The following is a 72,089-nucleotide window of genomic DNA, read 5'->3' as shown; positions in this document are numbered from 1 at the left end:
TCTCTATCTCATGGAATAGTAAGAACATGGTCATTCCATTAAAAAAACTGAGTTTTTAGTCTTTGAAGTTTCATAAATTTGGATATCCATAGGGGCGGTCGTACGCAACTTAACTTTTTTTTAAGTGCACTAAAAGAAAGACCTATTCATTCTCTATGCACTGATAAAAATAGGTTGCCATGACTACAACCGTTTGCAAGTAATCAATTATCAAGGTACCATCTGCATCCGCCATTTTTTTTCTTAAAGTCAGAATAACTTAAAAACCATAAATGGTAGATATCGACATATGGGTATCAAAAGAAGTGAAATTTCACGTAGAATCCAAAAAAGCAATAAAAAAATAGGGGTTGCCATTTAAAATAACGAAGTTACTATCTACTTCCGGTGTTTCCGGAAGTGCGGCCATTTTGAAAATATTTTACATCGATTCGTCCTTCAGAGTAACTCCTAAGTACAAATTTTCAAAAACCTACCTATTTTACTTTCCCAGAAACTTTTAACTAAAGCTCCCAAAAAAACACCCTGTACACACACCTCTTAATGCGACAAAAATTTTAATCCAACCAAAAGAATGGTATCACCGAAATTAAGTACACAATTCCCAATCAACGAAGGTAAATCACCCAATTCCTTTGTTTGGATTTGATTCTTATTAATAAATACAACACAAAATTTGTTTCATACAAATATTTGACGCGTTGATTCCTTTGGGAATATTGAAATTACTTCAAACAAAATTTCTTATGCAAAGTACTAAAAATCTCCGGCCACTACTTTATACAAATCAAAAAAAATGACTTACGGTAATTATTGGTGTCGATAATATTTTCTTCTGGTAACAATTAATGTTATACCTCCTTAGAAAATGCCGCTTCCTTTAAAAATATGAAAACAGATCGCTTCGATGGTACAGTTGGCTTTTTGCACCACCTTGGTAAAATTGATCTTCGTGATTAATGTAAGGTTTAGTAAAAGAAAAGTTCGCATGAATCGCAAATCCAAGCAAATTCAGTTTCAATTTTGCGATGGTAATACTGAAAATCGTAATTATGCACAGGAATAAAATGCCAATGTTCCACTGTGTCGATTTTAATTTAGCCCAATTTAAACTTTTAACTAAAGCTCCCAAAAAAACACCCTGTACACACACCTCTTAATGCGACAAAAATTTTAATCCAACCAAAAGAATGGTATCACCGAAATTAAGTACACAATTCCCAATCAACGAAGGTAAATCACCCAATTCCTTTGTTTGGATTTGATTCTTATTAATAAATACAACACAAAATTTGTTTCATACAAATATTTGACGCGTTGATTCCTTTGGGAATATTGAAATTACTTCAAACAAAATTTCTTATGCAAAGTACTAAAAATCTCCGGCCACTACTTTATACAAATAAAAAAAAATGACTTACGGTAATTATTGGTGTCGATAATATTTTCTTCTGGTAACAATTAATGTTATACCTCCTTAGAAAATGCCGCTTCCTTTAAAAATATGAAAACAGATCGCTTCGATGGTACAGTTGGCTTTTTGCACCACCTTGGTAAAATTGATCTTCGTGATTAATGTAAGGTTTAGTAATCTGGCTTTTAACTAGCCGTTACTACTTATCAATCCGAAAAAAAGATTCTTTGATTATCACAATGAGTTTCAAGTTCGGTTCATTTGGTTCCGTTTTATATTTGAAAAGCGGTTTCCGACTCGAACATGCTCTTTTGCGTAAATTTTACCACTTGTAAATAAAAAGCCTTGGTGCGAATCAGGCTGCTAAAAAGTTTTTCCTCATCTTGCAAACCACTGCAATGCGTCTATTCGCACACGTATAAAATGGAGGGCATCTCACGATTATTCGCAAATGCGGACTTGCCTGAATGTTTCTTCAGGACGTCTCGCCCCTTAATATGTATTTTTACTCGACGTGAAACTGCTAACTTTACCGTGACTCAAATAAATTTTATCAACTAAAACCGCGTTCTGGGTTCTTGAAATCGAACCACGAATCTTCACATATACGCGATGATCTTTCTTCCAACCCAGCTATACATACCGAGCGCGAAATAATTGTATCACAAGCCGATATTTATACGTGGTCACTCCCGAAGTTAAAACGAAAACCTTTTGTGTTGACACGAAATAAACCAGCAATAATAATTTTTCCCAATACGTTTCTTATTATCGCTTGTTATCGCCAGACATACTTTCGTTCACGTTCGCTATGAAGCGGTATATGTGTAAATTTCCCTATGTTTAACAAAATATAAATTCAAATATAGTTTTTAAAATATGATGTTTCATAGTCACCTCGCTCATGAAACAAGTCACTGCTTAAAGCAGGCGCGGTATCTCTTAGTGAACTGAGAGACAAAGAGCATTTATTTCGAAAGTCACAGTTAATTATTAATGTATAAAACAAAATTGCTATTGTAACACTTTCCAATGAATCGTCAAAGGTGGATCAACGAAGACTTATGAATTTGAATAAACTAATCAATCAAACATAAATAAAAGTGGTAAAAAACAGAAAATGGTTGAGGTCCATTTGAGCTTAATGCCACCATTCACGCAAGCTACATATAGTAAAGCTCGCAGGGTAGTAAGGGTTTTTAGTGTAACCCTAAAGTTCAACGCGTCTATATTTTCAGTTGTCCATCCATCTGTTCAATTCTCCAAAACACGTACCAAGTTTGATATTTTCTATTATGATAGTATACAGTGATATTCATTAAGAAGTAGACATAGAGATTGACGTGTATTATTTTTCCCTATGTCTAGTTTTAAATAACGAAATCTCTTCTGCAGGGCTTCTAATTTGAATATTATTGATTTGGCTTCACAGTAAATAAATCTCTTACGTTCCTTAAACTGTTACGTGCACTATACCAAATGCCAATAGCAACTTTTTCTTCAGTTGAATACGAACGAAATTAAGAATATGGAAACCAAAGCAACAATTATCAAATTAATTAATGTGACAATCAGATCTTTACTTGTTTTAAGTTATTTTGGTTGCATAAAATTAGACGCACTTCATAGGAGCTTTTGTCATTTTAAAGTAAACATAGGAAAAAATAATACACGTAAATCCCTATGTTTACTTAATAAATATCACTCTATACATAAATATAGAAATGACAGGACTTGTTTCTTACACTCTTCAAGTTTAATAATTTTCACCACTTAAAAAACTGTAGTTTTCACTTTTATTTTTGCAGCTAAAGTAAATTACCTACAAATTAGCAACAGTATCTAACAGTATGCTCTATTCTTCTAGAGACTTTCTAAAATTGTGCGGATACTTCATAAATTTTATCGCACCTCGCGGTATCAGTTTTATCGGGATTTTGTTTGGGTTTCGAAGAAAGTTTCTCGTGTTACGTAAATTCAAATAACCGATCGTACATTATGAAGGGTCGTGCCTTCGGGAAATTATATCCCATGGGAGACGAATTTGAACTTTACAATGGTGGAGGTTAGTTCCACAATCTAAATAGTCGCGGAAAAGGATAATAAACTCAACGTACAATACAATTCCTTTTAAGAAAAAAAGAAACATAAATATGTAAGTGGCCATAAATGTTTAATGGTGCCATGAAGCCTTTAATTTGTTTCATTTTAAGAGCTTTCGATTCTATACGTAGGTAGCTTAGGTTTAACGTCTAGAGTGGCATAATAACGCAAACATGACCAGATAAACGAACGCTATGTAAAATAAAGGCTAACTATAACCTATGTAAATAGAAATGGCTTTGACGGGCGTTTATTCTACAAGGATAACTAAATATTTGCTGTGGCTGGCACAAATACCTACCACTCGGTACGGGCAAATACTTGGACTGTTATCCGTAATTAGGAAAGCTCAGTCGCACCGTTATTAAGTAATTATGAAAGCAGAGAATTATGATTTGAGAAATCGCGATTTTGAAGATAAGCAAACACGGGAAAAATATAAAACGCTACCAAATTATGCGTAATACTGACTCGTGTTTTAACCAATCACAGTGAAGTTCCAAGCTTTCCTATGCTTTCTACCGATCCCTTCTTAAAATGAACAGTAAAGTATAAATGTACTTCAGTTCTTAGAAAAGTGTCTTATGTATCAAATTTGGTTTTATTCTATGCAATAGTTTAGCCATTATACGGAAAAACGTCAAAAATTGACAGTTTTTTTGTTACTTTGACACACCTGCGCATGTGTGATTATGCTCAAAATCGGTTCCAATCGTTTCAGCTGTTTAGCCGGAAATAAGAGTAAAGACAGATAGACCGATATCCTTGAGATTTTGTGTTATTCGAATTCCTGGCGCTTCAAAACGCCTAATATTTCAAATTCAATTTGGATGTTTGGTCTGAATAGCTTCCAAAAAATGAATTAATATCGTTTTACAGCACAGTTTCATGTGCCGAACACAAACTTAAATAGTCCCACTATAAAAATCGGGTTGTCAAAAATTAAAACATTCATCTTGCAACATTATACCGCCTTAACAGGTTTGTGACATATTTCAATAACGCAGGAAGCAAATTCTTCCAAAAACAAAGCTGAGATGCAATTAATAATTCCACCTGTCACATTCGACTCTGTATTCGGCACGAACGGTAGGAAGTTGTCATCAATATTACATTTAGACGTGGATTAATTTTGGAAACATATGGAAACAGAAACCGCATAATCCTACATAACGCGACTTACCCTATGAAACCCATTGCTGTATCAATCATTATAATCCTGAATATTTCGAACAATACGTTACTCTATCGTTTTAAAAGCAACAATGAACGTAGGGGCCATATTAATTTAATATTGATTTTATTTTCTAAAATCAAATTGGTGATGCATCTCTTCGCAATTTACAGTAATTTATAGGTGATATTCAGTACAGTGAAAGTAAAAACGTGATTTAAATTGCTACATGTAAAAGTTCCTTTTTGTAGTGGAGCAGCAATTGTAATGGTTAATTAAAATTTGAAATGGATACCATAAAATGTATCAAAAATGTGAATTGCATTGATTAGCTCAATGGAATGGATATTCTACCTCCCTTTATAGTTTTGGCATAGTAAAATACTCTTTGATCCATCAAATCTGATTTTAATTAAAGAGTATGATCTGGTCGATAACCAAAACTCAAAATTTTACTAAATGGCTGAACGCATATATTGCAATTTAAAATAACTGGAAATTTTTCAGGTATTATCTACAAATACCAAAATTCTAACCCCCTTATTATAATTCTCATTGACACACTTACGCAAAATAAAGTGTACGAATAATTTTAAGGATTCAGTAGCGCAGAGAAAGAAAAGAAGGTAATATATCCTAGGTGATCACATTTTACGTCTAACTTAACTTTAATATCGTATTAACTTTGATCATTGAATAAAAACACTATAAGAAGCGTGGAAATAAAGCTTTGAACTGATATGCACTAAGTTCAAAAACCGAAACTTTGATATGACGACGAATTATGTAATCATACTGATCATACTGAAATCGTACCGAAACTTTGATATGACGACGAATTATAATCTAACTCATTCAACAAAATTAAACAATCTTTCCCAATTCAGCTAAGTTGAATTAAACATAAAAATAGGAAAGTCTTTACACATTACCGCAATGATTTACAGTTTTTTAATAAGGTAACAAATATAAAACTAATTTTACAATACTTCTAGTTCAGATTATTTGAAAACATCGTAGATATCCACACATTCCACCGTGATGAATAGCCCTAGGCCAGGACAGCCTTCTTTGGTAATTGTAGCTCGTTCTCGAGATAAATGCCATAAGTCCACTTTACTCGGTAATATTAATGCTTTTAATCCTGCGATTTACCAGTATCGATTCGTCCATGCAAAACACACTTCAATTTCCTTTTTTATTTCGTTGCTATAGTAACCACATAATTTACCTGTAGCCAGTGTTCGACCCCAAATAGTCTAAAGGAGTCTTCACAACCAGTAGAGTAAAAAAAATGGTCCAGTCGTCATCAACATTGGTCTGTGCACTCCTCTCCTAACAGGGGTTTTCGGAGCAAATCAGCGTGGCCGAAACATGGCATGGATATTTGTAAATGTATAGTGGGTTGGGTTGGTAGAGCAGCCTCGGCTGAAACCCCGCCCACTTAAAAAAAATAAAGGCAAAATAAAAAAAAAAATAAAAAAACTTTAAGAAAAAGGGTCAAAGAGCCTATGTGCTAATTTTCATAACTTTAATCAAAAGTGCGAGCTCTCTCTTAATTTAGGACCTAAGCACCTAGACTAGATGGGCCTTGATCGCAAATGCGTATTAAATGAAGCATATTAGCAAATGTACACCAAAAAGAAACATTTAATAACGGCCCATATCCTTTAAAAAAGTGAAAGAGAAGATATCCCGAGAACCGCTACCCACAATCTTCCCGAAAGCAGACGTTGGGCGCGAGGAGTCTCCATTAGCCTTTTTACATTACTTGCATTTTATTGCGAATTAGATTTGTTCATTTCAGTTTAAGAATATGTTTATTAGGGTAAATTATTTATGAAGAGTAGGTTTATCTCTAGTGCATCCTTCTTTTAAGAGTGATATCAGAATTTCTTTGTCTACAAAAGGGAAGGTAAAAGGAGTTTTTGTTTCAAAGAAAAGTCAGAATGAATATTACATACGCCCTCCAAAACATATTGAGATATAACTTTCAAAATACGCATTTTTACAAATTTTGATGACAATCAATTAATGAGATACTAGTGAAAGCGGAATGAACTGAATTTTATCCTTAGTTAATACAATTTTTTTTTCGCAAACAAACGTACCAAAAAGGCAAGTTACAAGGGGGTTACTATATAAGCGGTCAACAGAAGATTTTGCACATAATCCTGAAAAAGAATTCAACCATTTACAAGATACAAATCAAAATTAGCAACCGTTCTGTGGAGAAGGATTACCGAACCACCCTTCTATTTGTAACCATCCGTTACACCATTTTTCTTAACCCTCTATTGGGGATGCCACCTGAAAGCGTTTCGTTTTACTAGCAGTTAGGGACGGAATCATCGATAGAACGTTATTTAGACTGACGTTTTGGGATATTTTGGTATATAATGGAATAAAGGGTAGCTTGGGTGATTAGTTAAGCATTTCTAATCAAAATAAGGTTCATTAACACAAAACTGGAAAATGGTTGTTTTGGATACGTAGTTCCTGTTACGCCGATACCTTTCTGCCACTACACTAAGATCCTTTTCGAGAGAAAATGGCTGCGCGACTACCAGGAACAAAGCAAGCTAAGCGGTATATGTGCAGGGTGGCGCATATGCCAATTTCCGCATTGCAAGCGGGAGAAGTAAGATTTAAAATAGTTACAGGTTGGCAAAATTAAAAAAATGTAGAAAAGAAAATAAATAAATTATTTATTTATTGATTACCTTAAAATTGTTACTGATGTTACCAACATTTACGCCACCCAGTATAATTATAAAATCCTTTAAGTGTAACATGCAATTACATTGTAACTTTGAAACTTTCACCGAAAGCTTACGAAATATTACCCATGTCTATCCGCTTATTGTAGGAGAACTTTCGATGTCTCTGAAGTTGATAGTTTCATCATTTCAATTATACCGTAGCGGATTGTCTGTGAAATATCTCAGGTGAACACTGATTTATGTTGATAAAGTGTACTAGACGCTTGACTTGTCTGGGTAACGCCTGAACTCACTTTCTGTTCTAACTGTAGATAGAGATGATACATCTTTTGAATATACTCATGAATCACAAGTTTCTAGTATCCGCACAAATAAAATCGGATCCTAATGAAATTGTCTACCCTTATAATCATAATCACGATAAACATTAATTAGTTAACTGCAAAAGTAGTAACGGCAAGGGATTTAAATTGTATTTACTTTTATTGTTTTCAACCAAAAGAAATATCGGAAAACCAGTTCCACACCATTAACCTGTAAAATTGGTTGAAATCGCTTTTTTACATCACCACATATTTGTTAACGTACTGGGAATCTCTCTCCCGTTTTTGATTTGTAAAAACACAGTCCCCAGTGCGTTATTATTGATTTGTCGACAAATACAATTTCATGCGCAGATTAATTGAAGAGCAATCAGAGAAAACCGAATAAATCCATTTTTGGGTTATTATAACTTTTTTCGTGATTCCCAATTCTATTGGTCGACGAAATTGGCAAATAAATAAAGACTTTGTTTAAAAAAGGAATGGACCTACCAAACCTACGATGCACGTATTAATTAACTTGTTGAGGACACGTTTGAGGGCGAGTCTCTTATGAAGTTCATTGAAGAATTGAAACGCCTCTCCATAAGTTGCTCTTTTACATGGAAAGTCGACCATCGAGACACATTTGCGGCCATAATTTATTCGTGGATTACGTGACTAAGATATCAGGCAGAAGTTGTTGTGTCTGAAAGAGGACACAAACTTCGACGAAATTGTACGGGAGGCGACAGCAATTTACACGTCAAAAATTGAAAGCCGAGAGAGCCAGAGCAAACCCAAGGTGAGTCTGTTAATGCAGTGAAGGAGCAACGAACATGGAAAGCTTACAGAGCCCGACCAAAAGTTTATCAGACATCGTCGAAAGAAACTACAAGATTTGACTTCACGGGAAAATGTTACAGATGCGGCCACCATGCGTTTAGATGTTCCATGAAAGATAAAATTTGTGCGAAGTGTAAGAAGGTAGGTTACATTGCCACCGTACGATTGGACAGACGCCGGCGTCAGAAGCGGTGACAGTGACAAGTTTATGGTGAACATCGAGGTGGAACGGAGCAATTGTGAATTTGAATTGGACACGGGGGCAGCAGTTTCGACGATGTGTTAACTAAATTTTTTGAAGTTGTGTTCCGAACTCTCAATTTCCAACATCTTCCCGGTTGAGGTCTTACTATGGTGAGATAATTGAGCCACTGGACATTGTGTAAGATGATGTCGACTCCATTTGCGGCCGACAGTGGATCAGGATCCGTCCGCTGAATGACTCAGAAATTCACGCGGTCACGGTCATGCAAGCAAATTCCGACCAATTGTTGAAGTCGCTTGTGAAGGAATTCGGCAATGTTTTCGATGATAAATTAAGTCGAATTCTAACGATGGAGAGCAAGCTACCAATGGATTCGTTCGCCCTAGAGCGCAACGAGACCCCGGTCTTCTATATTTTGAGAAAGGAGAAGGTAGAGAAAGAAAGAAAGAGAGAAAGAAAGAAAGGAAGCGAGAGAGAGAGGGTACAGAACACCGAGCAAAATTTGTTGACGAAAATAGCGCAATATTGCAGGCCATAAGTACCGAAAAAAGGGATCTACAGGGTCAATAAACTAATGTTCCCTTCGGAATAAAGACTGCACCCTAATTCGAGTGCTAATGCCTATTACGCACTCGTTTTTATTACAAAATACTCGTGCGGAATAGGGTTCTTAACACTCTTATTATGCAATATACTATTGCGTTGCATGGCATAGTTGATCCCGGTAATTAGATTTGAAGTTGGATCGCCTCCCGATACAATATCGAAAGTGTCATGTAAATCAGATGCGACATAAAAAAGTTTTATCTGATATTCGGAACTAAGGCACCCTCTAATAAGACTTCCTCTTGCAGAAATTGTGATAATCTAATTCGCCGTGGCGGACGTTCACAAATGTATCATTACCGTACATTCAGTGAATTTGATTCGACTTGTGCAATACATTTCCCTGCCATTATTTGTGGTGCTTTTTGTATTCGATCTCAGTTACACCCTAAGCAAAGAATAATTATTAGTTACTCTTTGCTCTAAGTAAACTTACATATGTTATATGTACAAAGCAAAACACATGTAATAACCCTCGGAATTCGTAACGCGTAATATTAGTCATTTAGCCCTAAGTTAAGTAGGTACTTGCTAATTCAAGCGTAAATGTCAATCTTACCAGATTTTTCTCTTTAATTTCATTGTTCAGTTTAAATCTTCGTATTGTACACAAATCCTTGCACAAACACTTATTTTAGTAAAGTAAATCTTTCTTAGTATAAGATTAGACCTTTCGAGGAAACTTTAGTCATTTTAGTCATTTGTCATCTTTTGCAATATTCCAAGAAATGTAATTATAGAAAGAAATATCACTGGTTAAACGTTTTCTATCTTTAAGTGGGATAACCAATCATGTTCAATTCATATTTTCTAGGGTTGCAAAACCAAACCTCAAAGTTAGTTCTTAAGTAACAATTAAGTTATTCGCACATCAAGCGACACGCGCGATTAGTCGCTATGACTTCAACTTCAACTTAACCAATAGTAACAATGTAATATAAATACTTGAATAGAAATAAAGATATTTAATCTAACCGAAATCGGGTTTTCTTCCGGCCGATTATTACACACAAACGAAATATATAAATACCAAATTAAAACAGCAAAAATTTGTTTTTTTAACAATGGGCAAACAAGGAGTATATGGCGCAATGATGGATTGCCGTGTAATTTTGATCAGCACCACATAGAATTTATTAAAAAAAAATTAAAAAGATAATTTTAATTAAACATACGAAATTTCCATAATTGGTTTGAATAAAATTACTTCGATCGATTACGTCAAACGCAAACGCGCATAAAACGTTCGCTTCAAACTAAACTTATATATAATACATTACTTAAAGCTACAAGTAGCAATTTTCTTATGAAAAAAAGCAAAGATTGCATTTAAACTTGAAACTAGAGCTGCATTTCCCTGTGACTGGTGGAATTTAATCATTAAAATTCTAATAAAGTGGTAAAATGTGCTTTTATAAACTTTCCAATATAAAGGGAAGTTAATAAAAATTCATATCAAACTACAACCAAAAGGCGAAGGCAGTCGGGATGCGGTGGCCTTTCTAAGATTCACCCAGATGACAGTTTCAAAAGTCATACTTGATGTATCGTTACTTAGCAACTTTAAAGCACGTGTGTTTTAAAGGCCCTTTTTCGCACGCATTTGAGTGTTTAAAACGGAGATTGTGATTCAGGTATAATAAAAAAGATTGAGTAAGTATCATATTTTATGGGCATTCTCAAAAATCGATTTAATTATCTTGGATGGTGGGTAGCCTACACTGCAGACCTCCAAATTGTTAAATATTGAATCACAAAATGATTACATATATAGTTTTTAGTAAAAAGTTTTCGCTTTCCAGAATACTTCCCACAAATGTCTTACCTCAGTCAATTAAAAACTTGTAGCAGCTTTTTCCTTTACTTGCGCCCTAGTTTTGGTGATTCACCCCTAACAGCTTCTACTAATTAGAAACTCGGAACGAGGACAAAAAGTTTCTACTCGGTAAATTGTTTAGGGAATAATAATGAGAGTAATTTCAACTTTTAAGTACATAAACCTTGGTCTACTTATCTCTTATTATAAACGATCAACATAAATATTACTGTTTAGTGCAGTTTTTGAAAGTTCGCCACTGTCATTCAGGTTTGCTGTCGTGACCGTGACATTTATCCTACAGGAAACGTGCTTTTTATAAACCCAGACAAAACCACCTCAACCGAATTTCGGTATTTAAATGCAAAATAAAATAAACGTGCACTTGTAAAACATGTTCATATTCAACTGAGCGAGAGACATTTTTAAACTCGCTAAACCGCTTCCTTAACCCAATTCTTGAAGTGGTTTTGTTACAATTTATAAAGGTCGCTCTAACGTAACAACTTCCCATCAGATTTATTTCCTTCTGCGGAAATTACGAACTGGTTAGGATAAAGAAAACAAATTGCTTAATGTAATAGGTAACATGTGTGCAAAATATAATGGGGATTAGGATATAAAGTCGAATTAGAAGAACAGACGCAAGGAACCGAATGATGTCTACAAATGGTCGAAGTAAAACATCACGGATTGCGAAGGCAATAATGTGAAAGAAGGGGCAATAAACGTTGATGTAACGTAAGTAATCGACGAGAAAATTTATTTTCTGCCCTTACATCATTTGACATGGAAGAAGTAAAATATGCGAAACTTTTCAAGCAGGAAAGCGTAAGTGAAAAATATACTTCGAAACTCTGTTCTGCAATAAAATATTATGCTTTTGAAACCTTTATATAACGATATATTTATAATGGAGTGTTATAGTTAAGGGAAAGTATTTCGTATTTAGGGTGATTAGGCCGACCGTTTTTTCTCTGAAACATTTCTTCCGGATCCCTTAAGACACATCGGATGATCCATTTTCAGAGTTAAATGAAAATATTACACTGCTGTATTTGAAATTAGTATACCCTTCCTTCACTGTGTCTGTCACGCTGATATTAGAAGAAGCATGGAAAAGCGCGGAATGTGTGAAAGTCGTACAACAAAAATATGAGTGCAAAAAAGCCTTCAGTTAAGGTATTTGTCGTAGGGAACGTGAGCGATGCTTGAACGGTGTGAGAATGCACTTCCACAAGAAGGCAAGGCAGGATACTGGAGGAAATTATGGAAGCATTCGATTTAAGACTCGCAAATGAAAGTTTCGCTGCCATCATCGAGAGACGATGCAATAACATTAGATAATGGTGCTGATTGCTTTCCAAAGTATAAAATTAATACTCAATATTGCAGTGATGGTACTTTAGAATAAACCTCTTTAGAACAAACAATACTAAATAGGCATATGGTATGAAGTAAGAGTCAAGCCACTGTGGTAGTTACCCGCGAAGGCACATTTTCTCATATTCCTAATTCTCGTCATTGACAAGTCGCAAAAACAAGGTGTAGGTACCAGACAATTTTGCACTTTTATCTTCAAATCTGTTAAAATTCTCCGATTTTTTGCAATAAGTAAGCATTTTAAAGCTTGAGATTACGTGTGCCCATTGTTTATGGCTTGAACGCACCTTGTGGCGTATACCTTATTAAAAAACAATTATTATGCATTTTTCCGCTGTCTTTCTCCCCTTACAAGATAAAAAACGGTTTTTTAACAAAAAATCGATTATACTCATAGGTTAATTTTAGCTCATATCTGTCAAATACACAAAATTTTACATAAAACCCGTGCTTGGTATGTAATTATGTAAAAGAACAGCCTCTTATGGATTAAAAAAAGTTGATTGAAAGCGTGAATTTGTTACGGCTATGTGTGTTCGTTTTCTTTGTAATTACTTGTGTGTCTGTGTCTGTTATATTTATATATCTACTATTTTTATTATTGAAGTGTAAATAATTGTTATTGCAATTCTACTTACTAATAAACTTATGATTATGATTATTATGATATCATAGGACTACTTGTTGGTGCTCGCCAGGGTGCTCGCGGATCAATTACCACTTTTTTCAAACAATTTTCCCACACTTTTGGATTACCATCAAAATTGCTAAAATTATAGCAATAACTACTATAAAAAAATTCCATTTACAATTTTAAGAAATCATTTATATAATTAAATTGTTTTTTTTTTTTTTTTCATGTTCAAATTTGTATTGTATCCTTTGTCTCACAGCAACCCAGAGAGTTGGGAAGGTGTAATTTATACAACTGAAATCCAGCATACAGAATGTAAAAATGTAAACACAACAGCACGGTACGCGTACCACGTAAGTGACTGGGGGCCTGTACTTATCGCAGTTCGCGAAACGAAAAAAGAAGTTATGCAAAAATGCTATAATCCGATCGGGCCCAATCTAAACCATCCGGGGACACACAGAGTCACATTAAAAATTTCCTCAAAATCCGTCCACTCATTTACGAGGGGTTCAGTCATGAACACACGTAGGTACAGAAGAATTTTAGCTTTTCCTATGTTTAGTCGAAACTAGTAGAGATGGGGAAAAATTGCAATTTTACCAACTAAATTTAATAAGCTTTTCCATTTTTGAAAACAAAAATGCATGACTAACTAGAGACCTAAAAAAAGTTCTGTCATTATTGACAGTAACAGGAGGCGATCCTGGACCATTTCAAGGTCGCCCGCCACATGGCGTGGTGATCTTGGAAAGTAGATCAAGGTCACGTGGCGGTAACCTTGGAAATTAGGCCAAGATTAAAATCGCGTGTCACGTGGTCGTGACCTTGGAAATTAGGTCAAGGTAAAAATCGCGTGCTACGTGTTTATGTGGTAACAAATTACAATTTCAAGGCCACAGGAGGGCACAATGACTTAATCTTTCCTGGTGCCAATTACATCCTCGAGGTCATCCAAGGTCAATGGACCCACTTTTTGAGGTCTCAAATAGCATTTTCAAGAGCATACAAGGTCAATGGTCCCTTTTTTGCGGTGTCAAATACCATTTTCAACAGCATACAAGGTCAATGAACCCATTTTTGCCGTGTCAAATTATATTTTCAAGATCATCCGAGGTCAAGGGCCTTATTTTTTTATGTAGTGCGTAATTGCATTATCAAAGTGAGTCAAAGTCAATGAGCTCACTTTTATGTTGTGTTTAATTATATTGTCGAGGCCATCCCAGGTCAATGTACCTATTTTTTTTCGATGTCAGGTTACATTTCCAAGGCCGAATCAAGATATTTGTTTTGCGCATGCGCAATCTAATTTTTAGCGCATTTCTACAACAATTATAAAAATGCGCTATTGTGGCCACTTTGTCCATCCGTCCGTCTGCCCACCCGTCCCTCCGTCTGTCTATCCGTCCGTCTGACTGTCCATTTGTCCGTCCGTCGCTGCTAGTTCTTTATATTAAGAACTATTGTTCTACTTTTTTCGTTATTTGGTTTGTTATGGTGTCGAGGCTTGCACCAAGGAAGGGATTTTTTCTGTGCTGCTCAAGAAGAAAGTTATGGTAAAAAATCTGTGTTTTTCATGTACCATAATTTTACTTTTGCCGTTTATGAACGATCCTCGAGATCGTTTGTAATGTTTTATTCCTGTCTTCCCGTCTGTCTGTCCGTCTGTCTCTCCGTCCGTCTGTCTGTCCGTGTGCAGTTGTGCGTTGTCCACGATAACTTTTGTATTTGCGCAACAATACAATTTTCCTTTGTTAAAATATTTAAACGAAATTTTGTATGGAGGCACTTCGAATAGAGGTAAAACTAATGCCTATTCGAATAAATTTGTTTTGCGCATGCGATCCCACTAAAAACACGCAAAACAATAATTGTTGCGCATGCCCAGACCCACATTCGTTATTTGTGAACCAATTCTAAAATTTTGGAGTAGGATTCTTCTTCTAAACTGAAATTGAAGTATATCATATCAAAAATGTATTGCACATATGCAACTCTAACTTTCTTTTTTTTTGTGTGGACCCTTAACGCCAGTATTGAGGCCTATAAGCGTGTTTATACGTATTTAATAAATTACCAAGCCACATATCTAGCATAAGAATGTGTACCGAATTTATAAATACACTAAAATCGTAATTATACCTACTATCAGTTTGCGACGTAGAAATGTTCAGTCAATCCATTCCATCAATAATTTTCTTTTATTGTGGCATTTTTTGTGTTTACAGCCGCTTCTTATTGTTTGTTTACCTGGAATGCAGTTAATTTTCTCTTTCATTTTATTAACTAAATTATTGATCGTAGGGACGTTTTTTCACTCTTCAAGACGCCTAAATCAGAATTTTATCCAGTGATATTTTGTTGGAACTCGCACTCTTCGTCGTTCTTTTGAAGGAGATTTCCAGTAACAGCGATCCGGGCTTACTTTGAGTTCTGCGCGTGCGCCAATTCCAAGGTCATTTGAAGTAGGTCATCGTTGTTGTTGTTGTCTAAACTCACTGAAGGTCCTGGTAGTTGTTGTCTAAACTCACTGAAGATAATCGTGGTTGTTGTCTAAACTAAACGGTAGGTATTTTCCTGAACTAATGTGAAGGTGAAACGTAGATGCCGCCAGTTCTATGCGCTACCTTCAAGGCCGATGGCATTAGTTGAGTTCATAGAGTGTTCAAGGTCGATTTCTTAAAATTCGATCGCCGATTATGGTGGCGGGGACATGTCTGTTCATCAGAAACAGGTGATGTAAGGATTCTGAGCAATATTCGAAACGCAACAGATCCAGGAAATCTATTTTTAAACAAAATTCGATATAAAGGCTAACCCTCGCTCATGAAAAATTTGCAAATAGTGGTTTCTGGAGGATCGCTTTTATCAAGCCTCAAATTTATGCTGCACCACTATATAAACACTCAGTTTCGCAGAGGTGGTAAACTACACTAAATACAAATTCAATAAGCAACCTTATAGTCGATACTATTAACCGTGTATAAATGTAATTGATCATTAAATTACAATTAATTAAGCTACAAGTATATAATATTATAAATTTCTTTTTTAATCGTATAATGAGAGAATGTGGACGGCGGATTCAGTATATATGTGAAATGAAGCGTATACTTTGTAGATCTGCGAAAGAGTCGTTTATAGAATTCTTTCATACACTCCGTTTGAAATGAGGGTTCTAACTTTATAATTTGAAAACTTCAGCAACCGATCTAAACGTTTATAAAGTACCAGATGCTACAAAAATTCGGTAGGTAATCCCTCTTTCAGTTTAAAAATCGCATCTTTCAACTAGGAAATGAAAAAAAACTTACATCATTACTTGCGAAGGGTGTTGCAATTGGACCATCGCTGGTTTCCCATTTGTTAGCGATTCGAATGGTTTCCGCTGTTTTTTGTTGAATTGATTTAGTTTCATCCAAAAGCGTTAGTTCGTAAAATTCTTGTATGTCTGAAATGAAAGAAAAAGAAAATTTAGACAGAATCTCCAGATTATTGTTCTTTCAAAGAATGTTTAACCAAACTTACAATGCATACAGACAGCTTCCACGAGCAAAAATAAATAAAACGAATATATTAGAAAGGAATAAAAGGTTTCTTTAAGATTTATGCGAGGTATATTGATTTGTGAGCACAGGAATATAACACATGTTCCTCGAAATAAGATTCCTTCTCTTTTGTTGGGGATGTTTATCAATAAACACAGAGAGGACAAAAGTGAAAAAAAACCATTTCGTTCTTGTATGTATATAAAATCCTATATCGCAAGCATATTGCAATTCTTCCAACCTATACGGCGGCGTTCAATTAAAATATAAGTAGCAATAGATTGGTTGGTTGGAATTTTCTAAATTTTTATGTCAATATTAAAATGGAAACAAGCGAATTTTTACAATGAAGCCAGAAAAGTGTCTCGCAGCAATATAGGCACTTTTTATTAAATTTAATAGACAATATGGTTTTATATCGGATATCAAAGTTTACGCGCAATCGAAATTGTTATGAATTAAATTTCCAAAGTTTTTAATGTGTTTTGGTCCCATCTAAATAAGACTATTATAGTGGGAAATGGAGACATTAATAGGTAATAGTAGACTACGGTTGTTATGTTACGACTAACACAAAATATTTAGAGCTGTTATTTCCACAAAAGTTAGAAAATTATTCATTTCTGATGAGAAACTACGCAAATAAGAATCATGCAATGACATTTTCCATTTTCCTAACGAGAGGCGATTTTTGCGTAATCAGAAAAGTAACTGTCTGGTATGGCATAAAAACGCGTTTTCATCCACGGTTATGTTAACCGGCATCCCGTATTTTCCTTTGTTATACTTACACCTATGCAAGTGATTTCATTGAATTGCATTTAATTCGACGTATGGTTGGGTTCCTTTCTAGGAGCATTGATTATACACACTAGTGTTAGTTTTATTGATTATTGTTGTCAGTTTTATTGATTATACACACTAGTATAATCAATGCTAGGGGTAAACACGGTTAACGGGTTTTTATCAGTATAAGTATCAGGATTGCTTGGAAGATTATTTGCGGGAAGCTCAAGTTTTCTAATTTGTGTGATTTCTGATCGAGATTTATGTATCAAATTAAAAGTTTCTTGTTTTGATGAACAACTACAGAAAAGAATCTCGCAACTTCCACTTTCTATACACGTCTTTTTATCAATGCAGTGCCCGACATGCATGACTTGTTAAGTTGTTACAAAATTTGTTTCTAAGTAGACAAAAATCACACCACGTAATCGAAAAGAAGGGAACACTTCAGAATGAAATTTGGAGAAAAGGGAACATTAGATTAGAAGTTTGCGTAGTTAGTGGCTAAAGTTTGAACATCACGCTAGAGCAACTCGTATAAGAAACGTTAACCACACGAACGCAGTTTAAATTTCTAATAAAGGCTTTAATTTTTCATTCAAAGTTAGGTTAAACTGTCGAAATTGCTTTAATTAGAGGCCAGGGACTGCATTTGATAACTAAACCGTTTTAATTACGTTAGCTTGAAATTTATGGAAGTTTCTAAGCTATACGTGTGCAAAAGTTTTTATTTGCGCAAAAATATTTAAATTTAGTTTTTTAGTTTTATGAGGTATGACAACTGTATTTCAATTGCAAATTCTGTTTTAAAAATCCTCTTAGTTATTCTCCAAGTTTAAGCAAAGTATACAGTGGTTAAGGATAGGTATTTGTATCACAATTCCAGCATTTTGTGGAAGTAAGTACACAAAATGTACACAAATTATATAAGTGTGTAGCATTGCAACTATTTGCATTTGATACGACACATTTCAACAGCTGTAATTCTGAAACGTGACTTTTTACATTCAACATTTATATTATATTCCTTTTGGTAACCGTTACGTTTTATTGGTAGAGTTCTTATTTCTAAGTTCTTTATTTTCCCGCTAGAGGTCATGCATATGTAGTTTCTGTGGTAAAATATCCTTTTTTTGTCTTCTGCGTGCCCATGCCCTGTACTGAAGAACAGATTGGATCGTGACTTGTAAGAAAGTAGAACATGGTGCTATGACAAACTTCATCATTACTATTAATAAGGGTTTTAATAGTGTGATAATTTTGTGAAGTTTCTTTTCTTTCAATTTGACGGGTTATGCTCACAAATCCGTTTAATAGAAACCTCCTGATATTATAAGGTATTGACAAATATAACATTCGATCTTAACTTATTTGAGCCTACTTCCTTTTCATCTTTTTGATCTTCGTCCTCGGGCCAATATTTTTTTTGAAGAAAGTGATAGTACACCAAGTATAATTAATTACCATTATTGCATTAATGATAAGGTAAATAAATCATTTCGATGAAAGCGTTAATAATTATGATGCCATGTTTATGAAACATCTCGATAAAATTTCAAAAAAATTTAAAAACTATGAATTAATTTTATCATTAACATTAATCTGGGTATTATACACCAAAATAAAACAATAGAACGTGTACGTTTCTTATTAAACCTTGATGACAAAATGAAATTAGCAGTGAAATTGTTTTTACCGCAGCAAATGTTCAAAACGTTCACCACTGCAAGGGAGTGGCCTAACGTATCATGAAAAGTTTGAACAAAAATTAATTTCTTGTATAAGGGTGTTCAAGGGTATTTCTTGTGTAAGGGTATAAGGGTGTAAAGGTGTGTATAAGGGTGTCATTGAAAAGAAAAAAAATCTCTACCAATGAGCCAAATTAAAAAAATTCAATTGTTTTTCGTTACTCATTTGTTTTCTAAAAAAAACAACTGAATACTGCCATATTATGACAAATTATATATTAAACAACTTTTATATAGAAAAATTTATACACTCGTTTTTTTACCGAGATATATACTATATTTCATACATAGTGGGTATTTATTATGGATATAGGTAGGTATTTACCATTACATTCAAAATGTATGTCTATTTGGTTATTTATTTATTGTAATAATCAATAATAAATGCCTCTAGGTATCCGTATGATCTACATGAGGGGCGTAGACTTCAAATGAATTTCAATTCCGATGGTTTCTTATTAAAATGTTCTTGACAATTATTGCTAAAAATCGTATATCTTATGCAATTCTATGTCGTTATGTGTAAAAATCGTTATTTTAAATTTTTGTTTTACGCCTATTTATTATTTACGATTTCATAAATTTCAAAGTCACTTTTTGAATAAAATTTCTATTTTTTTAAATTTATGTAAACATGGTTCACTCATATACAGGGTGGTGACTTGCGTAACGCATCATAGGGATTTCAATGTAAAATTCATAACATGCGATTATTGGCTCCCCAAATTATTTTAGAGTAAAAATGTATTAAGGTTTTTTGTAGGAAAAAATTTTTTACGTCAATCAACCCTATTAGTTTTCAATTTTTTGCATAATAAAGGCGGAAAATTGGAAAATAAAAACCCCATCTTTTTCAATAATCTGCGATGCCATGGAATTTTTTAAAACAAAAAGATATCCAGTTATCAATTAGCAGCAGTTCGAAATGGCTTTTATGATCGACTTGGTTACTGTATTGCAGTTAATGGTGACTTATTCGAACATTTATTGTAAATTGTTATATTAGGAAACCGTTTTTAGTAATTTGGTCTTTCTTTATGTTGAATTCGCTGTTCTAAATATAATACTTTTTGATAGAATTTGATTTGTTTTATAGCGGACATTCCATGGCATGACGGATATTGGCGTAGTCTTTGTATTATAAAATTCCATGGCATCACAGATTATTGAAAAAGATGGGGGTTTTATTTTCCAATTTTCCGTCTTTATTATGCAAAAAATTGAAAACTAATAGGGTTGATTGACGTAAAAAATTTTTTCCTATAATAAACCTTAATACATTTTTGCTCTAAAATAATTTGGGGAGCCAATAATCGCATGTTATGAATTTTACATTGAAATCCCTATGATGCGTTACGCAAGTCACCACCCTGTATATATCGCCCTTAACCATTGTACCAACTTTCGTGAACTAACATTTACTTTTGCTCTGGAATTGAACAAAGAATACATTATTTTCCATAGGCGGTTTAAACGTATACAAGAACCTTAAGTTTTAAGATTGTTGCAACAAATTTGACACTGTTTGGGGTCAGTTAAAACAGTTACATTTTTAAAACATAAATAGTGAATGCGTATACGCGTTCATAATATAAACGTTCTTATTGTCTAATGTGAGAACTTTATATTAAATCTAACTGGAAGGATTAGTTATCTCCTTTTGCTTGCTTCTGTAGTAATTAATTAGGGCAGTCTCTTTCGTTGTACTGCAACTGTTAGTGTGACCAAAAATGAGCCTTCAAATTTCGGTTCTGTAAAATGCAGGACATTGCATTCCCTGATACCAGTTCCGCGTTGCGCCGAATTTCGGTCTCAAGTACTGCCATTTATCGCTCGTTAATAAGTAGACCGAAAATTAAGGGTTCAATCATCGAAAAAAAGTAAGTAAACCCTCACCCCCAACGCCAATCCGGCCGGGAAACATAAAATGTGGACTTTTATAAGGACATTTGTCGTATAATGGTGGTGGTGGTGTCGTACTTACTTTTATAATATATTTACTTCACCTTTACAACATAAATTGAAGTTAAAAATAATTATTATACAAATTGTGGTTCAATTTGAACCATTTTTTTGCAGGTGTCTGCAATTTATGGAGCAAAAGTATTTTTTTCTACGAAAGTGTAGAAACACGATTGTTTTTGTAGGTAAATTGATTGTGAAAACAGGTCTTTGAAACACTAGTGCGGCAATAGTGTATTAAAGTACAAGTGTCATTTGACGAAGATTGTCGCACGAGGTAGTTTGCCGCATAAGCCGCGTAGCGGCGAATGCGGCAAAAGCCGAGTGCGACAAGTAGACAAATGACACGTGTGCTTTATACTATTTTTTCTATTTCGACTTTTATTTTAAATAACAAATTATACAAATTATAAATATTGCCTTTAGGCGTTGTTAGGTAATTTTAAACTATCATTCAGTGTATGTTGGTAATAGACACAGTTCATTTATTTTCACGTTGGTTAACCTGATTCCTGTATTTTCAAACTTCAAACTTTTAATTATTTGGTCATAATTCCATTTTGCGGCAGTTATGATGAATACGGATGACAAACACGTCTCTTGTACCCCACCAGAGACCCAAGAGATTGCCAATGAAGCGACGTTAAATTTACTGCCTGTAAAATCGAAAGTAAAGTACGAGTACAAAATTTTTGAAAACTGGCTGGCCGAGAAGGGAGTTCAAAAAGTAAGCAAGAATGTACTGCTGGCATATTTTACTACGCTAAGTAAAAATAAAAAAGTTCTACCCTTTGGAGTATATATTCAAAATTAATCGGAATTAATACAATCGGTCAAGTTCATCGTACGTTATTTACACTTTACAGGTTATGTCATAGAACAACAAACTTAGAATGGAAACTGTAATGTAATGTAAAAATGACGCGCCATCTCGTGTATGTTCTCAGCAGCTTTTTGCGTGAATGGCGCCAAATTTAAATATTAAAATGTAAGCTACGTCCGCATGATACTGAATTTCTCCGGATCTGTAACAATAACATTGGATTTGACTAACTGAAACCTAAAAGGTAAATGAATCCAGCCAGTGAAGTCCAATTTTGTTTGTTAGGGGTCCAAATAAATTCAGTTTAATGCGGATGCACCTCACCAGTCAGGGCCTTCAAAGAGTACAGAGCACTTGTTTTATAAGTAACAACTCCAATTAATCCAATCAAGGAGTTATATTTAATTTAATATGATTATACAAGATACAAGATCAACTTCATGAAACTCTACTGTATGATGCTCTCGAGATCGTTCTAAAAACAAAATATGTAGCAATTTATTACAATTCAATTAGTGCTACCTGCTAAATATAATGTGCGAACTGCCATACGCTTTAAATCTCTTCGTGTTCCAGGTTCTAAAGCGCAGCCAGAAAAATGACGTTCACAAACCAAAAACTTTTGTGTAAATTTCTTCCACATTATATTCTAAACCAATTCTTAAAAACTTCGGGCTCCATTTTTGGGAAACGTCTTCACAATTTGTCACACAACATTTACGTTCTCGACTTGTATATGCATAATTCATTGTAATAATGAATACTAATTATACTTAAAGCACAATAAGCCGTCAATCAAAATTCAAAATTCAACTGTCATAATGGCGCACAAGCACTAAAGTCACTAGATTTAGTAACTTTAACACGCCCGCTAACTATGCGCCATCTATTGAATGTTCTCCAAACTAACTATATCTGCACTCAGTTGTTCCCGTTTACGTTTCCCTTCTAAGTTTTTTGTTCTGGGGGTTATGTTTAGTTTTGATTTAACGGATACCGTTGACAGCAAAAAAGCGAGGGGTACCAATCCAACAAAATAAAAAAAATAATGCGTTTCTATTTCTTTCAGCATCATTTCTGTCTAGAAACGCACGCAAACTGGGCCAATCAAGTACGGTTTCGGTATTGTTTCCACATCGAAATAGAAAAAAATATTTTCTGCACGCATTTTCTACACGCTAATAAACATATGCGAAGTAACTCTTTGTAATTGTATTGCTTTATTCACAGTTTCGTTATATAAGACAGACAATGGTAGAATTTTCTTTGCCTTCTGCTACAGAAAACGTTCTTGGGGCATGATTCTTGGAGTCAGGAATCGTTAGGTATCAATAAAATTGCATCTTGTTCTGTGAAATCCGTTACAGTCATTTTACAACGTTCGCTCCGACGGCAAGCTCCAGCCACTCCAAGGACGAGCAACCTGTAATTAAATTATGCTTATTTATGATTTAAAAATACAATAAGAAATTCACAAACCTTCATCATTACAAATGTTTCATCAGGCGCTTCTCTCAAAAACTTAGCGATTTGTTCTCTTATGAAAACGCTCCTTTCCGAAACGCTGCTTAGACTTTTGGGGTAGCAATTCATGCGAAACCGCATTAGCCATTTCCGCAACGTCCGGCGGGGTGCACATACCTTCTTCATCTTCAGTTTCGTCAAAATCTATCTTAACACTTCTTCACTACGCCACAAATTGTTTGACTTAAATTTACGATTTTTCAAACAATTATGTTTTGTCATGGCAACCGGCTTACTGGATCATTTACAATTGAAACATCCAACTACGATCAGACATACGATTTTTTGTCGTTATTTGGCTAGTTGAAATTTCTAATTTCTAGAGAAGAATTTTTCACTTTCGTAGAAAAAATAGTATGAAACACGCATGCCGAAACGGTCATTGAAAAACTCGTATAATAGGAACACTCGCTGGCGCTCGTGTTCCTACATTTATACTCGTTTTTCAATAATACCGTTTCTGCACTTGTATTTCAATGTACTATTTTGATGTATTTGTTAACACCATTCAACGCATTTCAGATGTGTTGCGTGTTTCCTACAGGAAAATTGGTCACAAATTACACCCTATGAGTTAAAATTGATAAACAGTGCTAAGGATTCTCTCTTGCCTAAATTGCCATTTACGTAATTATTACTGTCGCTAATAAATTGTTATTTATTTCTACAAAATTTTCTTAAACGTGAAGCGACAATAAGAATGGAAACGTACTAACCTAGTTACGTATGCGTGTTTAAACTTTAAACGTAATAAACAAAAGGGTCCGCAATAATGTAATAATACTAACAAAACCATTCTGTAATGTAACTCAATTGCATCTTCCCACATTAGATATAAGCCGAGCCCTTTATTATAATCAATTATGCTCGCGGAAATTAAATCGCGAGACATCTTCTGTAATATTTCAAGCAATATCGTTTAACTTTTCTTTTGTGCATTCTTCGGTTCTTAACGTTCTCATTAAAAATAAGGGTTTATAATAAGAATACTTCCGTGCAGCACATTGTTCAAAAATTGATTCCGAAATTAAAATTTTAATTAAAATACTAGTACTTAACCAAATAAAACGCGTTCAAGTCTTTAAAAATTCAATTACGAGAAGAATTATAAATTATTCATGTCAATCCTTTTTGAATAGGCAAAAACCGCCGTGTAAGGTACGACAGGTATGACACTAAAATCTTGTTGCTCAATCCAATTCCAGAAACTTGGTAACAATATTGCCTAATATCAAAACGTCGATTTCAATCGCCTGCAGCTGATGAATGGTAGACCCGGGACGCATTATCTTTTTCTGAGTGCCTTGGGGAGCAAGCAGCCGAAGTGACAAGTTTGTATAAGATCCATTCACACAAGAATTGTGTACTTGAAAATTGCGTCTTTTGAAGTAAAAATGTCATTACACAACGAGTGTATAAAAATGAATGCAGCTTTTGTTTTTCTTCCGAATCGGGTTTATCAAATATTTAGGATGTGATGGGTAAAGACCATTTTATATTAGGATCGCTGCACCCTATATTAAAGTGGTTACATCCTAATTACAGTAATTACCAAAAACAAAACTCCGATGTTTCAGATTGCTTGAACGCGAAGTGTGTATGTCGCAAATACGATTTTGCATGCAATGGTGTTTCCTTATGTTCCATTTAAAAAAAACGCATCAACCTATAGAATATGTGCGGTTCACAACTATACACAGGTATTGGATAATGTTCGAGTCGTAACTGAACCAGCCTTTAATTATTTTTATGTAATGTACATACGTTGAAATGGAAGGTTGGTTAATCAGGATACTGGACTACAAGTAAATCGCGAGCTTGTCTAGCACTGTTGTGACCTTTGTATAAATTTATAATTTCAACTTTCATCGCTTTAGACAGCATTTATCTGGAGGTCGGTAGATTTAAAGGTGTCAGTTAAACATTGCGCCTACTGCCCATTTGAACTACTCCTCTGAAGGGGTTAAAAAAGGCAATACGGGACAAAATGTGCGTAATTAGTGGTTCAAATATCATTTTCAAATATACATTTTGATTCTTGCACCATATTTTATGATCATTATACCATTATCCATGTATTTTTTGGATTTCATTCTACCATCAAACAAAGTGTTTTCTTCCAAATAGGACTTGCTTTAACATTGAAATTGCTGTAGCTGATTACCGCAGCACAAGAAATAGCATATATGTCAGAGGACTAAAGTGAGTCCCAATGCTTCGGTTTGTTGCCCTCAACTTCGATTCGGGAAACAAACTGCACCCTCCGGATTAAAAACACACTTTAGTCCTTTAGTACAGAATATAATATTTCATGGCATTTCGTGGCATCGACTCCAGCGGGTGGTAGAATTGGTTTAGAGGTATTGTGCACCAAATATGCCTGAGTTGTTCAAGCGTCAGTAGAAGACTCACTATATGTCCCATCCTTCTGTCTAAAAAGTCTCAAAGGACCAAAGATCTGGTGGTCCATGATGTGAGATAGACCTGCGCTTCTTCAAGTCGGGTTATATGTTATTCTCAATAGTTATATATAGTTCGCATTTCTGTATGGCAACGAGCATTGCCTCGTCTGAATTTCCTATGCTAAAAGAATATCCCATAGGCTACATTACCCCACACCAGGACTTCAGTAGTGATCTGCAAAAGCCTATAAATATAATTCATTGATTAAATAATGGCTCAACACAAAATAGAGCATTACTCCGTTCTCCACATATTCTTTCAACATAGACTTTCAAAATGGCAAAATAATTAAATTGAATTTCAAAAAATTCCATTGATTTCCAAAGAATTCTATTGAATTCCAATAACTTCCAAAAATGGATTGCAGGGACCTATTATAGAGATAAGTAGATGAGTAAGTATATTCTTGTAGATGAATTTTGTCTCATGCAAAAGATACAGTCATTCCGAGGGATAAGTACGTCCTTTATGAAACAAACTTTCAAATAAAAAGTGGACGACTTGGATCTCAATTGAACCTCTTAATTCTCGCCTATCACTTTCTCCTTAACTTTAATAAATTGCGACATTCTCCACGATCTCCAAAAAACAGTTCGAGTCCCCCTCTAATCTTTGGTTCTCAATCTTATGCCTCAAATTTCCGCCTTACGAGCCGAAAGGAATTAATTCAATTGAATCGTATATAATTTGATGGTTTTGTTTGACTCAACACGCGAACACATCTTCGGCTTCGGCAGCTGCGCCGTCTCACGTCGTCACCTTACAAGTTTTTGAGGTTTTCTTTTGATTTCTGTATAATGATAACAAATCGACGAAATTACTCTCTAAATATTAAATCGACGATTTTAATACGATAATTCCTTTTAACTGCGCTATAAAAATATCACCATTCCGCATAGCGTCTTCTAGACGGTGAGATAAATATTTGAATCGTCTCCTGATGGAGCGTCTTATGACGGACGAGATTAATTTAATCCCGTGCAAAACATAGTCATACCGAGCGATAAGAAATACTCACTTCAAAAATATTTATATTAATTATAAATTAAACGACAACCTTAAGATAGCTAAAATCATTTTATTATTTTCATAAGATTTCCATAATTTAATAATTGCACGAATTCCATAATTCCATAAATTCCATAATTCTATGAATTCCATAATTCCATGAATTCCATAATTCCATGAATTCCATAATTCCATGAATTCCATAATTCCATGAATTCCATAATTCCATGAATTACATAATTCCATGAATTCCATAATTCCATAATTCCATGAATTGAATTCCATAATTCCAAGAATTCCATAGTTCCATGAATTCCATGAGGTTGTACACCAGAATTACACAATGGCGCCCCTCGCTCTAATAGGACCATCGTACAATCTCAAGAATAGCGAGATCCGTCTTAAATGTCCTTGGGATGAGTACACATCAGTGAAATAACGATTCTTAACTATATTTATATGATTAGAAATCTAGTAACTATTTTACTCCCGCGAAGAAGCTCCATTAGGGAATTAGCACTTGCCATGACTTCGCCACCTGAATTTGCAGGTAGTGATAAAGGATTTAATATGTACCGTGTGTCCTATTTATGTTGAGACTGCAGGGTATCTCAGTTAATGAATTGCGTTTTCCGAGACCCTTTGCCACTTTTTTGTGAAACTTGTAATACCACAAGCTACGTTTGTTGCTGAGATACACTGAGCTTACACTTACTGTACTTAGGAAACATAAATATGGCAGTTCAATTATAATAAGGCATGGCTAATCGATGGTGCATAGCTAACTTTTCGTGCCATACATCTGACACAATGCAGGTTTAGTAAACGTTTTAGTTAGCGACTTATCAGATTAACAAAGTGTCTAACCAGTTTGGAAGAGTGGTCCATTAGCAGTCCGATATATTTTTTTCTGGGTTATGCTCGGCCTTTTTAAATGATATATCCATTATTGCCTTTTATCCATTCTACAGAGCAGATTTTCCTGATGGTCGCTACGAATCAGCCATATATAGTTCAGTGATGTGCAATATTGTTGTCAGATGTCGTTGGGAATGTACTAATTATGTCTGAGAGCAAACGTAAAATCGTTCACCAAGATTTATTTGCGTCTGTGTGCCTCGTCAGTTACTGAAAATGTAGGTATCATCTAGAAATATCTCAAGAAAATAACCCGCCGGGAACAGAAAAGCTTAACATTTCTCATTAGATCTTTAACTAAACGAAAGATACGTTCCTCGAGAGAAATGGAACGTGAGCTTGGCGAGCGCATCTCTTCTTGTACATTCCCTGAGCGTTTACTTGTCCTGATTAGAGAAAGAAAAAAAAAGCAGATTTGTCTGCTTATTTATTGATTTTTGAGGATAAAATACGATTGGCTACTAGGTGGGTACGTTTATAGCCATTCTTTATACGGTATAGGTATCTAATTTTATATCGACAAGCGGTTAGTATAAAATATAGGTATTGGAATCCGTCGAAAAACGCTCGCGAGGAAATGGAACATTATGTGTATACCTACTCGAAAGCAGATTTCAAGTGAAAATATCGTAACTGAATGCTATCACGAACTCGTCAATCCTACTGAAAGGTTTTCATATATTTCTAGATTTGCAAGGATATCACTAAATCAATAAATAAGCATTTCGCTATGGTATACCTTGAAACTTGCATTTTGAGATTTTTTTGTTCCTCCATAGAATTAATTCTTCTGTAAGATGTACAGGTAGGGCATTTTTATAATGTGTAAATTTAAAAAAAAAAGGAGAGGGAGTGTAAAGAATAAAAATATACCTAGTAGAGGAATCTATATATTCTCACTTCATGTGAAAACGCCACTTAATTAAACATTGACACTGTACAGTTCAAATTGTTTCGCAAATTACCTAATTTTCCATTGTATTGAATGTTTCTTTTGAACGGTACACCCGTAAAAGTAATAAAATTTACGTTTCTTTTCCTTTTCTCAGCACACAGAAAGTTGCATTTAACAATTTTTCTCAAGGCAGTGATTCTAGGTTAGATTAAATGACGGCTATTCCTAGGTTTATTTAGTTCTCTGGCTCATGCTTAGGACAAGGAAAGAATATGGACGCATAATTCGCAAGCGATAGTATTACCACCTGCCACATAATGAAATTGGCCAGTGGCGTAGCATCCGTAAATGCGAATAGTAGCAGACGTACCTAAAAAACAAACTAGAAACTAATAATAAAACACGTTGAACATACGAATGAACTTCGTGCGTTGCGCTATTTATTAATCAGACACGGGTATAAACGAAACTTCTACTTTTCTTTTTTCGGGAATGCCTTTCAAACTAACTGTCCCTCCAGCTAAAGAATGTAATAAAATATGAATCTTCATTGTTTTCTGTTTGATTTTTCACGTAAAAGCTGTTTCCGTACCAATTTTCTCTTTGAAAAACGCGGAGTGCTAATGACTACGCCTATGGAGTTTATTGAAGAATTCCGTCCTTGAAGACGTTTGTTATGAAAATTTGAATGCATCGGATTGGTTCTGTTGTACGAAATTATGTATAATCGTTCATTAAGCTTTGACTTTTAACATATTAAAAGAAGAATATTCAAAGAAAAAGCTTTATGATGAACAATAGGAAAATACGTGGTAACGGCATTAGGCACATTTTCAATATTTACGTCTGAAATGAAATCCCTGGTTCCTCCTTCTCACTTCGGCTTTTGCATCCACAATCTGCACAATTCACCATGATTTTAAGTTGTTTTTTGTGTATTTCCTCTCAATCTAAGCGCAAAAACTCATAAAAACCGATGTTACTTAAATTACATTTGTGCCACATATAAAATGGCCGACTTGTCTAAAAAGGTAACACGATTAATACACGGGATGTACGGCATACGCGGTATCCATACTCTTTCCTAATCTAAGGGCCCATGCATCCAACACGGACCTCACTTTTGCCGTTAAACTTTCCTTTTTAATACCAGGCCTATGTGGCAAGAAGTGTTCCGGAATGTGACATTCTTCAGTTGGAACTTCTTCCACAATTCTTTCTTGTTTCCATTCTCGAAATATGCCATCATAAGTACCATACATAAGGCCGTCCTTCGATTTCTTGGAAGTCGACTCCAACCTCTTCAATATGCAATAGCATAATTGGTGAGCAAGATAAAATGTCCGTCCAGCTAGGGCAATTTGATTTCGTGCCTTCCTTCTTCATCCTTGCAAACATTCTGAAGGAAAAGTTATTTAGCCATACTTGCACTTTCGTCGCGATTGTTCGTCTCAGAAGGCTCGGTTATCCAAGGGATTTTTCCCATCAACGTCCAACCGAAGGCCGTCTCTAAAGGTACCAAGCCGCATCTCAAAACGTGTCGTCGACCCGTATACAACTGTTGGATGATATCCACCTCCAACAATAATTCAATGGGATCGAAGTCCATGGTGGGCAAACAAATACTAACTCACAAGTGCAGGGGTCATAACATACAGGGTCAATCTCATTCTCCGCTTCGTTCTTTAAAAAGCACATCGACCATTACAATACAATCGGTTCTCTATGCTCACTTTGTCTCTCGAACCTTGCACGCACGTAAATACCGACGATCTTTGCCAAACTTGAAGCACACCTTCTGGCAGACATGACTCGATTAGAGGAAATGACATCGCGGAACATCTATCGGAAGTAATTTCCAATGTCTCTAAAGCAGGCAAATGCGTTTCGAGCTGGTCGTACAAAACCGAGATGTCAATTTTTCCGCGAGACGCTGCATTCTATAAAATTAGTTTCAGCAGTTCCCGGAGATAAACTTCGATCTGTAGCTCCTTGCGTCCAACTCAGTTAGTTAACGCTTCGATAATTTTGACACAATTTCCAGAAACGGGAGGGTAACTTTCGATCAGTTGACGTGCACGACTGCCGGGACGGTAGCCTGAATTGTCTGGATCTGAACTTTTTTAAATTGAGTCCAAAACGATAGTCAGTTGTGAAGGTAAATTGCTTCTATTCAATAAAAAAAATACAAAAAATCGATATACTACCCGCGTAAAAGATCAATAATACTCTTTCCGCTCCCAGGTTAGTACTCGAAACACTGTCGTGTCACGGTCGCCAAAAATATTGTGACCACGTAAAAGACTACCCGTCTTGCAGCCAGTAACCAAGTCCGGAGCAATTAATTCATGGCCGCAATATCAAACTTGAATGTCAACAACTCATCAATTCAAGTTAAAAGTCTGTTAATTACCTTACAGTATTTGTTTATGCATTACGTGCATACCTATACCTAATTTGTCCAGACTCAGTAAATTTATTTGTATTTCATTGTAAACGTTTACCAAAGATTCTTACTCATCGGTAAAGGTGACGTTTTAAGTAAATTCGTGACTGCGTATATTAGTATTTTTTAATAAAATGCGTCAACTACTTTAATTAAATCAACTTAGAACTTTATCATCGTTGATTCGTTGGACCGAGACAAAAAGATGCCTATCTTTGCATTTGTTTAGATAAGGCCTTTTCATCCAAAACGAAATTTTCCTGAAAATTATGATACAAAAATACGAAACACTCTACAGATTAGAAATAAAATATGTTATTGAATGAAGTAAACGATGAATGGTGAAGGGTCAGGTCGTAAATCAATACCAACAATCTTAAATTCTTGGCGAATTTATTGCGGGCACTCGCACGACCTCCACTTCCTTGCCATATGAATACGATTTGGTCAATACATCGAAGTTATCAATTAAGCACCAAACGTGCCTAATGAAATGTGAGAGGATTGCGTGAGAAGGAAAAGGGAGTATTGGTAAATGTTTTAAAAAGATAGCGGCTGACAGTCTCGTTTTACTACCACGATTAACGACTGCTCATTCAATCGATTATAAAACGCCAATGTTAACACGTATAGCAATTTATTAAACGCTTCAGAAATGTGCCAATTAAATGGTCGTGCCTTTCCAAATTGGGATTTCAACTGTATTGAAAACAAAAGTTATTGCTGCAATCATTCGAAATGAAAATATTAGATGATGGACCAATTGTCATAAAACGTGGAAAGAAATTTTTGTAAAGCTGAAATGAGGTTTTCTTGTGATTGACAAAGGCTAATCCTGTACGCAAGTCTTTTATTAATGTTTAAATTAATTTATCGGAAAGTTAAGAGCCTAGTAAACAAAAATGGTATCGACAATGGTATCCGTGAAAATTACCTTACCTACAAATATCTGTCGTCTGTGAATATTTTTGGTTTTCACGTATCTTGGATATAACAACACCTAATTTAAGATGTATTAGATATTTTTATTTTATAGCACATGTTAAATTGACAGTTTAGTAGGTTTGAATGAGTAGGCTAAGCCGTTCTTTAACCGTTAGGGATGATAAAGTGAAACAAATGATTGTGCATTCTAATGACATCTGTGATTCTTATTTCAAATGCACGATATAAAATGACGTTCAGAACATATGACAGTTCTGTTTCTATGGAAACGATTGCGACGGCGGAACTTAAGCTCGCTATTTTTCTAAATTAAATTCAGAATTGTCCGAAGCTTTACAATGATTTATATTGCTTCTGCTATAAAATAAAGTTTTGTACTACACACGACGATAAAAGGAAACTAACCATCTCGTGAAAGTTAATTCATTCGTGGCTGCGCCACTCGTGAATTAACATCTTTCACTCAATGGTTAAAATATCCCTTTATCGTCTTATATAATAAATAACTGTTAATTGACATTATGTAGCTAAGATATCGAAAATATATTCCTAATTTTATATATTTTTGTAATTATCTTTTGAGATGTAAATCTTTAAATGTCTGCGGTGTTTAAAAATCAAACAACGTAACAACGTAACGTAGCCTACAGTCTTTGTGTAAATATTTGCACAGAAAGTAACCTTGAGGGAATTTCCCTTTAGCGCGTGCATCGTATAAGCCTGGGAAATAAACTGAAAATCTATCCCTTATTTCAAAACCAAGTCAACATCGGAAAGTACACCCTAGTAATTAAATGAACGAATTCCTCCGCTCTGCTCAAAACGGCAGGGAAATGTATTTCCAAGTTAAAATTTGGGAATCATAAAAATACGAATGTTTTTGAATGGGTTGAGAGAGCAGCACGAGAATGCGATAACTTTTACGCGTAGCTACTTTCACGTTAATAAAATTTTATATTTACAAAAACCTCTCGCTTTTGTTGTTACATGCCGCTAAAAATGCAAAAATAACATTCCGAGCCTATTTAAAAAGTTATACAACTAAAATGTTGGGTCATGCTTTTAAGAAAGAAAACAACGAAACGGCGGAGAATTGTAACATTTACCCCACAACGCTCGTAAAGTTTATTAAATTTGATTCAATGAAAGTTTCGTACTTTTCGCAGGGGTTTATAAGAAAACTTTTCCCAAGTACATAAATATTTACTTACGCTACATTTTTATTTGTAGGTACCTGGGTGTATCTTTTGAATTTAGAATACCAATTTCAGTTTAAATTATTGTTCCTGCGGAGATATGCAAATGGCACGGTAAAAGTTTTAAGTGTTTATGAATTTAGTAGTTAAAATGAGAACAGAACAAGTTTCGTGTGATCCGTGATCCCAGAAGTTAATTATGATTACAAAATGTGGCACCATGCTAATTGAAAATTATCGCCAACTAAGTTTCAAACTACTCCATCAAGCATAATTATTATTCTACATCTAAGACTCCATGGATCATAATTCCTTTACCATAAAAGATATCGAAAAAAATGTATTAGCAAAATGGTGCACAATTACCTTCGCTATGTTTCTAATACATTTTTGATCACCAGTGGCGTGCTGTATTCCGATGGCGTATCCAACATGCGTTTTTTTTTGTAAATGGAACACCCCATATTTTATTGAAGGTAATTATCTTCCCTTTTCCAGTACAATACTTCTTACCTGGGTATCTAGGGAGTGGCGTCCTTAGGAACAACTTTTTGTGATCTGCAGCATCGATCGCTTCCATGACGTTGTAGGACATTTGCCTTCTTCGGTAGTCATTTCGCGGGTTGGTTTGGTACAGCATGTGGTTTTTTTTCAGAGTTCGTTGTTGCGCCGTCATGCAAGTCATGGGGGATGGGAGGGGTTCTATAAATTGTTACATATGCGAGTGGTCTTGAGTCCAGCCTTTTAAATTACGGAGAAACCTGGGGTCATGCGAGCTCTGCGTCAAATCCTAAGGCTGTGTCTGCGCCGTTGGCTCATGGAACTTGACATCTGGGACCTTGCGTCTCAGATCGGAGGGACGTACTCCAGAGGTTCTAGAGCACCTACAGTTGCGGGTGCACCACGAACCTATGGGTAAGTCGGCGCGGCTCAGGGTGGCCATTGTTCCCGTGTCGCACCAGGGGGTAGCGAACATCACTGAACCTTAGACGAAGAGATGTTGACGAGATTAAGACGGTGGCCCTCTTCTCATCTGTCAGGGTTCCGCTAAAATCCGCCAAATGCGAGAACCAATGAACCTTGGACCGTACCTCTTCTTAGATCCGGTGATGGCGCGTCTCTGACAGTGCAGAGACACCTACCTGAGGTAACCTAGGTGATAGCTGTGTTATACGGGCTCGGGGATGACGCGGCCACCATTTGAAGCACTTCCATAGGCAAAATCCTGGTTTAAGGATGAGCTTATGGAAGACATTCTTCCGCAGGGAGGAGCCTGGTAGGGCATTTAAGCGGAAGAACCTTCATGAACACGCTGGTGTCTCGCACATCATATGTGTGACGAAAGCAAGTGCTTCGGCTGCGCCAGGTAAGGGAGGTAAGGAGCCCCATCCTTCGTTATCGACCACCAAGAGGCGTCGGAAATACTACTGACGGCGCCCTTAAATGTAGAGGGAGATGTCGACGGAAAAGGCTCCACATACCATGAAGCTAGCTGAGTTGACAGAGTACTGTCGAAATGGCGGGCTCCCTCTTGTGGTTGGTTATGATACAAACGCACGCCATGTTGCGTGGGGCAGCACTAACACAAACTCTACGGGCGACCATCTTCTGGAGTACTTGCAAACAACTGATTTAATTGTTTTAAATCAGGGAACAGCCAATACCTTCGTCACAGCGTGGAGGCAGGAGGTCATTGATCTGACACTGGGCTCCTTTTCAATAGCTCACATTGGAGAGTGTCTGATGACCATCGCCATGACAACGTCATATGAGGGTAGCTGTAAACTGCGGACTTTGGAGAGCACGAAGAGAACACTTTGGTGAAGCTCAGACCATGACCACACACTCACACACCCTCACGCACATCCACACAAAACACGTTTTCGTTTCATTTATGTGTAAGGGAAATATGTAACTAGGCTCAGGCCTGTTTATTTCATAAATAAATAAATAAATAAATAAATTTATGCACCAAAATCGATGGGTAAAAGACTAGGGGCATTATCTCAATGCCCAAGACATGAATTTGATGCATTTTGGGCGACCACGTGGATTTTGATCAAAACATGTCAAAATTGTGGCTTCATAAAATGTATGGTTATGTTTTTCTTTCAATGACATAATTATCTATAACTTTTTCCTTTGTAGATTTGTTCCAAGTATTCAAAAAAATGTTTATGAGATACCTAGCGTTCGTTTTGGTTTTTGGTACTTCAGTTTGTTCATACCATGCAATGCATTCGTTCTTTTGACAACGTTCCCACGGACAAAACCTAAATATTTAGGGTTTTCCAAATTTGCACCAAGGAATTCGTTTTTTGCTTACATCACAAATCAGTTTGTAATAACCACAGAGTGGTATTGATTATTACGAGTATTATCATAGTGTAAGAATAGAATTACACTATGTTTTTATATGGAGAATACCGGCAACAATAAAAAAATGTACACCATATAATAACGTACTCCATTGTCAACCGCGAAAGTGACTCTGGAAGTCTTAAAATCAGAATACCCACATTTTATTATTCGTATCTTGCAAATTACCTCAAATAAAACATTTAATGGCAATAAAATTGGCCCGAGACCAACTCTCAGCTCACAATCAAATTTATATCGCATCGTATAAATTTAATTCAACGATATTTGCCGTTTTGTAGCACAGCTTTGGAATACAAATTGACACTAATAATGATTTTGTGACAATTATAGCTTTGATAAATTTCAACAAAGTCGAGAATGCTGTAAATGTAAATAGCGGCGGAATAATATAGAACTGGCGAGATGTCTTGAAAAACTCCGACTTTCACTGGATATCGATTTATTCCAAATTTCCTTCGTTTGACTATTGTACGTAATGGGAACTCGAAGTTGAACTTACTCAATTACATCTCTCAGATCGGTTAACTGTCGAAGACAGAAAGCTACTTGCGCATAAAACGTAACGATTTTGAAAGCTCAATTAGCCCCTGAACACACATTACTTTTGTGCAATTTGTACCCCTATAAATTATGCGTGGATGTGTAATAATTGTTAAAGAAGAACGCAGTGTGAGTACATCTTTTACAAAGAATTAGAGCCTGAGAACCGCCAAATGTTTAGCGAGAGATTCGAATCCCTATATAACCATAAATCAATAACACTTAATTTACGGAGCTTTTTCTAAAAATAGAGAAATGCAAAAAAACACCGCTTTTGTTTAGAGCTCTCGTAGATTACCTCCGAATACATTTGGGAAAATGTACTATTGCGGTGATCGAACTATTTGCTTCACATTTCTAAAATTCGGTAGTATGTGCGCTGCAACAGTACTACATCATGACGTAAATTAACAACGACCATCAGAAAGCAATTTAACGGATTAAGCGTAGAACATGTTTAATTACTTTTCTACTTTATTTGCAATTATTAACGAGATTATGGAGCGGAATGCAAACGGTTGTGCATTATCTACCCATGCAGCCCTTCATTTACAGGAAAAGTTACTCAACAATTTGCTTTGCCGCCATAAAGTTGGGGTTCGAAAACACATTTAATTGATTTATCTATAACGTAACGCTCATTAATTATATTATCCATGAGAATGTTGAGTGTTTGAACTTGATTTAAGTGTAATGTTGCCACCATATTATCATTAAAGCGTTTACTCTTCGTAATCTATCCTCCCTTATGCGTCACCGGTAGAAAATAAACACTTTAGAAACTGCAACTACATATCTCCGTCACCAACGCGCCAACAATAGAATATCCTAGTTAGAGCTACATCGACAGGCTGCATATAGCGTATTTCAATACTCCTGCACATGACGTTAAGATAGTTTCGAACTTCCTTACATTCTACTCAACTGCTGTAAGTCTCGATTACTTGAGAAATTAACGCTGGATGAAATACGAACGCCATGTTTAGGAAAAGTTGTAAGGGAAATGCGATGGGATAGATTAGGCCGTGTTTTGATTGGTTATGCATTTAATCATATAAGAATGGATTAAAGTTTATGAAAGGGCTTATCGGAGATTACTCGAAGTACTAAAGTTACGCTAATGTCATCCATTACAGTCAGTTTTAGACCACTTAGTGTAGCTTTGTTCCTTACGCGCACGTATTTAAACCAGGAATTAACCGTGATAGCAGTATCGTCGTAGAAAGGTTTTGACAGAATGAAGACACAGGTTAACTTTTATGATGCTGCCTGAATTTTCTCTTTATCAAAAATTGTATTCGGTTGCACATTTCACCATATCCGAACATCTAACGTTCTTCTCCCTAAGTAAAACTGTGGCATTAATTCTTTGCAACTTTAATTACCTATTTACCGCCAGTCCTAATTTTTGAAAACCATATTTTGTATAACTTTTCTCCTGCAACACATTGGAAAAGTGTCGCAATCCGTATTTTGCGCCTTGTTAAAACACATTAAACTGGAGTTAATCCCGCATTTCAGTCTCAGTGATAACCAACTTTAAGGGATTTATTCAATTGGGCAAAAACTCTACTGTTTGCATCTTTGCCATGAGATTATGCAAACAGCACAAATACTGTAATTGTAGATTCCAGAACTCCTGGATTAATCAAACCATCGCACAGAATAAGAGATAAATGTAAAAAAACTTCGTCCGACACATCTTCTTATGATTCTCGTCTACAACCCATCTTTTACAATCGGGATTTAAAAACAAGCTTAAAGCGTTGTCATTGGCCTACTTATTCCAAAATCGATAAATGTCCTATAAATTTTAAGGTGCACTTTAAACTAGCGATTCTCATCTTCTCAATGGAACACGAACGCAATATCCGTTGGCCATGGGGTTTTGTTAATAGCAACGGGGCTTGACACATTGATGCTTTACTATCGGCTCTTTTTACTATTCTTGAACATTACTGGTTCATGAATGTAACCACAGGACTGTTAACATTTTATTATCTTGGAAATGAATCTATAATGGGAGTTTTACGATGAAGATACCTTTTGTGGGTGGTTTGCAGTGTAATTTTATCACGGAGTGCCTCCAGATGGTTTCCCCTTCTAGGGTTGATTGACTTTAAATGAAAGAATTTTTCCAATTCCAAATTAAATTCCCGTGACCAAAATAGTCCTCAAATTAGAATTATTACCTTTTGGTTATTTCTTTGAAATCCTTTCAAAGAAATTATCCTAACCACGCCCTGTATATAACTATTTCGCCTGTCCCTGTATATATTCCCACCTGATACGCGCGGTGCATGAGCCACCAAAGTTAGAATTAATCTTTCATATGCGCAGTTATCGAACAGCAATCAATCGAAGACAAGATGGTGCCGTACAACAAATAATTGTAATGATTCGTTTACATTTAGACATAGTAAACTTGGCCCCATCCCCACGCCCATTTTCTATTTCAATCCCTACGTGATTCAGACACTCGTAATCAAAAAATATAATTACATTCTGTCGTTTTGGGATGATTTTATACTAATATACGGTAATAGTTAGGATGCCGCCTAAGCTTAATAATAATTTGTGGATTATGGACCGACCATTACCATCAGGTGGGTGCAAATGTTTAATTCTTTCTTACCTGTCGCGAATATATACTTTTGATTTAACCGGCCGTCGCCGGGTTCAACATCTGCGAATTCGCGTGAAAGAACAAGGAGATCAATTAGAAGAATAAGATATATTTGCGTATGTACAATATTGTCGAAAGCTATCCAAAATCTATCTCGAATTTTCATGGCCGTAAAAGGACAACCAACGCCGCCATCGCCTATCACCTTCATTTGTTTATTAAACAACAACAAGTACTTTCATTTGTATTTTCATTAATCAAGTCAATCATTCATGTCGATGTTCATTCAACATCCTTCTTATACAAAAGCATTCCATACTAGATTCCATGTCATATACAATTAACATTCATTTCTACACGCAACAATTACTAGTTTGCGATGCAAAAACGTTATTCTTTTGTTAGTTATGCGAAAGAAATTTATTGAAACTTGAAACTTGAAACTTTGACATATGCCTGGCGTCGCCGCCTCTCCCAGGATTTAGTCAACTGTCGTGAGGATGCGTCCCTGGTAGACACTATCAGGGACGTTTCTCCACTACTTTGTTGCCATCGCGCTGGGCCGCGACATATGCCAAACAATGTGGTGGATTTTGTGGATTGGGGGGGTTGTGGGGGGGCGGCTAACTGGGTGTTATCCGACCCGAACGGGTACGGCCACAGCTTCGCCACTGGTATTCTGCCTTAGAGGGAACTCTGCTTTCTAGTGATAGCTTCTTCTCCGGGCGTTCATTGGCTTCCGATGTTCCTATCCTTTGGTCTCGTTCCCTTCCCTGTTTTCCCTCGTGTTAGGCTCTCTTTATTGTTGTCCTCTCCCCGCATTACTTCTGTCCCCTTTTCCTCCTCCCCTTGGCTACTTGTCTTTGTGGCTGATTCTTCCTCCACCTCCAGTATTCTTCTGCTTTCTTTCTTCCTTTGATGTTTGTCTCTGCTATTCTCTTCCCATCTTTCCATAGTAATCCCCGAGACCTCTACCGTTTGGTTTATGGTGGTGTTCCATGTTTGGCAGGGTCGGCCTACCTTCCATTCCGAGGCACATAGAATCTTGGCAGCCCGAATGATATGGTCTTTGTTCCTCCTGTTGGTATGTCCCCAGTATCTCATCTGCCTCATCTTCAGTCTCCTGGCGAACGTCTTTTCCTCTAATAGTTCTCTTCTCTGCTTTCTTGTGAGGTTGCTGTTTTCTTTAGTATCCTGAGTGCCTTCCACTCCGTCCTCCTCAATGTTCGTCTGTTGCTCTTTGTTGGCGCTGAAGTGTTAATTCCGTATAAGATTGTCGGTGCTACGATCGTGTTGTAAATCATCATTTCAAGCTGTCCGGTACTTTCTTCGCTCGTATGAAGTTCCAGATTCCGTGTGTGATTCTGAATGCGTTGGTTATTCTGCCTTTCACTGCGTTGTGCCTGCTGAGGGTGCTGCTTATGTACATACGTTCCCGTATATTTGATCTTGTGCTTCATGGTTATCTCCTTCCCGGCTATGGTCTTCTCTCCTTCTTTGTACTGGGGGTGTTGTTTGCTGGCACTCTTGTCATCATGTAGCTCTTTTCGTTGTATATTTGTAGGTCCACCATTTCCTGGTGTACCTGGTATCCCGATGGCCTGGACGAAGTCCTCAGTGTCTTATAAATTATCCGCGGTTACGAGTAGATCTTCCGCGTACGCCAGTAATGTCGGTAGTTGTAATTGGTCGCCTATGCTAAGGTTCCTCACCACCATCCTTGTTTGTTCTATAGCGTGGTCTAGTGCTATCGCGAAGAGCCTTGGGGAAACGGAGATCCTTGTTTGATCCCCCTGGTTTTCTTTTGGTGTTCGGTTTTCTTCCAGAACCATTGTATATTGGTATATATTTTCTGTTTCCCCCTTGTTTCCTCTTTTTATATTTCCTGATGTGCCTATACCATTACATTTCCGTATTCCTCTCCATTGGTCTGAGTTTGGTGATCTCCGCGAACTCGGCGAATTCCTTGATTTCGTGTTGCTCATAGGCTCTGTTTTCTTCTTCCTTGGCTTCCCTTAGCTTCTTCTTTGTTTCAGGTTAGTGTTGGTTTTGGCCCGCTTTCTGTTCGGTCACATGGGCGGTTTGTGTTTCCCTAGTGTTTTCCTTGTTGCTTCTTTGATCGTTTCGCCGATCTTTTTCCATATGGTATCCCATCCCCTTTTTACTTCTAATCTTTTACCACTGCTTTCGGTACTCCTTTCTTTTCTTCTCCCCTGACAGAAGTTTCACCTTCCGCCCATCGGTTTCCCCGTTGTGCTCCTTGTCCTTTCCTTCCTGTTCTCTTCTTCCCCTCCCCCCTCTTTACTTTCCCCTTTACCATTTTGTGGTCCGATCCTACTGTTTTTGCCCATATGTCTGCTGTGTTCGTGACGCTTATTTCCTTTGATTACATGTTACCATTTTGGACTTGCCGAATATGTTTTCTACCCTCAGTCCATGTAGGTGTACCATGTTCGTAAAGGTCGCTGCCGTTCCCTTCCTCCTATTCACTTCCGTCCAGTCTGCCTAGTTGTGCATTGAAGTCCAGTCGCCTAGTACGATACCTCGGTTCTTTTCGCACTTTTTGTTGTTGTTTCACTTCGATTTCTGAGTTCCGCCTGCCCTTTTTTGTCCGAGGGGATGTGGCATCCTATGATTGTTAGTCTTCTTATTTTCATCTTGATTTGGGCCATGGATATACTCTTGCTTTTCCTTCAAATTTCTCCGCCTCAATGCATCGGTGCTTCTTGATTACGATTTCCGCAACCCTGCTGGTTCTCTCCTTCTTCCCTCGACGTATCCTTCTACGTCTCCTATCAATTGTGGGTAGAAATCTTCCAGGTTTTCCCTGATGTATGCGTTGATTTCTTTTTTAATCATTTGGTTAATTTCCTGTGAGGCTCTGATGTCACTGGCAGTCGCCTCAGTTGGTGCGCAATCGCTCCAAACAGGCAGTCCCCATCCTTATTTATACTGATGCATTCTAGGATGTATTCTTTTGATCGCACTTCTATTTGATCGCTGTTACGAGTACTTGTCTTTAAGGTCTTAATCCTGGTTTGGGTGGTTGGTGCTGTTTATTGATCGCTAAAAGAGATACCTAGGAGAGATAATTTAGTTAAGTTAATTGTTAAGTCACCGAGACGTGCCCCTTCAGTCTATCTTTGACCGCCCCATATATTCTATTGTGTCTGGGAGACTCTAAACTAAAGGTACTAACGAAAGTAAAAAGCGCAAAAAAAAACAGGAAAAAAAAGCCGCTGTAATTTGGTAAGAAAGGTTTCCTTTTTTGTCAATCATGCCTATTACACCGAAATTTGAGAGCTCAAATATTGTAATTTATGGCTTAGTTTCTTTATGTCTCCGGTTGACAAGTTTATATTTCCTTTCCCAAGGGTCAATTTGTTCCACCCCGATTCGAAGTAGGTATATTCAATGTAGCTGCCAGTGACTTGCGCCGCTTTATTCTATCTTTTCCCCTTTGTTCACTTTTAAATTAAATTTAGCCTTAATTCTAAGTAAGTGAGTAAGTAAGCAAGTAAGCACTTATCTTAGCTTTACGTTCTTTGGTTCTTTTTTGTCCTGTTGATTGGAGGTTCCTGCCCTGTCTTCTCACGATTTAATTAGTCTCGCGCGTTATGAATCTTGAGATTAAACTTAAAACTGTAAAAATTCGTAAAATCTCAGCCACTGGACCGATTTCGATGAAATAAGCACTAAACAATTGCAAATTTTGTACGCTACCGACATACATTTTTAAACTTATACAAACACAAAAAACCACTAAAAAAGGCCGGAGCTCGCTCAAAACACGTTCGTTCGCCATGAAAGACGAACTTCTACCTCCTAGTTATGCGAAAGAAATTTATTGTAACAAAAATCATTAAAAGTAAATCTACATGCTCAAAAATCATTTACAGTGGCGTGGCTGTTTGGTAGTGGATAAGTCAAGTTAACGGGTACTTGGAAAAAGCCTCATGCGGATAGGTACTGCCCGTTCGACGAAGCACTCAAACTACTGCTCTGAATACGTGACTCAACATTTGGCTTTAACTCGAACTAGACTGTTCACTGTTATAATGATAAATTAAATCTCTTAAATAGACGCTCTAAACTGTCTTCTACAAATACTTCACAACTACCACGACTGACTGTCATTCACCAAAAAGCCCCGTCTTCTTTTTTTAAACATTCTTTCCTTCTTAGACGTTCCGATCCTACTTCTCTAACATTTTATTAAACTACGCATCTGTCTGTTTTTCACGAAGAACCCGTTTTCCGCCTTGAAGTCCTTAGTCGAAGTTATGACCTCACCGTATATCTATGGAGTCGATCCGCTTTGATGAACACCCGGTATCTTGAAACGTTTAAGTGCGCTTCGTTACTAAGCACTTTCTGAATTTACTTATTTGCTTTGGGAAATTAGGAATGAGCTTTGTGTGTTTTCATTTTGTTAGCGATTAATTGATTTTAGGTTTCTAATGGTATACGAAAATTAAGGACTCAAACCGGAAAGGTTGAGCAGTTTAAAAGTATCAATGTGATAACCAATTGCGCCTCTTGACCTCACATTCCAAGAAACAAGAAGGCATTGCTGGACTGGACAATGTTTTGGAGGTTTCAATCCGACTAATTGGGTAGGCATAACTAAGGATTGACATTTAAATGAGTTACAGAAATCCGTCCATTGAAATGGACCTTTTCTCATAAGAAGCGCGAAGTTTGACATCGGTCTCATATTTTTCCGATGTCGGGAAAAGTCGTAATTATTTAAAAACAGTTAATTTGTTTGAACGTATCAAAGGTACAAGCGTACTAGATGGAAATTTCTGGTTGTCCGTACCCAAATGAACGTTTAGCTAAATAGAAAACGCACTATCCGCCGGTATTACATATGGCGGCTAAATGTTTCGGCTAGCTATCTCTCGGCCGGAAGATAGCTATCGGCTACCTTATAAGGTGTCATACGACATCATACCAAGTCATAGTTAGCTAGCTGAACGATAGCCATGACTGCATTATGTTTTCAGTAACTTTCTAGATGTGTTTTAGCACGTTGGTAGTAAAGCGAACTAAAAACAAATAGTTAGGTACAAACTTCCGCCTTGCGCTGTCATAATTTGATATAAAATTGAGTTATAGATTTGAGTCACGAAAATGAACAAAAGGTCCGCAAATTTCAGTTCTGAAGAGTGCTTCTTACTCGTGGACCTGGTCCGTAAGTACCAAAATGTTGTTGAAAATAAAGTGACGAATTCAAAAAGTTGGCAAGATAAGGTTGGTGCAACTTTTATATATTTGTGAATTAAATAAGTGCATACAAGCACAACATTTTAGAAAAAGGCATGGGATGTAATAGCTACTGATTTCAATTCATGCAGCGGCACTCCGAGAACCGCTGAGCAATTGCGATCGAAATTCGATAAGTTGAAGAAGGATACTAGATACTAGGTCGTCGTTATATTCGTCGAACAATCAACCCTATGCTGTATCACTCTCGTTATTCTATACGATCAATCGTTATCGCAGATTAACGATCAAAGGTTATGATGACCACAACGACTATCGATAAACGCGATATGCTGTATCAATATTTTAACGGTATCGTAACGTTGCCCGGTATCTCGCAGTGGCTATTTCGGAAAAAAGTGTCACATTCTAGAAGACAAGGAACGCTGCGCAACGGCAGTGCGTGTAAGAGTGAAATACCACAGCGATAAAATATAAGAGGGCGTTGTGGTGCGCGCTTTATCTTTAAACAATTGCCCGCCAGATTTGGAAATGCAGACGTTTCTTTAAAATTATTTGTATTATTAATTGTACGTGTACCTATACCTAGTTGTTTTTTCACGACATGGCGAATGTCGAAGAGAATAATAAGAGGCGGAGAAAAACCACTAGGAAACAATTTGAGGACTGTTATATTTTATTGAAAGTAATAACATAATCCTCCACGGAAAGACAAAACCGTTGGAGGCAAACAAAATCAAACATTTGTAGCAGGAGTTTGCCAGCGGAAATGGACCACCAAATGCCTTACAGATTCTCGAAAATTTTTTTGAAAATCAATTTCACCCAGCTGAAACGGATCGCTGTTGCCTCGTAAAATTCTTCGTTGGATGTTTTCCTCATGTCTCAATAAAAACATAATCTACGAGTATTAAAAGACACAGAACTTACCTCCTTATTACATTTTCCAATTGCCCAAACAAAGCTACTTGCAAAAATCCTTGAAAATTATTCATTTTCTTTCTCTTTAACACCCGCTTAAACTCCAAACGAATCGCTGACAGGACCGTTACGCCCCAAACGGGTAGCATGAACCCTGTCGTTAAGTTTTTCTGGTTATGGTTGCAAAATAACGATAGAGAATTACGATAATCGTTATCCCACACTTGCTACGAGTGATACAGCATACCGATTTTTAAAAAATTATGGTAACGCCGCATAACGATATCGTTATTCTTAACGATAGTGATACAGCATAGGGCCGAATGTTATATGTTGCCTGAATCGTTTTCGCGCTCTCGTCTTTTGCAAAAACCCTTCTAACATTTCATCATCACTATCACTATTTACATTTAAATGTCTCAATAACGCCATTTAGTGGTCGATTCGATTCGAAACGATTAAAAATCGATTAACTGACAGAAATGCGTTCGATGACAACAATTATTCTGATTGAATATTGCCGGCGTCTCATTGGCTACGATCTGTTGGCTCAGAGATAGCAGGCACTTTTGGTGACGGCTAAGCTATCTGACGGCTATCTCGACAACCGCTAGCTAGCTCAGTATTGTAATACGCTACTTTTTGTTTAGCTGAGAGTTAGCCGTAGCTCTTACAGCTAACCCTACTTTGTAATACCGGCCGTATATCTTTTTCTTTTGGCGTTTGACTGAATAGTAAGTTAAATCTTTTGCCATTTTGCTTGCCGGATACATTAATTTATCGAGCTAATTTTTGCGAAACTGTGACGTATTTAAACCATCAACTTTTTTTACTTTTGCATCTTCGCAAGTTCCGTTTTGTAAGTACGGAAATTTTTTAGCTTCGCCGTTAAATTAAAATTTGCAACCGTCCCGTATTTAAATCATCGATCTTTTCCATTTTAGTGGTTAACCGAAACGTAAACTATTTTGCCTTGTTCATCTTTTGCTTTTGGTATTTTAATCGTATTTAAATCTTTGGCATTTTTGCACTTTCGCTAGTTACAATTCTTTACATCCACACCGCTTTTGCATTAAATTACCGCTCCGTTAACTTCAAGGTGAGTTTTGTTTCCGTTTCACCAATTAGAAGGGGGGGGGGTATATTGTGTACTTTCCCGCATTTGCTTTTCCATTGATTTATTTGTTGCCTTCATTTCCGCTAAGGAGTTTGCCGTAACTTTGTTTTAGTTTCCCGACGTGATCGCCGCCATTTTCTGGAATCGTTTGATTTCTGGTGCTGCCCCAATTGAGGTTACACCCAAGGCTTCCGAAACCGACCCGCCAGACTTCTTTTACCGCCGACCTCAAGCAGGCGCGAGGCCGTTCGCTTGGTGGTACTCGAGTTCGTCCGCCCGTCCGTTCGTTCAGCGGACAAAACAGGTTGCCGCCGACGGTCTTTAGTATACCTATTAAATTTGTACATTGATTTATTTTACTAAGCAAATGGTAATTATTAGTCCGAAGTTCGTCGCATGTTAACTACGGAGAACACCTGTTTATCTTCGAATTATCTTTTAAAGAAGCCATAAAGAAACTCCATATCACCAGACCGGATTAACTAAAAAAAAACTTACGCAATTCTCTCCCAATGTCCCTAATTTTTCTTATCGTAATGTAAGTGAATGAATGAATTGGTGCAGTCTAATTCTTTTGTGTGTAAGAGCAGAGCGTTGTACAATTTAATAATATGATTACACCAGTCCTTATTTTGTTTAATATTAAAACAAGAGTTACTACGCTATTTTTTTGTCTAGTGGAATGGCAATGCAGCTGGTTATTTTTATTTGTTGCATATACATTCAAGTTGTTATGAACATAGAGTATGCTTTGAATGTAAATTGGCGGTAATGTGAGGATATTTACGTTGATAAATACGCTTTTACAATCCTCTCGATATTTATATGGAAAGCATGCTTCCGTATTTCATGTTCATCTCAAAAACCTATACCTTCGAAATATGTTCATTTTGATACGTTTTTTTGATTTCAAATGCTGAAAATAATACTATTCTTTTAAATCATTTTACACGGGAATTGGAGTGCTATTAACGATATAAAACGTGTCATTATATAGAGACATGTGTCAAGAATTTAAGTATAAAATTTCAAATCAAATTCCTGCTCCTTACAGAGATGAACATGAAATACGACAGTATGGTTTCCCTATATTTAACATACGCGAAATCCCACCATTAAATTTAAATAATAATATCAAATTTGCGTTTAATTCAAAGTAACACATCGAACCTTAAAAATTGGAATTTAAATTAGACAAGGAGACTCACCATCACTACATGTGTCAATACCAACACAAACGTCCACATAACGTTGTTTACATAACAATAATGTCACTGTATCATCCAATAGCACGTTACGCCAACATTGATGAAAATGACACCTATTCATATTTTACTGCCTTCTACATAACAAATAAGTCGGCCAATAGTCTATATAAGCGTATATGTATCTGAAGTATATACTACCCTTACGTCTCCAATGCTGATATTGAATTCTTGCTGTGATCCGTCGTTCATAACCCGCATAACCGGGGGTTGGCATAATAAGATAAAGAAAAAGACACACAACCACATTACGCTTTTTCTCACATTATAATTAGACTCTAGTAACACCAACATCGCACAATCGATATGACATCGTCCATTTTGATTAACCCTAAAATTTATAAACAGTAAACAGATTGAGACATCTGAAAAATTGGAAACTGATTATGATACATAAAATGTATAAATATTTGATGTGAAAGTTTTATAAGAAAGAGGACTTATAAGATAGTGTTACGATGGTTTGTTGTTTTTTTTTTCTATTTGTTTTACATCGACTTTCCGAGAGGCATATTGAAATTTCATATGAGAATTATTTATGAATCCTATAAATTTCAAATACTTTTAGTGCTTCGGTTTCTCGAGGGACAGTAGACATTTATATTATGTTATGTTGTCTAAATTTATATTCAAGCAATTCAATCTTGGATGAGCACTATAGAGGAAAGCTTATAGCCGTAGATATTCAACAGTGGCCCATATCGAGCGTAGTATGACAAAAATAACTTTCGTTTACAAAGAAAGATGACTGACTATAACAGTTTAATCTCTATGAAATCGCTTTGTAAAAAACTTCAAATGAGTTTTCAAGTCGACATGCGGAATTTGTCATTAAAGGACAAGCAATAGAATTCGTTTATGGATTGCTTCCTACGTCAAATGGAAATGATTTAGACTATTCACTCTCACAAACCATACTCTACAATCTAAAATGCATTCATATCATAATGCAAAACATCGACACATTTTTATGAAATTCCACATTCAATAATTAAAGCGCGTAACGTTTGCGCTGAACGCTCTAGGCAACTTGATGGAAATTTAAAAGCCCTCTACGTAATCCAGGAAAGAATTCATTTAGAAGGATTATTTCCAAGATTAGCAATTTTTTTATAGCTATGGGCTGTCGTGGATTATACTTTCGAAAACTGACAGAAATAAATACCCCTCTTATCTTTGAGGTAAATTGTAAAACGCAGAATTAAAAATCTAATTAGCCTTTTAAAGCCTACTGTTGACGTTTTTTTATTGTAATGAACAAAGAACGTTAATTGGCGGGAAATAATGATAAGTTGTCCGAGCTTATTATTTATTATGCCAATTCCATAAAGTGGCGCACCAAGTCTGTACTGAACCTTTTGATGCATTTGCATTTAACGGGAAATATTTCATTCTCTTTATGAGGCGAACGATACTAATGGCACGATTTTGCAGATCTGACAACATCTATCAGAGTCATTAAGTTTAATTTACGCAAGATTTCTCATGACGGATCTTCTTTAAACTTCGACAACGCTGGTTGTGAACACACAAACGCGAAAACACAACCTTAAGGGTGGGATTATACAATCCTTATCATTAGTGCACTATTATTATATCATTAAGGAATAGCCAATAGGAGCTAAGGTATGATTTCGTTGCTTAGCGACGCACAATTAAACATTTGTTTATATTGACTATTTCTAATGGTTGTATTACCCCACCATAAATTAAAATTTTAGTATGCTTTTTTTTTAAATTGGTGCGTCGGTCAGTTCAAGTAATCTTGGTGAGTATACAATATCAATGTTGCAAAGTTAATTATTTTATGGTAGACACTTGTAAGTTTCAGGCAGGGTTTCAGGTGTAACTTTATTTACCGTTGATTCCCACGCACTTTAATTACATTTTGTCAATACAATACAAATGTCTCTTTTAAAACATTTCAACTTAAAAACCAACAAAACAACGGGGTGTCTATCACGAATAGAAATATCGACGATATTTGTTTTAGTTCGAAGCTGCTACCCACCTTCAAGCACAAGAATTTGTAATTTCATTTGGAATTTTCTTTCTTACTGTTCGTTCTCAATGCCTTAAATTTGTGAAATAGCAAGGATTGTTATCCAACGTAATTACTTAATTAAATTTATGTAAACTGAACTAACCACATCGCATTCAATACGTTATTTAGAATGTGGAGTCTGAAGCAATTATACGTTTCCAGGTAGGTACTTCAATGAATTACAGAACTTGGGTTCTCTGGAGATGGTAATATCACCGAGTACTCGGTTGAAAACTAAACTGCAGGATTATACCAATACGTTACGTTAGAACAGTAGATGCAATTTCCTGATAAGAGATTGCAATTTACCGCTATGTTACGTTACGTGTACATTCTTGCTACTAGCGCTTGGGCAGATAGTCGTCAATTTTCACCGTATTTCTGAACCTATCTGAGCACATTGAAATGAAAAGATGCTCTACAAGACGCCTTCTATCAGACACAAATCGCAAATTTATCCTCAGATAACGACGAAATCATGCAAATGGTAGCTACACGCAGAGAAGTCATTGGGTCGGTCAGGTTGGGTAAAAATCGCCTTCAATAAAATTAAAAATTTAAGGCCTTTCCGATAATTCGCTTCCGGACAATTCTCAACCGGACAATTGGCACCCAGGACAATTCGCTGCCAGGATAATTCGCGCCCCGATAATTTGCTCTCGGATAATTAATAATTTCTCACAACAATAACTCATATACTAGTAGGTATAACTTAATCTAACCTCGATTACATACAGAAAGATAAACAAATTCTACACCAACGACAAAAGTGATCAACATTTGCTTAACGATTCTTCAACCTTAGATACAATGCAATACATCAGTTCTAGCTAATTGACAGGTAACAGTATTTCATTCCAAACACGGTACGTCTTTAATACGATTACCCGAATGCTCATAACAAATAAAAATATATCCAAAAACTACAATACCAAAATAAGACCTAATTGCAGTTAATGCGAACTTACGTACCCCATTAATAAATGGGTTTCGGATTGCGACATAGGTAATACAAAGATAGGTAATTATATTAACATATACGGCATAACCTAAAAAGCAAGTATTAACAAAGAGGAATTTTATGAAAATAACTTCACATTTACTTTACCAAAAGAGGATTTATTCCATTCGCGTGAAGACGCTTACATAATTAATATAACCAATTTTAGCGTGATAACGCTAGAATTTTCCCATTTCAATTGTCCCACTGCGAAACGCCGAAGAGCGAATTTTCCGGGGGCGAATTTTCCGGGGAATATTTATCCGGGCGCGATTTGTCCGTGTGACAATACTTGACTCGGAAATTAAAGTACTCGGGGCCTCGTACTTCAATATTTCTTCGACAGTAATGTATCATTTTCCTGACTTATATGTAAATAACTATTGGATTCATACACAGGAATTGGTCGATTTTCAGTCTTTGGAAGATTTTATATCTCAATTCAAGAATAGGATTTCTTCGAGGATTTCTTTGATTGAATTAAATTTTCTCTAGTTTTAAGGCATGCGTAATTATTTTGTGTGAAGAACCTGCCAAGCATGTATCATATAAGCAACATTATAGTTACAGGTCAGCGGACAACTGTAGCATTGATATGTGATCACGATTTAGGAGTTATATTGTTATTTGTATTTTTGTGAACCAGAACATTTTCAATCCAAGAAAATGTAAAGGAGATTGAAAGTGCAGCGATTTTAGTTTCCGAATATATTCAATCAATTCATTTAACGTTGGTAGTTATGTGGTCGGTACTTGAACCGAAGCATCAAAGTTTTGATTTTCAGATGTATATAAGGACATAAAAGGCCAAACTTCCGCAAGATAAGGGGTGAATAAAATTTATTGTATTACAGAGCTGCCTGTGCAAAAAATATAATTAATTGTTTTAGTAAGTTTTTCACCTGTGCCGTACAGGTTCATTTTTATTTAATACTTACAAGGGTGTTCAACCCTTGTAAATGTAAATAAGGCGTTACTGTAGTCATGTGCCCTGTAACATACATCTAACTTAAATTCCAAATATGAGCAACAATGTATATCTATATAGGAAAATTTATAATTCACAATTTAAAAGAAATATACCCTAAATGAACCCATGAGTTAGGAGCATTTCGCTACCGAGCCTGAATAAAATCTAAGAGAAAAACTGACTTGTTTTATATACAATCCAATTTCAATAGGTTCATAAACATACAAGTGACATTTAAAATAAAAGGCTCAACAATTTATCCTTTAAATTCTTTAAGAGCGGACTAATTAAATTTTACTTTAGATATTTCTGTGAAACCTGCAAACAATGATTAATTAGGACACTGGTTCTTAAAGAGATTCAACTATTTAATTGGATATGTTAACAATAAACGAGACCAACTTCGTAAAACGAATATTCTGGCAGATGAATGGTTCGAATCCGGTGTAGGTACGGACAGGGGCAGCCTAATTACATTAAGGACAATATGGAAATTTATCTCCAGGCAAGTGCATTTAAGAATCCGACGGCAACCTTGGGATTTTAGCATCCAATGAAAAATATTTTTTCTCGAACAGCTACTTTCTGTTGTTTATTATTACCAGCAAGCGACAGTTATTCAGTTATTTAGTATAATAGGAGACCTCGCCAATAGGCACGATTGCAGCATTGCACACATAATTTCAATAAACATTCTAACAAATAAGTTTTTGTTGATATTTTAGCCGTTATTACGACAGTGTTTAAGGCTGGGATTCCACCTATGCTAAATATAGGGAACACATGCTTCCGTATTTAATGTTCCTCTTTGCAACGAGTAGGAATTTGATTATGAAATTTTATACTTAAATTCCTGAAACATGTCTCTACACGTTGTTTATCTTCAATATCACTCCAGTTCCTGTATCAAATGATTTAAAAAAATTGGTATTATTTTCAATATTTGACAGCAACAAAAAGGTAAGGATTCCAAAAATACTTCATACTGTAGAGACGAAATGTGTTTCCACTAGATATACAAAAAATATTGAGGACTTTTTGAGATGAACATGAAATACGGAAGCATGTTTTCCCTCCATTTAACATAGGCGGAATCGCAGCCTTAGTGACGTATAATATATAGCATAACAATATTACCAAATGCTCTTAACTAAGGGTATTTCCTCTCGACCGGTAATAGTCTCTATTTATTTATTTATAGCATATGTTACAATGAAATTTTAATACGTTTGAATGAGTAGGCTAAGCCGTTCTTTAACCGTAAGGATAGATAAAGTGATCACTTTAACCGTAAGGGTAGATAAAGTGAAACAAACGATTGTGCATTCTAATGACATCTGTCATTCTTATTTCAAATGCACGTTATAAAATGACGTTTAAAACATTCAGGGTGTTATGAAATTCGCGCACACGGACTGTGGGATGGTGTTATACAACGAAAACTGAATAAAAAGTTTCTCTACCAGTTTTTGATCAGACCGGCACTTTTTTTTTCGGCGTGCTGAAGCTTGTTTACTAGTAGACGGCGGACATTTTGAACAACTGTTGTAATTACGTACTCGTCATAATTATAGTTTATTTTGAACTTTCTTTTGTTTTTAAAAATATGTTATTATTAAGTTTAACCTGTGGGTAGCTCAAAATATAGCGGTCTGATGGAAAACTGGTAGAGGAACTTTTTGTTCAGTTTTTGTCGTATAACACCATCCCATAGTCCGTGTGCGCGAATTTCGAAACACCCTGCATGACAATTCTGTTTCTATGGAAACGATCATGACAGCAGGATCTAAGCTTACTATTTTTGAAACTTGAAACTTTGACATATGCCTGGCGTTGCTGCCTCTCCCAAGATTTAGTCAACTGTCGTGAGGATATTAAATTCAGAAATGTCAGAAGCTTTGCAGTGGTTTATATGGATTCTGCTATAAAATAAGGTTTTGTATTATACACGACGACAAAGGGAAACTAACCAACTCGTGAATTAACATCTTTCACTTAATGGTTAAAATATCCCTTTATCGTCTTGTATAATAAATAACTATTATTTGTATTCCCCTAACTATACGGGTGGAGCATTTGAAATGTTCTTATTATCAACAACAATTCCTCTACTTCGATCGGAACTTTTCCGGTGAAAAACTCGAAAATCTTTACAAACAATTTTTTTAACCTTGATCTACCCGTTATTATCAACGACAGTTCGAACGCAAAAAATAATGTTGCCCATGATATCTAATGTTCCCTTTTCGACACCTGAGAACTTCATTATCATACTATGAAATGTAACTGACCCTCATTTAACTAGTTTGTGGTTTTTTAACTCCTATATTGGCGGATCATATCCGAAGACTATGGTGTCTAATTATTCATATGATAGAATAACTTCCCACATGAATTAAAAAACACAAGTTTGCTGATTTATTATACGTCATTTAGTATAAGAACGGGCGCAGGTAGCCTAACCAAAACCACTATCCATCTGGGAAACAATTTAAAATCTCACTTTTAATTTACACCTGATAATTTCGATAATAGTATTTATTTATTTATTTGCCCAACAGATGTACGTCCGCTTATTGTACAAAGCCATATTACAAAACAAATTAAATTTAACAAGCAATAAGAAGATTAAAAATAATCAAGAAATAAACATATGTGTGTGCATTAAACTAAAAATAATCTCTATACAACCAAAAACTAAAATATATAAAGGAGAATTTATCATTATACGAATATAAAGTTATTCTAAATACTGCTTATCTAACAAATATAAGAATATATAAAGAAAAAAAGTTAAAAATTATATAGCCGTATAGGTAAAGTAAGCACCGGTCTAAAAAATATGTCGTATAAATGAACTATTGCTTGATGATCAAGGTTTTTCTCAGGACATATTCCATGACTAAAGAACAGATATTTGCTCAATTTGCGCCGAACAGGTTCAATGGCATTGGGTAATTAATGATTCTCAATACTCAAAGTTTACTCAAATCTCCAAAACCTCAAAACCTCTAACTTCACGATGAAATTTCGAAAAAGATGAAAGAAATGGTTGGGATAAAAGTGTGTACCTATCTAAATTCGTAGAGTTAAATATAATATGTAAAAATTTATTATAAAATCTGAACTTTATCAAACCTCTCTCCCTAAGCACAGTTTGTACCAATTTCAACAAGATAAGAAAAGGGTAATAAATGATCCAATATGAGCATGGTTAAAAGTAACCGGGGAAAAAAGCTTGAAGTGTACTTAAAGAATTGAAATTTTAATTAAATGTAAACGAAGGGAGCTGAGCATTAAAATTAAATGTAATTTCGTTATTCTAAACAGATACCCAAACCTCTGAAATGTCAAGTGAACTCAAAAATCTGTCGCACGCTACATCTCGAATGAAAGATGAATAAGAGAATAAGATTACAAACGTAAAATGAGATTACAATAAACGAAAAAGAACAAAAAGAATTATGTAAAATGAGTGGGGAGTACATTTATTCATTGTGATACATTGGAAAGAAACCGTCTGATTTTCTACACGACGTGTAAAGATTTACTATAAATTCAGATATCTGAAAGTAATCTAAGGATAATGCTTTCAGAACACGAAAGTGTGGAATCGTAAAATGAAACAAAGTAGAAGTTATTGGGAACGGAACGAACACAACTCGCTCCCCAATAAAGTCAAATTGGTTTTCAATCTAACAGATACGCCATGAAGCAATACATTTCTTGATATACATTTTTATGGAAATACATATAGGTACCTAATACAAAATGGATCGCATTAATATTAGCAAAATGGGCACACTTACCTTCCTTTGGTGGATTATACCCGTGAACTTCGCAGTATGTCGTGGGTGCTAAATTGTGGCTTGGGCTAACAGTATCTGGACAAGGAACGGCGTTAGGGGTGTCTATTGTAAAGAAAGTAGCCGGAGGTGCGCGATCCTCAGCTTGTGCTAATTCTTGTCGTCTACATTTTGCGCAACGCTTCATTTCTGATCGCACACGTAAAAGCCACACCATACCAAAGAGAGCCATGCTATACGGCGACATGGTTAATATTTGCACATGACCAATTATGCGTGTAAAGCGCAGGGCCGTCACACACATACCCTTCACAATATTTTCACTTGATTTTAAACAAACACTCAATTAAACCATCACCACATACACAATAACGCTTTAGAGTAATCCAGGTCTCCATATGACGATCCATTTCCTAGCTAGATCACCTGTAATAATTTCCAGATTAGAAGAAACAGTTTAAAATTTCGCCTTCCTTTATATTCTAATTCCAATAATACACTTAAGGAATACAAAAGATGTTGAATGTGTAAATGTATTGCTTTGTAACATAAAATGAGCCAGTAATTCTTCCAGGGATACACGCTCGTCAATAATTCTGGCTTTAGTTAATTCCAAGTCAAGTAAATTGAGTGATAAGGTGTGCATTTGTGTTTTACTGTCATTTAATTCGTACAAGAAGTAAAACCTCCGGTTTTTATACCTCTATTCTTTTGATTGGTCTTGATCCCCTTTCAATGAAGTGGATTGAGAGACTATTTCATGGCAACTTTTAAAGAGAGCGGGATTACCCAGCCAATAGCACTCGATAAGAGTAACAAAAATTTCAATTTGTGTGATGGAGCTATTGCTTAAGAGATGCAATCAATACGTTCAAGATGATATTGTTCCTTGCCTTGCGCAGCATTTTTGTACAGAACTTTACCAAATGAAATTTTGCGGTTTAACGACTGCATATTATTATGCTACTAATTGAGCAAGGCATTACAAATATACGTTAGGGCACACTCTTGTTTAATGGGTGTATAATACGCGAATTCATGACCGTAGTTTGGGTTTTCAAGCAAATTTACTGCAGCTTGTTATTAATATTACTTATTATAACCGTCGCAAATATCATTCCAAGCCTGGGTTTTAACAAACCGCACAACTCCACGATGATAAACCGCAGAAGATAAGCAAACATACAATTTGAGGGTTTTCGTCTGTTTCGGCTGGAGTTTTGTTTATCGTTTACAAAGAGTCAATAGTAATAAAGATATTGTTTAATTTTGAAACAAGTCACAAACAAAAAGCAAGCTATATGAAATTAAAAGTTGCAGGATGCCAATTTTGCTGAAATTGCTTACACCGCGACGATGTTTATGTCAGGCGGGGCATGTTTTTAATAATAAAAAGCAAAAACACTATTTTTGATACATTCATGTTCTATATTTGAATGTTGATTACACAAATTGAAGTTTGCCAGAGGCAGTATAGCGATACTTTATATTGTTGTGTAAACCACGCCAGGTGGACGTTATTTAGGTTGAAATAATACCGAAGGGTCATCCTGTATAGGTGAATGTTTTAATTTTAAAATGTAGAGGATTTCATCACGTATAAGAGCAGAATTTGTTTACCTAATCGAAATTTGTTATTTTAGTGTCTATTCTCTATTTTAGAATTGTTTTTAATTGCATAATTTCTTGTTTAAACTTTATCATTGGTGTAAGTTTTTTTATTTCAATTGCAAGATGCTAAAATTGCGTTGTTAAAATAAGACTTAAACATCTGGTCTCGTTTGCGATAAGAACGTTGTTATCGCGTGAGTTTTGATTTGAAGACGTCCGTCTGGTTTGCGCTGATAACAAAATATACAGGTGCACGATTTCTTTTGCGAGTAGTTTTGTTATGGAAAAGGGGACACCTCAACCTCCCCCTATGGTATTGCAGTTGAAATTGGAGGGAATTGGGGGGGCATATGTTGCTTACTTTCCATTTTTTATAGTCGAATACTTTTTGCACTTTAACTAAAAAGCACTAAATTTAAGGACTGTACGCTGTACAACATATCTGTAGGCACTTTAGAGCTAAAGAACTGCATATCCTATTGTAACTTTAGTGCAAAGAAGGTTTAAAATTTGGCAATAATGGTAGAGCTTTCCAAATAATGAATAAAGCTACCGAATTGATTCTTGCTATACTTAATTAATACAAGCTGAAGTTTTGAATCATTAGATCCTTATTCACCTAATGAAATGTAAGCATTTCCCATTCAATGTACGGATATATGGATTTCTGGCGGAGAAGAGCAGGTATTTAGATAGTGAACAATAGTTATTTACATAAAAGGCAGGAAAATGACACATTATTGGCGAGGAAACTGAAATACTCATACACAGTCGAGTACTTTAATTTCCGATAATATAAGTAATATTGTTAATTTATCATTTTTTGAGTGTAGCTTGTTTGAGCTCACCACTCTTGTGTCTTTAACTTTATAATGTTGATACAACAAATAGCTGCAGGAATAATATAAATAAATAGATAATATATACATTTGTCCATAAGAGATTAATTGCAAAACTCATTGTGAAATACAAAATTGCAATTTTCACACTTCAACATTGTTTTTGTAACCTCCTTAAACCATAGTCCTTTACATAGTTGACACATAGAAATTACGTTTGCTTGAAAATCTTGGCAATGGGGATCTTGATAGCAACCGTTGTCTTGATGAAATCATCTCTGATCTTAGTGCTGAAGAGTTTTGAGGAGGCTTCAGTTACCAATTTCCTTGCGATTCAACAGAGACCGGAGGCCATATTTATAAAAATAAAGTATTTCCTTCAAAGGTAAAGGTAAAAGTAAAAGGTTATAGAGTTCACAAGCAGAAGAAAAAGGAAAAGGTTTTGCTTTATTTCCTACTCATAATCTGTTCCATTTCCTTGCAAGCAAATCCTCGCAAGAAAAGGGCAAAGGTAGGCGCGCCCCAGACACGTCGCGCCGCCGAATAAGTTGTAACCCAGATTTCACGATTTGTCGTGAGATTTCACGGTTTTGCGTTTTTTCTCACGATCTTGCGAGAAATGTAATGAATCTCACAATATTAAAAAAAAACTCAATCACTCCTTGCGGAAATACCTGCTCAAATGATACAACTTTAACACAGGTATAATAATTTTCGTCTTTAATGGCATTTTTTTATTTTCAAATATGAATGGATTGATTGTGGGCGGAAATTGGTCATTAAAACTGCAACTGCAAAACAAGAATAATAATGGGCTGTAATATGTTTGTTGCCCCAACAGGTATAATTTATAATAATTAATTAACAGTCAAACGATATCATTTATATAATAGGGTAGATGACAAATTTTTTAAAACCAGTTATAACTGTTCGTATACCTCTACTATAACTTTAAAATATGATATTTCAGCAAAATAAATCATATTATTGCAAATTTATGCAATTTAAATTGTAGATTTTTATTCTAGCGCCAAAACGCTGTTTTGTGTCATGGCGGTGTCTGTGACGTCACAGTCCTGACAATTATAGGTACACATAACCCCAGCGTAAATAGTTTAAAAGATTTCGTGATGAATTATAACTACCGTAAGTGGTGCTACCTAGGCCCTACCATGAAGTACACTTTGTCGTGGTGTAGTAGGGCTCAGTAGTCACATTTTCCTGTGGCACAGCTAAGTATCCCAGGCGGGTAAATCGCGTTCCAAGGATGCTGTATCATTCAAATGCTTCATGGAGTAGAGATATCCAAAAGGGTTTTCGACGATACCTCATTAAACGTAATATAGAAAACTATATTGACATGAGTAGCACATTTTTCACGTACGTTAACTCCTGAGGCGTGCGGTAGACGACAATTTGGACAAATTCCGAATCCGATTGAGCCATTTGCCGATAGAGTTTCGAATAATCGGACTAGATCATGACTTGTTAAACGTGATAAAGAAGACTTTATCGACACTAGTACTCCTTTGGACTCTGAGGGGTTGTAAAAGTAAGCTGGTAGCGCAAAGAAAATAATTATTGTTTTCTTCGTCGATAACTAAGGAAACTGCATACAGCTTTGCGTGAACCGTATGTTGCGGGCAAATTTTGATTTTACTGTGAATAAGTTGCCAAAGTCTTCTGTTCGACTGCACCCAATGTAAGGTTCTGTAAGAGTGCCCGCCATAAACTGTTTTTCCAAAAAAAATTGTTTTAAGAACTACTTTATAAATTTGGACCTTTATCTACAAAATGTTCGTAACAGAAAACTCTTAAAGTGGACATAGCTTAGTGAATCATCTCCTTCTCCATATGATAGCTTCGATGACCTAAAAACAAAGCATCTTAAGTACACATTCCTCTTAAATAACTACATTTCTTGTAAAAAATCTAAGTTTGACTTAAAAACCTACAAGACTTATGACAGTTTTCTGATGAACAAAAATCTGTGTTTGATGCATAAGAAATATTCCCAGCATCATTTCATCAATGTTTGGCAGATTTGCTGCTATCAGCTTTCGTATACCCACTTTCCATTCTTATCTGGTTTTAAAAACTAAACTTTAGGATAATATAATCACTATAAAATGGAGCAAGCACTAAATTAAAAAACGTAGACAATCTCTACAAACGCACAGAGGATTAGGATAATGACGTCACGCGCTCTGATTGGCGTTTGATATCACGTGACAAATGTCATTATTTTTTAATTTTATTTTTACTAAAATATAATAGTTTCTCGTGTACATGACCAAAGAAAGTTATTTTGCGATACCCTGACACCTTGCACTATCTTATGAAACAAAAATTTATTTATTCTTTTTCCACGGTCATGTACCCTATTGGGTTTGGCACCTACCTTATGTTAGGATCGGTTTTGAATGAAGTAAACGAAAAGAGAAAAAAATAGTTATTCTTGCATCAACAGTATCCTTCCATAAAACAGCAATTCATTTGATTTCGAGACAGTCTAGTTAATATAAGAACCTAATTCACTGTGGTGTCATTTTTTATTTGGGTTTTTTTCATTAAATTTTTTAATAAATAATAGCTTTTTAATAAACAAAGAAAATAGTTATTTACACAACGATAAAGGGATGTTTTAACCATCGAGTGAAAGATGTTTCACGAGCTGGTGAATTTTCGTTTATCGTAGTGTATAACAGAAAACTTTATTTTACAGCAGAATCCATAGAAATCATTATAAAACTTCTGAAAATACGGTAGGTATTTAATTTAGACCTCCAAAATGGCAAGCTTAGGTTCTCCCGTCGTTTCCATGGAAACACCATTGTCTTCTGTTCTGATTTTCATTTTATTTTGCGTTCCGCCTCCCATTTTTTTAAGAATAATTGGAATGCACACTTTATCTACCCTTTCTGTTAAAGAGATACTTAGCCTACTTATTCAAACCTAATAAAATTTTGATTTAATCTCACCAAACGCCATAAAAACATAAACCCTCGGAATGTAGCAAAATTGCAGAACGCCTCCCTAACGTGGAATGGGTTGTTCCGGATTGTAGAGCCGATACTCTTTTCGTGCGCGCACGTGCACCATATCGCCACGGGGAGGATTTTTAGAAAATCTCGAAAACTAAACACCTTTATTCTACAATTACATGTACACGAATAAAGTAAATCAACAAAAGCTTCTTCGAACTAGATGCACATTTTCTGAAATAAATTCTTCAGGTTTAAAGCAAATGCCACTTTTTGCGAATTTTAAAGAAAATGAAACCTTTTCCTTTGGAGTAACCCCTTTTGCTTCTAGCATATATCTTTTCCGCCTTTTTAAAATGCTTTGATTTTTGCAAATGAAAGGAAATCCTGTTTCGTATAAATACGGCCTCCTGTCTTCCTTCCCAGAACCTTTTAATTTCATTGATAACATTTCCGACTAATCCGTTTCTACCCTGCCCTCCACACACAACTAGCCACTCGCCATTGGACCACTCGCCACAATGACAACTCGCCACAGCCACAGCACTAGACAATATTCAAACATTTCTGTACCGCAAATCAGCTCTTAAAGGTGAAACGGGGTCGTTAATTGAGTCACTTGACATTAACGATGAAAATTACTTAATTGCTCTCTTCGATGTGCAGGTTCCCGTAAAATCGTTGCAAAAAATATCGTAGCAAACATTAATGCAACATTCTTTCTTTCTTCTCACTAAACCGATTGCTTTTTTTAATTAAATATAAATAAATCACATACACGAAGCACAAGTGGGCTATTGTAAAGACCTGGAGCTCCTAAAACACATTATTGTTTCAAGCTATACCAAACTTTCATTTTACGGTTATTAACAAACAAAATTATTTGACTTCGTCTACCTCAAAGATGAATGTGAAACACAAAAGCTTCAAGTATCAAAGAGAAACTGTTTATCCTTGCTAGCGTGGATACAGTGCCTTACACAAAGCTAAATCCTATTGGGGAAAAAGGTAATCCCTTTGAATAAATAAACTTCCGGAGGTCAATTCACGTCTGCAAAAATAATCATGGTGACTGTTTACTTGGAATACTTGAGTTTACGTTATTGCCAGGGCAAAGTGAGAGAAATAAAACTTTTAAGAGTTGATGTCGCCGATCAACAAATGCTGCGAAATGCTGTTTTAAAGGTACAATGATTTACGACATCATGTTTAATTCTATTTCATACTACTTTCATGTACTTTTTCTATTAAATTACACATACGGTGTACTACGTCGCAATATATATTCTTCAGTGATGTTTGTTTCCATTAAAATCGATGGAATATTGCGAGATATAATTGAACGTGCCACGGAAATGCATTGGGCACATCTACATGATCATTATTATATAAATTGTATCATTAGTATTAATGGACTCACATTTATTTTGCCCGATACAATTGTACTATTTTCATTAATTTTATAAAATGTTCACAATACAAATTGAAGCTTTCATTGGTAGGAAAACCCAAATTAAATAGCCGGGTCGCGTCCTGTGGTTTAGATGCATTTAATGTATTGCACTTTTTAGATTATCGTTAATGGAATGGAATATATACGTGCAAATTTCAAATAGTAGCCTGAGGACTATACCAAATCAAGCAAAAAACTGTGAAAACAAAAGAATAATAGTATAAATTATGCAATGAGCGTTTAATGGCGGCTGGCGAGTTTCGTAATGAATACGAGTGACTTAATAGCCATTAAATGCGAGTTTCATACACTTTTTTTTCTACGACTACGATGAGCTATAAAGAGGTGATGCTACGATGGCTTCAAAAGCAGTCCAAAATTTGAGATTTTTGTGCAGGTTGCAAAGTTAGAGGCATTCGTCTACCATCTTTCCAGATTCACTTACGCCGAGTAACCAAATTTTTTACCTGGCGATACAAAAGTCCAATTGTATTGTAGAAAAGGCGTTCCACCATCGAATTATCCTCATTGCTGCGGCTTCCCAAAGGAGAAACACTAACTGACAATGGGAGAATATTCCAACTCGTTGATAAATGTAAGTTAATAATATTTTTTAAATTGTATCAAAATAGGAATCGACCGTTTTTAGAGATTTTGTGTAAGAACCATTTTTGCTAGAAATCATTATATTCCTGAAGAAGTCGGTTTACGTTATTCCGCGAACAAAATTGTGTATTTTTTATCAACGATAAGCACACCCAGGCCAAAGATATTGCCAATATCTTGTTTTCTCATTATTTATAAAATTAGAATTTCAAGTTCAGTAATGCGAGTCTTGTGTGTGAGTTTTAAATTTTTTATTTAGCATCCAAAGGAATGTAAATCTCGAGGTAAATCTATGTGAATAGAATCTTGTACTAGGTGGTTGATTATTTACGAATATAAAGATCTAGATAAATAATTAGAATTAAAACACATCAATCTTTTAAATTACAAAAAGTGTAAAGAAGTGTACAGCGATTAATAGGAGGTCACGGAAGAAAAAGCATAAACAAACCGCTCAAAGATCTGCTGAGATAAATAGACAGAAATGATAGAAGGACAAAACCGTTAATTGAACCAGGAAGAGAAAAAGGACGTCGGATATGACGGAGAAGAGACCAACGGAAAACTCATAAAATACAAAAAAGGTATTATAAAGAGGAAAATAGAGACTAGTGTAGAAGAAAGAGCGAGATGGATACCTAAAGGAAAAATACAGAAAGATCGAGACTGTAAACTTAAGAGCTGTCGGATGCAATAAGGATGGAGAAGGATAAGGACACGGTTCTGGAGCAGACGTATGCCATAGAAATAGAACTATAGAGCCGCGGTGATAAATGGGGTTAGTTGCGGATACATGAAACTTCCAGGGAAATGACACCAAAAACCTGGAGACCTTGATAGTCATAGCCGACTGGATATGTTTTTTTTGTATCTCATCACAAAAAAATATAAAGCAAATTTCGGTTTTTCTTGCATATCATCGGAAATAATCTGAATTCTTTAATTTTCTTTACAGCACGATAATTACTCTTTAATTGCATAACGGTTTCTTAATACACAACCATTTTCGTATCTTGTAAGGTTTCCGAGATTCACCTCATAAGCATCCTATAAAAGAACAAATAAACGACGAATGGGTGTGATCTTGAGAAACTATTAAATTATAAGAATAACGACATTCGACTTTTCAATTTACACCAGTTTGTAGCGGTAGTTTTTTCGAAATTTCGTTATCAAGTTATACACCGAGATTTCTAAGGCTAGATCAATTAGGCATTGCATATCATGGAAATTCTATAGGGTGTCAATATTTAGAGGGACAAATTCTCAATAAAGGGTTTGGTTAGTGAATTGTAAACCGTGATGGAAATGAAGCACATTTTGTCTGCGTCGTTTAATTTCGTAAGTGTATTGTTTTGGAATGGATTTCAGAAACCTCGGCGACTAGATGTCGGGGATTTATATCATATTCGGTCATGTTAATTAGAGCCATTTGTTTACAACTGCTGATTCTGCATGAGGTCATTCAGCAGTGTGGAATCTAGCATATTACAAAAATGTTGGTATTTGATTTATTACCCCAGCTCTTGTTTGATTCGTAGATCGGGAATTAAGTAGCGAATTAACTATATTAGAGATTGCCGTTAGAGTTAACAATTCGCCATTTTGTAGGTAGTAATTGATTCAGTACGATTAAGTGGGGGTCATCCTGGGAAAATTTTGTAATTAAATTCAGGTTTTCAATTATGTGACACAGGTGTCGCACAATAATAATAAAATTTAACCAAAAATTCGTGTTTGTGTAATTGCCACCGACGGAAGATGCAGCAGCCCATCATGCAGCAAGGTGCTACCTCCATGTGCAGAAGTGGCGGGGAGTCAACTTGAATCCCACTGATTGGGAGTGGAAGCTGTCTTCTCATGGACTCGCCCCCATTCCCACAACCATGGATCCCGCACCTCCTGCCCTTCTGCGAAAAATTTCATGTAAATGCAAGAAAGGGTGCTCTGGGAGCTGCCCATGCAGAAAGGCAGAGCTCCACTGCTCAGTCCTCTGCCAGTAATACCTACATGAATTATATATCACTTTCCTTTTTTTGTGTAAATGTAATTTAGCAATTTTTTTACAATAAAAATAAATAAATAAATTGTAATTGCTCAATAAATAAAACCATAAGACGTGAGAACTGTTTATTTGCATTTCCCGTCAAAACCGACATATGACTTATGTTTTATGTACCGTTTTTGAAAAAACGGCTGGGGCTACAGTCACGTCTGGTCACAAATGAAAGGGAATGAAATTTGCTACAACTTAATTTCATATAATATTTGACGTGGGATTCGTATTTTAGAAGATATTTCTAAAAAAAAAGGCCATTTTGAAAAAAAAATCATTTAAAAAAATTCCTACTTTCGAAAAACTGTATCTTGAGAACAAATGGCGGTATAGACCTCGATCTAGTCTCAAATCGTAGCAAATTTAGTGTACTTAAAGATTAAGAATAAAATTATAGACTGACTATACCGATCAGACCCTTCCTTCAGCGAGATATTGAGTAAAAACTGAAAAAAGTCCGAACATTTCATGGTTTTTTGGATATACCGCCGATCGCATAGCACTTTGGAAATTGCAAATATGGTTTTTTATTGTTGGTTTATTTACTAACAACACGGAACGGCACGGATGTACATCTTGATTGGACTAAACTTATAATGTCCGAGAAAAAGCTAATAAACGTAGGTGCCCCTATAATTCCTTTACACTACGAAAAAGTTCTATTAAATTTCGATATTTATTATTATCCCTTTTGTTCTGGGCTCTCAACAGGTTTTTGCACAATTACAGAGTGACCCGCATTTTAGAGGTGCCCCTGCAAAAGGTCTTAAGTTGTTCTCCGGTATTTAACTTACAAATTAGGAAAACTGCAGGAAAACCTAATTCGGGGTAGCCGGCAGAATGCTTGAAACTGTTGTAAGGAAATTCCGATCTCCGCCACAGATGAAAAATTCTCATCTCAGCCCAGGTTGCAACATCCGATCTCCGGCTATGAAGGCCAACGCTTTATCACTGAGCTACACAGCCGGTTAAATTCTGGGGTTACGTACTCGTTGACGCAACCAAATGGATTGGCCACTGTCATGAGAACTGGAAAGTCGTTTAACAGAAGTTTGCTTTAATCACTCGTCCTGAAAATTGTTTAAATTTACTGGGAAAAATCATTAAGAAAAAAAAACTGCCAAGAGAATAAAATTGTACTTTGGGATTTGTTGTTTATTTCGAAGTAAGGAAGTTCAACTCCCTAAAATTGTAAAAGGCTAAGTTAGGTACTGTAGACAAGCTTGTTTATATACCACCGTGTTAGTTGCTTTAACATTTAAATTATGAAACTAAATAGTTACCCAGCTCGTATCCAGTTCACCAATGATAATATGGAAGAACGCAGGTCATAGCACCTAATGAGTTAGTTGTCCTACAACAAAATTTATTACTAGCACTGTACCAACTCTGTTTGGGCTACAGCATGAAAATCCGGTAAGTGTTTTGGACGTACACCTTCAACATATCTTTTCTTGCAAGATAAATACCCTATTTGTGGGTTATAGGATATTCCAATCGAAGATTCCCAGCTCCAAAGGAATAGGAGGAGGAATACTAGTTCTTATCGTTCAGCTGGAGGATTCCAAATGTATTGCCAACTTATAATATAAACAGAAGTAGACGCTTACAAAATAAATTTTGAATTATCGATTTTATAAATTCCGATCCTAAACTTGCGATAAATGTCAACTTTATTGAGCCTAAAAAGTGTATATATGACACCTCGCTCACATATATACGCGCAATAATTTTAAATACATAACGCCACTAACGCTTTTTTCAAAGCTTTGGGCCCATTCGCTACCTACGTTGACAGGTCACATTTCCCATGCGACCGATGAGTGTATTTTATATTCAAGCAGAACGATCAGCACACAAAAACCCTCTTGTTTTATATTAATGCAAATTGGATTCCTGTCAGTTCTACCTGTACGCGCGTAGAGAAATTTCATTTGTAGGTAATTCAATAACACCCGCTTATTTGCTATCAATTTTGTTTCGTAAAGTAACCATGTAGAATAATAGGGCACAGAATATATCCTCCAGTGAACGTTAAAAGTATTTCATTAAGGTTTTATTCACTTTATGAGTACTTTTATTACTGTATGAATTGAACCTAGCAATTTCCGACATGCACATTTCAATGTTTTAATTCAGCGCATGCTTTTAATTTCAGTTACACCTTGTACATAATTCGGAAGCGTAAATGTAATTTTTGAGTTTGAGAGTTTAACGAAATGTCGGCCTAGTTCAAAACAATTATGTTCCGAGGGCGAACATTATTGACTACATAAATTCTCTCCAATTCCTTTACTGTAAACACACCAAAGGGCGCTGTTTACATTAAAGGCGATGCCGATATAACTATAACTGTTTGTAAAATACAAAAGATAAACAGCAACCAGAACGAGGTCTGACTAACGGAACTGATACGGATACCGCTGAATATACATGATAATGGGGTATCAACCCCTTGGTTCAAAATGTGCTTTGTTCTGAAACGGAATGTTATTCCTAAATGGTGCAACATTCGATGATGTTAAATATATTATATAATAACCTTTTATAAAAATTGACACACAGAATAGCAGGCGATGTGAGGGCATTAGTTCAATCAAAATTAATGTCATAAAAGATAACAATCATATAAAATTTACTACGTATAATATCATAAATTCTTACACATTCAGCAACTTCCAAAACCATAATGCCCGTATGTCTGCTCACTTATGTTTATTATTCCATTGCATAGTAATAAAATCTTTTGTAATTTTCTAATAATTTTACGATCGCCATGATAGGCATTTAGAGCCCAACAACACGGATTTATTCTACTAGTCTACATAAAGTTAATTAAATAAGTAGAATGAAATTTTTCGTCGAATGGATTTATTTCGCTCTGCATTAGATCGCATTAATGTTAATTATTCGAAGACATTTGACATGTTAAGCCATCAATGCAATATTCAAATTCGTGGAACTGGATTATAATGCTTTAAAACTGATACGTAATTATCTGAGTGATAGATGCCAAAGAGTAACTCTAAATAGGGTGGACCACCCGGTACATGAACGCACGGTATCAAGATGTGATATAAATTTAGAGTACTCCGTTGCGAAAAACTGTAGCTTCTCGACCTATAATATAGTTCATCACACAAAAGCTTTAGCTAATGACACAATAAAAATCAATGCGCACCCCATTGAAACCTTCCGAAAACTTGTTAAACATTTACGAGAGGAACAAATCATTCATCACACGTACCAAGCGAAAGAGGACCGCGCTTACAGAGTGGTGATCAGGAACTTACACTACTCAGTACCAATCCAAGACATCACAAATGAACTGACAAAAGCAGGACATAAAGTGCGCAATGCAGTGAACGTCAAGCACAGGATCACTAAAGAACCACTATCCTTTTCTTTATCGACCTCGAACCACAACCAAACAATACAGCAATATTTGACCTAAGATATATCAATAATACCAAAATAACAGTCGAAGCTCCGAAGAAAAGACGAGATATAGTGCAATGTATGCGCTGCCAAGAGTATGGTCACTCAAAGTCCTACTGCAACCGACCACCTAAATGCGTAAGGTGCGGGAACCGCCACGACTCCATAAACTGTCAAAAAACTAGAAACTCGCCTGCAAAGTGCGCTCTTTGCTCAGGCGACCACCCGGCAAACTATAAGGGCTGCAGAGTCTATAAAGACTTAATTACACAGAAATTAGGCAACAGACGATTTCCCAACAATTCCACACATATAAACAACTCTGATACGCAAACCCAACCCTCTATATCTAAATCTCTCAACACGCTCACGACTCTTAATCAACCTCAATCCACGCCCACGACTATAAATCAACCTCAGACCTACGCCCAAGCAGTCAACAGAACTACACCTTCCCCACAGCAGTCGGCTGACATAGGAGAACACCTAACTGTATTTTTAAATGAATTCAAGGCTATGTTCGCCCATATATTACATCTGAACAGCATGATTCTGAATCTGCGTACTACTGTCATAAGTAAACTTAAATAATGGTTAACATTCTCAGAATTGCAACTTGGAATGCCAACGGGCTCCTCAATCACAAACAAGAAGTAATAGCCTTTTTACAAATTAACAAAATTGACATTCTCCTAATATCTGAAACCCACTTTACCGAACGCACAGCCTTCCATATACTGCACTATTCATTCTATCACTGTATCCACCCTGATGGCACGGCTCATGGCGGTTCAGGAATCCTAATCAAAAATACTGTACCTCATCACGAAGTAGTTAACTACCAAACTCTTGAGATTCAAGCTACCAACGTCCAGGTTAAGGCTGAAAAGTGGAATTTGAATGTAGCTGCTGTCTACTGTCCACCACGCCACACCATCACATATGACGAATAGCGTTCTTTCACACTCTTGGTAATCGTTTTATCTCAGGAGGAGACTGGAACACAAAGCACACCCACTGGGGCTCCCGGATCGTTACCAACAAGGGGCGCAACCTCCTCAGAGCCATAACTGCTAACAACTATACTCACCTTTCCAGGGCGGAGAGCCCACGTACTGGCCGTCGGATACAAGAAAACTCCCAGACCTCCTAGACTTCTACATAACTAGAGGTATACCAACGCAAAACTGTTTAACTACATCGAACTTCGACCTGTCATCCGACCACACCCCTGTTATCCTCAGCCTATGCACCACCATCATAAATAAACCTACGAACCCGACGCTGACTACAAAACAGACCGATTGGGCACAATTCGCTGAATACATTACTCAACACATTAATCTTAACATAAGAATCAAAGACTCAGTAGATCTAGACGAAGCTGTACAGTACTTCACGACTCTGCTGCAAAAAGCTGCGTGGCAATCAACTCTCCGTGTCGAACCCCTAGAGGCCAGTTCCAAAGACATCCCGCTTCACATCCGACAACTAATTAGCGAAAAAAGAAGAGCCAGACGACTATGGAAGAGATCACGCCACTTGGAAGACTTGCACTATTACAGGAGGTTATCTAGGCAACTTACTGCAGCACTAAAAGAAGCTCAAAACTCCACCTTTGAAGCATACATTCAAAAACTATCCTCTGATGTACATAGCCTATGGAAAGCCACTAAAAAATTTAAAAGGCCCACTCCACCTAAGTCCCCGATAAGAATTCGCGCCGATGAATGGGCCCGCTCTGACCAAGAAAAGTTGGACGCTTTTGCAATCCATCTATCCCACGTATTTCAAGAACCAGAACCACCTCCCGGTGCCCTAAATGACGATACTGAAGCATTCATTGACATCCCATGCCAGTTGTCGCTTCCAATAAAACCAATCAACCTTTCTGAAGTTAAAACGGAAATATCGAAACTAAAACACCATAAAGCCCCGGGATACGATCTAATCACCAGCCAAATCTTAAAAAAGCTGCCACACAAAGCTTTTGTCCTCCTAACGACTATCTTCAATCGAATACTAAGCCTTTGCTACTTTCCTACTGCATGGAAATACGCTGAAATCATCATGGTGCACAAACCCGGTAAACCTCCACATGAAACATCTTCATTCAGACCTATTAGCCTGCTGCCTATCCCGTCTAAGCTAATTGAGAAACTAATACTTAAACGAATTCAATCAGACCAAAACCTAACAACCTTATTGCCTGATTATCGGTTTGGTTTTCGAGAAAGTATGTCAACACTCCACCAAGTCCACCGCATAGTGAATCAGATCTCCAAGAGTTTAGAAGAAAAACTATATTGCAATGGGGTCTTTTTGGATGTCTCTCAAGCATTTGATAAAGTTTGGCACATAGGTCTTCTCTACAAGCTCAAAAATCTGGTTAGTAGCAACTATTACGTTCTCCTGAAATCTTACCTCACTGATAGGAACTTCTCTGTTATACTCAATGGCTCTGTCTCTCCCCACTATCCTATACATTCTGGGGTCCCTCAGGGAAGTGTGCTCGGCCCGCTCCTTTACCTATTATATACTGCCGACTTACCCGTCTTGCATAATATGACCGTTGCGGCATATGCGGATGACGTTGCTATTCTCTGCTCTGACCACGATCCGGTTACCGTGTAACGAAGCATCCGGAATTTCTCCATTTAGTTTGCCGTTTACAAAGATCACCCGGTATAGTAACGAATGGTTTGGGCTTCGTTACGCAAGAAGACCGTGATATTGAGCATTTTACGCAATGCCATGGAGATACCGTAATTAATTAGTCTGCCTACGACCGCTCCTGTTTGAATTTTGGAATTATTTTTGTAACCACCGAAGGATGTTGTCCTGGCGAAGATGAGGGACAATTAATATTCTTTGGTTTCAGCGCCGTTAATTACTTATAAGATGTTTTAAAAAGATTCCCATAATAACCACAGGAGCCGCAATTAATTAAAAACCGAATTATTTTCTACACCGCTCAGTGCGAACACGGCGAAGCTTTGGAAATTCCCTGTTCCACTTCTACCAAAATGGGTTTCCTTTAAAAGGAAAACGCTCAATTTGGGAGGTATCTTTCTGCTTCATACTTTCGAGTTGTAAGGATGCCTTTTGATTTCTTTAATTTGCGAAACCGTATCATTCCGAATTCACCGAAACCCTTTTGTTTTACCGTTTTGCCGTTTGAGCGACCGTAAGTCAAGCCGTTGTCCTTTCCTTTTCACTACCGTTTTGAGTTTCCCTTTTTTGCACAACCGTAACCTTTTGCCACCGTTCCGCTAAACTTCATTATATTCTGTTCTCCTTGCTTTTCCGCTTTTCTTTCCCCCAGACACCGCTAATGATTTGTGCTTTATTGCTTTATTCCCTTTAGGAAATTTACCGTCAGGGCCGTCGGCCATATTTTGTTTTAGATAATCCGGAAGTGACCGCCGCCATTTTGTGGTGAACTCTGACCGTTCCCTGGTATATTCCGTTCTCCACTAGAGGATACCCGGAGGCCTTCCACCCCATCCGAGAAGACCGCCCCTCTTCCCAAGACTTCGGGGGAGCAGAGATAAGTCTTGGTGGCGCCCGAGAGACCGACCGACCGTCTACGGTGTGATAATTGAATTATACAATTATATAATTAGTAGTCCATTAAACGAACTTGAATTAATTGTGCTTTCATCATTTAAGCTACCGTTGGTGCACGAGCAAAGGGGGAAGTTCGTCGCAACCTCCTCCGTAAACATGCAATC

At 36.2% G+C, this 72,089-nt stretch overlaps 1 protein-coding gene across 1 annotated transcript; it reads right to left on the bottom strand.

The window, feature by feature from the left end:
• Nucleotides 1–15,627: 15,627 nt before the first annotated feature.
• Nucleotides 15,628–55,789, bottom strand: LOC116167008. The gene is made up of 3 exons (XM_031482241.1): nucleotides 55,372–55,789; nucleotides 16,521–16,657; nucleotides 15,628–15,759 (listed from the first exon to the last, which is right to left on the bottom strand). The coding sequence occupies exons 1-3, from the start codon at nucleotides 55,670–55,672 to the stop codon at nucleotides 15,628–15,630; spliced, it is 570 nt and encodes a 189-aa protein (XP_031338101.1). The 5' UTR covers nucleotides 55,673–55,789.
• Between the last annotated feature and the right edge of the window lie 16,300 nt (nucleotides 55,790–72,089).

The sequence above is a fragment of the Photinus pyralis genome, unplaced genomic scaffold (assembly GCF_008802855.1).
Source record: "Photinus pyralis isolate 1611_PpyrPB1 unplaced genomic scaffold, Ppyr1.3 Ppyr1.4_LG3b, whole genome shotgun sequence".
Classification (NCBI taxonomy): Eukaryota; Metazoa; Arthropoda; class Insecta; order Coleoptera; family Lampyridae; genus Photinus; species Photinus pyralis.
Note: the sequence above shows the minus strand (reverse complement) of the source record. Positions and strands in the feature narration are given on the sequence as shown.

Excerpts from the sequence above, each read along its gene's own strand:
- LOC116167008 (XM_031482241.1), bottom strand. The coding sequence starts at position 55,672 with ATGTGTGTGACGGCCCTGCGCTTTACACGCATAATTGGTCATGTGCAA. Across the intron at positions 16,658-55,371 it reads GTATAATCCACCAAAGGAAG|ACATACAAGAATTTTACGAA; the intron begins GTAAGTGTGCCC and ends CTTTCATTTCAG. Across the intron at positions 15,760-16,520 it reads CACCCTTCGCAAGTAATGAT|ACAACAACCACGATTATCTT; the intron begins GTAAGTTTTTTT and ends CGTTTAGTTTAG.